The sequence below is a fragment of the Cupressus sempervirens genome, chromosome 7, assembly GCF_028749045.1.
Source record: "Cupressus sempervirens isolate cs-2001-9-10 chromosome 7, ASM2874904v1, whole genome shotgun sequence".
NCBI classification, from domain to species: Eukaryota; Viridiplantae; Streptophyta; class Pinopsida; order Cupressales; family Cupressaceae; genus Cupressus; species Cupressus sempervirens.
Genome location: NC_143124.1, coordinates 274,601,536 through 274,673,624, shown reverse-complemented (window position 1 = coordinate 274,673,624; position 72,089 = coordinate 274,601,536). Strand labels below are relative to the sequence as shown.

The 72,089-nt window shown below is 36.0% G+C and overlaps 1 protein-coding gene across 8 annotated transcripts; it reads right to left on the bottom strand.

The window, feature by feature from the left end:
• Positions 1-29,934: 29,934 nt before the first annotated feature.
• LOC149546477 (uncharacterized) lies at positions 29,935-67,931 on the bottom strand. 8 transcript variants are annotated; one of them, XR_016353732.1, is made up of 6 exons: positions 67,642-67,884; positions 65,502-65,936; positions 64,224-64,520; positions 54,765-54,870; positions 30,983-31,256; positions 29,935-30,536 (listed from the first exon to the last, which is right to left on the bottom strand). XR_016353732.1 is itself a non-coding variant. In XM_089791219.1 (5 exons), exons 2-4 carry the CDS (start codon positions 65,901-65,903, stop codon positions 54,799-54,801), a joined length of 771 nt encoding a protein of 256 aa, XP_089647345.1. In that variant the 5' UTR covers positions 65,904-65,936; positions 67,642-67,884; the 3' UTR covers positions 30,982-31,256; positions 54,765-54,798. The 8 variants fall into 8 exon arrangements, 3 of the variants coding, with proteins under 3 accessions (XP_089647345.1, XP_089647343.1, XP_089647344.1); XR_016353733.1 differs by having other exon boundaries at positions 30,999-31,256; XR_016353734.1 differs by lacking the exon at positions 54,765-54,870 and adding an exon at positions 61,254-61,595 and having other exon boundaries at positions 67,642-67,883.
• Between the last annotated feature and the right edge of the window lie 4,158 nt (positions 67,932-72,089).

The window sequence follows — 72,089 nt, the reverse complement described above, 5'->3', positions numbered from 1 at the left end:
TTTATTTCAATAATTCCATGCGAGCATGTTGGCCACTAGTTTTTAATCTGGCACCGGCCTTTTGTTCAGCTTTTATTTTCGGCGATTGAATTTTTTTGTTTTGACAGGGCTCATTTTATGGCATTTTTTTGCCTTGACGGCCATTTGACCGTCAACTTTGAGCTCATCACCTACTGACATCAGCACTGCATCACTACTCTTGTCACCTCCTCGAACTCTATTTGGACCTACTTTCACTTTTTTGCTCATATCTTGGGCAGGCAGACTCCATTTTTTGCAAACAAGAGATTGTCGGAAAGCTGGTTCCAAGCCCGTCATAGTGGTATAGTTAGTTTTCATTTTTGATGCTATTTTGATAGCTTTTTTTGCTGTCAAAGTTAGGGGTATAGTTTTGCACTCCGGGAGGCATTTTGTGAGCATCTGATCTCCGATTTGGGAATTCTTATATCGTTGGAAAGGTTTGATAACTTTCGTATTCTAATGGATAACTTGGTTGTTTCAAGTTTGAGGATAAATTTCTTTGCTTTAGATGATTCTTCATGACTTGTACTATCTACTGTATTAGTCTTATGTCTCTTTTGGTCTATTTAGCCATCATTTGTATGCATTATTGCAAACGCACTAAGATAAAGTGCCATACTGCATTTGTATTTTCATTTCAGTTGTTTGCCTTTGTTTGCTTTTTGATTCGAGTAGTGTCATTTGAGGACACTCATACAGATTACTGTATTCTTGGAATTCATTATATCTTTTCCTTATTATACATGCACTACTTTGATAAAGTTCCATGGGGGGTTGATGATTTTGCCTTTGTTTTCCATCTTCCTTTCTCTAATGAGTGTCCCTTTCGTGACATTAGCCTCATGATGTGTCTGAGATTGATCACCTCAGTATACACACATGTACTATTTTGTGCATCTTGATCGTGGTTCCTTGACATGCAGTTCTTTTGGCCCACTTTTTCAGGTGCCTGTCACCTCACCCTTGTCTACATTAGGGGGGGTTCTTCTGTTGTTTCTCATGCTTCCTTGGTTTGATTGATCAGCTCTTCAAGCTTTGGTGTTTCATGCCATCTGTATCTTTGAGTTCAGTTGTTTGCCTTTTGTGGCCTCCTGATTCGATGTAGATTATAGTCTTCTCTACCTGGTTAGGTTCTATTTTAGTGGAGGTCTTTCAGATTAGCAATTACTTTTGACAGAGCTTTGCAGCTTCTACATGCTTCAATGGTGTTCTACATGATCATCTTTGTTCCTATCTTCTAGGACATTCCCTAGTTTGGAGGCTTCTTCAGTCCTTCACTAGTTTCTTTCAGCATGTTTTCCATCTCTTTTTGGAGTAGAGTTTTTCCCATGTGGTTTTCTCTATTTCTCCTCTTTTCAAAGATTTGGTTGTGCTTGGGTACCTCATCAGGCTTTTTCTGCTGGGACCCATTTCTACTTTCAGCAGTAGTTTCTAGGTTTTTAGCTACTCCCTAAGTTTATCTTAAGGGGGGGTGTTAGAGTTATTAGATATTTCCTAAATTAACTCTAGTTGCTTAAGGTAAACTTTAGGCATCTAATAATTAATTTCTTTTATTAATTATTTTGATGCAACCTAGGTTAGACCTTTTTTTAGGGTTTTGATCTCCTTTATAAGGATGATCTCTCATTGTAAATATTAACTTGAGAATTCATTCACTATTGATTTTTGCAATCTTCCTTTTTGCTCATCAAGAATGTCTCATCTATGGATTTGGCAATTCCTGCCTCCATAGCTTTTTGCCTCTCTCTTCTGTAACAGGTGTTTGCATGCAAGTGATTCTTGGGAGTTGTGGGGTTGATCGTTCATCAACTTCAACATGTACTTCATAGACTTCTAACAAGGTCAATATCCTTAACAGGGTCCTATTGTTTAGTGAACCATCTAGTGGGGATCATCTCCATTAGGGTTTTCCCTTGACCAGGGTTTTCCTATTAACAAATAATGGTGTTATGAGTTCTCTTTATGCATGGTTATATTTACTATTTAGCATTTTTGGTTTAATTTCATAAGCAGGTTATAAAGTAATTAACAATATTCAGTTCTGGGAAAAAGTTTGTAATATACTAATTCACTCCTCCTCGCCCCCAACCCCCCCACAAATATTATCTATTTCTAACAGTTTCACCGCTATAACCATCACCTATATGGAATGAATGCTAAGTTTTCCATTCATTCTCATGAGAGATGGGTTCATGTGAGCCAATATTCATTTAAAATGTGGGTCAATGAGTTTGACTAAAAAACTACATTGAATCCTGATAGGAGGTTCACATTTAAGATAATTCCATAAATACCAAAATAGTCACATTTAGGATAATAGAACCTATTGGATTAGTGAAGTCAGTTGTTCCATTACCATAGTTGATGAGAACGATGCACTTTGAAAAATTGTTGATGTTTCCTAGATGTTGATGTTGTTGCATATCCATTCAAACCATGATTTGGATTTCCTCCTTGTGAAGTTATGAAAGTGGGTCGGTGATGCTCAAATGCTGATACTACTCCATATCCATTGACATTTCAAATCAGGATTTCCTCCTTGTGAATTTTGAAAAGAGGGTTGTTGTTGCTCAAATGATGATGTTGATGCATATCCATTCAGACCATGATTTGGATTTCCTCCATGTGAAGTCAAAATAATGGATTGATGTTGCCCAAATGTTGATGCTTCTACATATCCATTCAAACCATGATTTGGACTTCCTCCTTGTGAATTTGAAAAATTTAGTTGTCAATGCTCAAATGTTGATACTACTCCATATCCATTAACATGAAGATCAGGATTTCCTCCTTGTGATGTTTGGAAAGAGGGTTGTTGTTTCTCAAATGTTGATGTTGATGGATATCCATTTAGACCATGATACAGAATTCATGCTCGTACAGTTAGAAAAGTGGATTCATGTTGCCTAGATAATGATCCTTTTGCATATCCATTCACAATAAGATTAAGATTTCTTCCTTGTGGAGTTTGAAAAAAGGGCCTTCTCATTTTGTAAGTGCATCTACATGTCTAGAGGTTGTCCTCTCTATGTTGTCACTTGTACCTATAATAGTAATATGTTGCTTGTAATAGTTTTTACTATGACTTCTTCATGAAAGATTGTGAATCTTTGGTCAAGGTATAATGACGCAATGTGTGGGTTCTAAACAATATTTTCTATCAAGTTTTTTCATGACATTTGCATTGTTGGGTTTATCTTTTTTGGGAACAAAGTATGCAAGTTTGTCCACTTTGTTTCTGTTGAGCTCAAGGTGAAACAAAGTGTAGGTTTTCCTAGTTGGTGTATCATAGTTTTTAAGTTTAGTTGACTTTTATTCCAATAATCTTCTGAAGTTCTAAAGTGCATCAACTGACTAGCCAATTGATTGACTGGGATTTGTGTACGTTGTGGTGTACTATTTCAATTATTTTTGGCACTCTTTCTAGAATGTTTGATTTGAGGAAAATAGTTGATATTTGTTGGCTATGATGTATCATAATTAAATTGTAAATGAAATATCGAAGTCACACATGCTTCCAAACCTTTTGTTGCAGTACTTTACTAGGTGCAACACATATTCATGCATGTGAATTTTTTTGGTTCTTGGTTGAAGTGGGAGTGCACATCAAGTTGGAAATAGTGTGGGGAAATCCATGTTGAATAGGCCCTCAGTGTTGCATTCATTTATTGGTGAGACATATATTGTGGGCCATGGTACAATTTTTGGTACATTGGTGTTCAAACCTAGGAATTACTTAATGGTTTGTAGCTCACATTTTCCATTAGGTAATTGTAGAATGAATGATGATGAATGTTGCAATTCAATGTCAATGTTTAATGTTGTTTCAGTTCTATTGTTTGTTTCAGTGGCTTCAAGATCCATCTGATAGAACTTGTCGAATATATTAGTGGTTGTTTCAGGCAATAAGTTAAGTGCATCAATATCAATTTCTACGTCTTTTTAATATGGGTCATTTTTTATTTTGTAGTGTAATTCATTTAAAACATTGTTTTTATTGTCATGGAAATCATACTTGTTTCCCAATAGATTTGTTCAGTGTATTATTACTAGTTCAAGGTTATCTAACCTTCTTGGTAGAAAATGTGAAATGTTTGAAATATCTTGGGGGAAACTTATAGTATGTCCACCATATATATATTATCCTCCTCTTGCATGTGTGACTTGTAATATAGGGTTTACTCTAGAAATTAGCATTTCTTCTACTTGGGTAAGGTTTTTTAGGACATTTTGTTGCTTTCTAGGGTGCAAGTTATTTGCTAGAGAGGAACGATGTATATCTTTTTCTAAGAAGCATCTTGAGCATATGTTGTCTAAAATATTCCTTTTTGTTGTCATACTTGTGTACCTTTCATTACAATTGCTACATGTTTTAACTTTTGATAATCCATCAATGCATTCTCGAAATTGTCTCATTGATTTGTAAAATTCTCCTATGAATTTTTGATTTGGCATAACAATAGGTGTTGTTGATTGCTGTGGATTGATGAATTTTTCAGTGTTGTCTAAATGTGATGAGAATGGTAGTACTTCATTTTTTTTGTCTTTTGAGTTCATTTAATATGTGTTGGTTTATTGTAGAGGCACTATAATGTCCAAAGGTAGTGGTTTCACATTGTGTGAAGTCTATATCATTATTTTATGTTATTGTGGTTTGTGAAATGTGTGTAGGAGTTGATGAAATCCAACTCCATAGCTTTCCAAGATCACCTGCATACAAATAACATGTCGAAGGGAAACCAAAGAAGGAAGAGGTGGAGCTTGGAAAAACACTAAACAGACTTGAGAGAGAAGATATTGCAAACAAGAAAAATGTATTTATAGAATGAGTTCAGTTGTGAAAATACAATAAGAGACTCGAATATAAAGGTCTCAAGGAATCTTATAGAACAAGCTAGAAAGTGGTAGAAGATAAGGTTGACAACTAAGCATACATCCACAAAAAGGTGGAACATGCTAGAAGGGAACAAACTCTCGTGTTGTCAACAACTCATCACTACAACTATTAAATAAATGCATTAACTTAAGTAAGATTAAGTAATAGAATAAATAATTAATTATTAATTATTTACTCTAACATCCCCCCTTAAGTGCAACTTAGGGGAATGCCTTAAGCTCACAAAACTAAGAGAAAATGTAGAATGGGTCTCAGCAACAAGGCCATGTTAGGTACCCATGTACAATGCAAAAAAATGCAACCTCTAAAAATGGGGAAAGAGAGAAAACCACATGGTAAAAATCCTCCCCCAAAAAGTGGCAAGAAACCCTAGTGAAGGACTAAAGAAGCCTCCAACTAGTGGAACATCCCATAAAACAGGAACAAAGAGTGATCATGAAGAGCATCATTGAAGAATGAAGAAGCCGCAAATTTTTTCATCAAAAAGAAATGGTTGATCTAAAGAACCTCCATGGAAGAAGAAGGTACAAATAGAGCATGTATATATGGTAGATGATCCATCTCACCGAAATGAATAGATAGCCAGCCACTGCAATCACCTAGTATATAGGATTAGGTATTGAATACATTGTTCACACTATCGAACCTTCTAACCAAGGAAGCATTAGAACAACAAAATAACTCCCCCTTAATGTAGATGGGGTGAGATGATAGGCAACTAAGAAAGTGAGCCAATATCTTCTACAGAAAGAACCAAGAATGATGAGAGAGTTGAAGAGGTACAAACACCTATAAAGGCACAATCACACCGACACTACATGGGGCTAATGTCATGGAAGGGACACTCACTTGACAAAGGAAGAGGGCACAAAAATGGCAACAACTATCCCCCCATGGTGCTTTATAAAATAGTGCAAGTACAACTATCTCAAAACAACGTTCATGAACCCAAAATGTAAGAGTGGCACTTTATCTTAGTGCATATACATAAAGATGCTTACAAATGATAGCTACAATGATTAGAAAAGGAAAAAAGTTGATTCAAAAAATAGTACAGCCCAAAACAAAAGAACCCATGCCATGAAAACGATCCTAGGACCTGGAACACCCAAGATATCCACCATAGACCAAAAATGCCAGAAACATCATAGAAAGAGCATGGGGTAGAATCTGAAGGAAATGACAGTATTTTTGAAAAGATGACAAAACAATCTTTCTAAAAATATAACATTTTCAAAAAATTGATATGGGTAGCAAAAGATGAGCTTGTCGGAGTGAAAAATAAAACTTCTAACTTTGACTGCAAAATAGAGCAACAAAACTACATCAAAACCTAAAAATACCTACACCAATGTCTCCATCTTGGAACCAACTTTCCAATGCTTCCTTTGAATCAAAAAAATACCTCCATATCCTCAAGTTATTGCCAAAAATTCACAAGTAGGTCAAAAAGGACCCTAGAGAGCCTACAGGAGCGCTGATGCAAGATGACATCAGCAAACTACTACAAAAAAATGAAGGTTTATGGGTCATCGTAGCAAAAAAAAGATGCCACGTGGTGTACCATATGGCAGAGTGCTAACTAGGTAGTTGACATGGCAGGGGCCACCTAGAAAGTGCCAACATGGCACCCCTATCCACGTGGCAGCTATAAAAATAAACACATGTGCTAAAAACTGTCCAAGCAGAATGGAGCAAGCGGGGATGTAGACAGGTAGAGTGCGAGAGGTGGAAGTAGGCGGAGGCAAACAAAACAAGGAAGTTTCATCGAGGAGGGTGGCAGTCCGGTTGGGCAGTAGTGGCCACGAAGCAGCGGTCGCGTAGTGGTTTCCCCGTGGTTGTGCTACTGGAAGTGGTAGCACGCAGGCTACCCACTGGTGGCATAGCGGTGGCCCAATGGTGGTGCAGCGACAGCCCACCTATTTTAAATTTTTTTATTTTTTGCCAAAATTTGTTTGTATAGGTTCATATGGCTCTTGGATTAAAAAAAATTTCCTCCCATAGAGACTCTCCATAATCAAAAAAAATTATATGGATTTTGACTGTAACGGGCCTTCTAAATTCAATGGCAGCGTCTGTTTAGGCCCAAAGTGCTCTGAAAAAATGCTCTTCCCCTAGATTGAAGAAAAATGCACAAACAAACTAGGGTTTGTGTCTCTAAATCGCGGCTTCAAAAATGCTTTAGCCAAGAAGCAGTAGGGAGGCTTTGATACCATGTAGGAGTTGATGAAATCTAACTCCACAGCTCGCCAAGATCACCTATGTGCAAAGAACTTGTCAAAGGGAAACCAAAGAAGGAAGAGGTGGAGCTTGGAAAAACACTAAATGGACTTGAGAGAGAAGATATTGCAAACAAGAAAAATGTATTTACAAAATGAGTTGAGTTGTGAAAATATAATGAGAGACCCGAATATAAAGGCCTCAAGGAAGCTTGTAGAACAAGCTAGAAAGTGGTAGAAGATAAGGTTGACAACTAAACATATGTCCACAAAAAGGTGGAACATGCTAGAAGGGAACAAACTCTCGTGTTGTCAACAACTCATCACTACAACTATTAACTAAATGCATTAACCTAAGTAAGCTTAAGTAAAAGAATTAATAATTAATAATTAATTATTTACTCTAACAATGTGAAGTGTTGTTTCTTTGTCTGTAGTTGACTTTTGATGTATTCTTTTATGGATATATCTTGTAGAAATTTCTTTTTTTTTTAATAGTAATAATTATGATTATTCTCTATCCTCTTCTATTTGATAATTTTAGAATCTACAAGTTGTTACTGCATTGTTGAAAGTTTTGGAAAATAATAAAATATTAGTATTTCATCACAAGTATATAAAAATTGTAAAGCTTTCAATAATGAAAACCTTAATTTAATAAAGTATCTATGATAATGTTCAAGATTAAACACAATGGTTGTAAAAGATAGCAAAGTAGATTTTAAAATGTGGAACATTGTGAAGAATAAAATAATCAAACTATTTATTAAGATAATAAGTAACATGGGAGTACATAAGGGATTTTTGGTCATAGAAGCCATAATCATCGATTCTAGGATAGCCTACTTAACCTTCTCCGAACCTTTTGTTTATACTTCATGCCCTTCCTATCTTGATGGTTTTCAGAGAATCATATCTCTCTCACATATTTGTCATCATATGTAGAATAGACATTAGCATTAATTTTAATATATGACAATCAATGTATATGATATAGGCTATATGTTACTATATATTTAAGCAACATAAGATTATGTAATAATCACGATGGACAAACATGTTAAAATTATAGATATATTGGTGGAGTAAGAATTTGATGATAGGGTTTGAGATGTTTGTAGAATTTCCTCTTAGATTGATGCTCAGTACTATTGGAATAAATATATTTTTGCTATGCGGCCTAATTTTTTCTTTTGTGATATTCAATTCAATTTTTTCTTCTTCTTTTTTAAAGAGGGGTAAATGCTTTGACTTGGAGCTATGAACCAATGAGGTCACAAATAGGGGACCTCATCCCCATTAGATTTGAACCTTGATGGCAAGGATAACAACTCAACAACTTAACCATCACAACATGCCACTATTGGCAATGATATTCAATTCAATTATACCTTATAAAGTATTTTGATTGATACTTTATCATTCCTTTTTTGAGTGTACATATTTTTATTCTATTATTTAATTTGATATATTTCTCTTGAGTTGTTTGATTCTATGCTTTAGGTAATGGAGTTCTTATTTTTGTCTTCGTTCATGCCTATATATTATTAGTGTGTAGTAATCTGATTGTATATTTATATTGATGTTTATTATTTGTCGAAATCACTACTAGTTTTTCTCTGCTCACTCCTTCCTTTTTACATCTTATATATACACACCAAATCTAATAGAAAATGTATTCATGGATTGTGCTTGCAACGATTACAAAAAATCTCTTTGATAAGTACATTACCTTAATTGAGACTTAATGAGATTCCTTATTTGTTATATTTTCATTAGTTTACATGGAGTTTATTACATTGCTTGTATATTGATGTTCCCAAGAGGCCTAATCATGAACATTACAAGTAGGGAAGCAGTACATTCCATGATGTCATGAACATCCTTTGTTAGGATTTTCTCTAATATTTACAAGCTAGCCACCCTCTCGTTTTAACCTTAAATCCATTTCCTCATTTGGGTCTGTCTGTTGGATTGAGGCCCTTTTATACTTTTAGTGTCATATATTTTCATTATAAAGGGTTTTCATTTGCAGTTTTAGAAGTGTGAGAAAGGTGACATGGGTTTGAGAAAGGAAGGGTAGAAAGTTGGTTTGGTCTTTAGATGTATTATGTTGCATAAAAATATATCACTATTTATTTTTTAATTCTAGGTTTTAAAAAATTTAGATTGGTGTTTTCATAGTGATTTGTAATATGTTTTAACTTTCAAGCTTCCATGAATGAGCCATATTTTCACCATATTTTGGGACCGAATGTGAAAAATTGATATTGACTCATTGTCCTTCATTTGGAGAGTTAAAATCTCTTCTTCTTCTACATCATGTCCTCTACCAATTTGTTCATTTTTTTCATGAGACTAATACTATTTCTTGGGGTTTTCTCTTCGCCCTCAACATCTATAAAGCATGATCTGTGTCCAAAGGATATCCAATAGAAATTAGATTGTCAAGCTAGGTTATATTAAGTCTCTACTCACAAATCATCATTAGGTATTACCTGAGTTTATATTGTACCTTAAGTTATTTTGAGTGTACCTTGCATACTATACAAATGTATGGGAGGTGAAGTATAAGTTTTGACAGTTTTTGTAATGGTTGTTCCTATTTGGTTGGATTATATTTGATTATAATGGATAAATTATATTTAGAAGCAAATCCAAATGAAAGTAAAAGGTATTTAATTTGAGCTCCAATGATTATGGAGAGTACTTTTGCTAGTGTATTAATTACTTATCAGGGAAAATTTACCAAAAGGTTTGAAATAATAAATAAAACAAACATAAAGAGCAAGTATTTTAGATGAATAGATGTGACTCATTAAATTGAAGATACAAAATGGAAGGATAATTCATTTGTAGAGGGCATTAAGGAAGAAAGAGTAGATTGCCAATTAAGGAAGGATTCATGAAGGGATGAAATTGGAAGTAAATAATTATCTTCAAAATATAAATATTAAGCATGAATAGTTATGACTCTTACAAATGGTAGTAATCATAAAAGGTTGTGACGCTTCAAAGTTTAAGATATAAAAGGAATATCATCAAGCAAGGAATGCATGAGTAATTTTGGAAAGAAAATATTTTTCTCATAAGATAGTAATGAAGGGTGGTGGCTCAAATTTTGTGAAAAATGGTGACTCTTTCACCAATGAAAAAAAAAGGAGAGAGATCATTACAAGGTTTATGATTACTCTATCAATTTAGCATTCATTTGATCATCACCTATCCACTATTAAATCCACAATCATGTATCACCAATACATCAAATCATCAATCTGTAAACCATCACTCATGAAGCCATAAAAGGAAGGTATTCAATTATTAATCAATCTACAATTGAATAAAGAAAACAATCAAATAAACCAGTAATCAATTATTCAAATATTAATAATTCAGATAACAATCACTCGAACATCAACCCCTTGAAGCATAATGTATGTATATACCATCAATTCTCTAAGAAATGATAATAAAAATAGAACAAGTAATAAATTAAAATGTCAACTCATATGCTCTATGTATAGAATTATTAAAGAAATGATACCTTAAAAAATTTAAGTTCATAATATTAAATTTAGTTTAAGATAATAAAAAAATGGATTGCATTATTCTCGGAATATAGGTCATAAAAGCAATGAGTACCAGCTTTCTTAAGTAGTTATTTGTATGAATAGTTCTAGCCTAAGATCAAGGATAGTTCATAATATACTTTACTTCAAAGTAGCAATATTTGAGATTTTAGAAAGCAAACATTCAATTTCACTTTTGAAGTCCAATTTTGAAGCCTTTTTTATCATAGTTTTAAATCTTGATTAGAAAATTGTAAACTTCATTTATTATTGAAAGGGTGAATATGAACTTGTTAAAAAACAAAGGTTTGATGATGGCTTCAGCACTTCTGTCAACTTCGGTGTCATTCTGTAGCATACACAACTTCGTGGCAAGCATATGTAGTAAGGTTTCTGCTACTTCATCAAAAGAAATGACCCAAATATCAGTTGTGTGATCTTGTAGTTTTACCTACAAGAGGTGTATATTCTTGCAATCTAGAATTTTCTTCTCACATTTACAACAGAACCATGTCTTGTCTAGATTTTCAATGTTTTTCTTTCATTCTTTTCCATTCACAACTATTGCGAAAGATGGATGACAAAATGTATCTTACCTGATGAATTTGACAATTGCTTTTATCATACACTTGCAATTATGAGTGAACTTGTTATATAATTAGTTGTCAATAATATTGGCAATGATGGCATTGCAAATTCTACTCCTTCCATCTTGGACTGTAGGGCTTTAGCTTATGGTATGGATGGATCTATTGTTAATATGGTTGCTGCTATAGTATTGATGACCTTTCCCTTCAATTCAGAAATACACCCATTCCTTATAGAAAGGACAACAATCTTAACAAAAGTTTTCAAACTTCTTATCTATTCACCGTCATTTAGACAAATGGATCCCCATAAATTCACATTAATGCTAGTGACATGTCCTTAATGTGACACTTCTACATTGAACCTTACTTACATCCTTTTGTTGAATTGTTGAGATATCTCCAACACTGACTACAACCCCAATAATATCAACCACTATATTATTTTTATGTTTGGAATGTCATTAATTGCCCTAAAACTATATTCAATGGTCCCAAGAGCCAACTCATCATCACAGCATTTCAATATCGATGAATGGTCAAGAGTGATTTCCATGTGGCTATTTAGTTTGTTGTATTGCTTGTTTTCCTATTTAACTAGACCTTTTGAAACTATATAGTTGTCACCTATTTGCACTCTTTCATAGTGCAATTGTACAATGTCATTAAAGCAAACTAGTCTAGTTTTTGTGCCTTCGTTGTCCAATATGTCAAAGCTAAAAATCTGGCCACTGCCTCAGTTGTTACTAAATTATCTAAGTTTTTTTTTTGTTGTAACCCTCCCTTTGATTTTCCATTTGGTTTGATATGGATTTAAACCCTTTATAGGGATGATACACTCGTGAATTAGTAGTTCCCTACAAGGTGTATGGATGCCAAATTTTGTTCTTTTGTTGGGTGAGACAATTTTTTTCTCTTCCACCATTTTTTCCTCTTGAGAATTATATAGATACCTTAGTTTCTAATGATTTTATTGACTCGTTGAATGATTTTTAGGTTGAAGATGATTATATTCTTGTTTGAAGAGGTTGCAATAATATAGGATTAGTTATATATATTATATCTAAATAAATGAAAATGTGTATATTAGTGAAGTTTGAGAATTGGTATGTCTACCTATAATCTCTTCTTGCTCGACAAACATTATTTGTCAATGATACTATAGATTGTCTTTTCAGAATGTCTGAGAATAACAGGTCATTGGATTTCTATGGAAAAATTACAAATTACATGTGTTTGCTATCAGATAAGACAATCGTGTATCAATCACTTTGATCTTCAAGGATGGCAATCCTTTTGAATGATAATATTTGCAGGATTGGATTTGTAACAAGATCTCCTACATTGATCAAAAAAATCGCATCGGTAGTCAATAGTGATTCTAGTATAGGTTCCTAAAACTAAAATTTTGAGTTATATATTTTTTGTTAAGGTGAGAAATTGTTATAATATTACCGTTATAGATGTTTAAAAATAATCATTGCTACATATAGTTTCATATCATTATATTTTTTTATAGTTTCATGTTATTATATGCATGTACAAACATATGCATATAGTGAAGAATATTGATAACATAAAGTAATCGTGAAATACAGACTTATACATCATTTATTGCGATATACTAAAACTTTTGGGTGCACAAAGTATATTTGTTGAAGGCTTATAAATGAAATTTTGAAAATGTAACAAATGATAACTTACTCCATTAGTGCTCCCTCCAGGGTTCGAACATGTCAACCTCATTTCCTTTCTTATAGTATCCTACAAATTTTTGGAAACATAATTGGGTAGACTAAGTGTTAGTTACATAGGTAGTTTATGTTTCTCACATTAAAAAAATGTGTATGTGTCTGTATCTGTGTGTGTGTGTGTGTGCCATATAAAGACATTAAAGCCAACATTTAAATAGTAGTAAAATAATTTTTCAAGTAATTGGACGATAATTTGTAGGAAGAATGAGTGAAAACTCACAATAGTTTCGATCCCTTCATCATTGGAAATTGTGGTCTGTCCATGGTTGAAATTTTTGGATCTATTTTCTATCAACATAATATCATGTGTAAATGTATATTAGTAACAAACCAGTAGAAGTCAATGAATTGAAGTAATAATTTTTTGGGGAATTAACTTTTCTTGTAATTCAACAATTTTTAGATTCAATAAAAAATCAATCAATAAAAAAGAACATCTTTAAAATAATCATATCAATAGGGCATCTATCTAGAAAAAGTATCATATTTATTTTTTGCGTGCTAATGACCTCCAAGTAGAGATCTTTGATGTTGTTGCACTAAGATGCTTGAGATGTTTTAGATATTCCATGTGAAGATGATATGGGGTTAACTTCTAGGACCTTGAGCTCAAGGAAACCATGTTGAACTTGATATCATAATATCAAAGTATCAAGTGCTATTACCATCAATGGCTACCATTGTTGATGATGTCTTTGGTCAGTTCAACATTGCAAGGACAGTGGGGAACGTCATTGGAAGGGCATCAATATGAGTAGAAATTGAACATGTTGAACGTGCAGAATAATAATAAAAATACTAAATCTTATGAGAAGACAATGTGTCTTAATAAAACGTCAATCAAAAAGACAATGCTAGACTAAATTCAAGTAGGTACAGATCAACGAGTTTCCTAAAAACTACATCATTGTATATTTGTTCAATAGTATTCAACGTAATTTTGTATTGATGGTGTTATGAGGCCTTGTATGTATGTCTTATGTTGTTCTGATACTTGCAAACAACGCAGAGCCCATTATTGATCAACCAATACCTTTATTCATCAAGTGTAAGTCCAGTAGGTGTCCAAACTCCAAAAGTCATCTAACAAAAATATATCTTAAATGTGTAGTTCAAATTGCAATTTTTCTTTATTGCTTCAAGAAATATCCATACAGTAGGTTCTTGTTTGATATTTCTATTGGTCTTCCATTTCCTTGATGTGTAGAGAAATAATAAAATTATTGTGTTAACATTTATGTGGGGCTAAAATTGAATCTATTATCATAACCTTAGGCCATAGTTAATATCCATGTTAGTCATCTCATTAGGTCTGGTGCAATATAACTATAGTTTGTTAAATTAAAATATCTAAGCGTCTAAACCTGTAAACATTTTCAAATTATTTCCATCTATGATATTCACTATTTTTATATTATTGATATTATATTGTAGTCCAAAAATGGGTCTCAAAGGAGACATGAAACATCAACATCAAAAGCATTACTGTATACATCGAGAAGAAAGTTTTAAGAAGACAAAGATGTGCTACCCAAGAAGAAAAAATAGTTGACCTTTGAAGCTTGCATTGTTGAACCAAAATGGATAATCTTATGGGATTCTTCAAAATGGAGACTCTAAGGTGGGTGTGTATGCCAAACCCATTGGCTTGTCCAGCACAAATAGTTATAAGAGAATTTGAATCAGTAACATGCCCACAATAATGCAAATAAGGAGAGAAACACAAAAAGTGTCTGCTTGCAATGGTACCAACTTTTACCGTATGGGGTAAATAGTTTAATGCATACAGAAAATAGATAAGAACATGTAGCATAGCAGTACTCATTTTATTATTCACATATATGCCGAAGAGATTACATAGTGCTTTCAATGATGATTACAACTTTCATCCAAAGTCCATTTCAGATGGTGTACATATACCATTTGGAAGGGGTGACTCAACCATCACGCCCATTCGAAAATAATTAATTCTACTCATGGGCTACATAATAATTACCAATTGCATGCAAATCTACTTGTCGCCTATTTTATAACTTTACCGACAACATCATCCCCCCCCCCCCCCCCCCCACACAAAAAAAAAAAAAAGTTGTCTCCGGACGACAATTAAAAATATCCACCCGTGTCACTTTCTCTGCTTCCAACTCCTAGGTACATTGAGCCAAGTGTCATTGTATTGTCTTCAACTAGATGATCAGCTCCTCTTGAGCCCTCTATGCATCCACCAAGATAACCTCATGTCCAACGCCTACTCTGAGTGCCTCAAAGCATATCACCCCTCTCAAAAGGCTTGCTCTTTTGTTCTCTCCACCTCTGGTACATAGACACTCCATGTCTGCAGCAACTCCAAGTCTCATCAATTGGTCATACTTCCCATGACTGATATCTAAAGCAACTGGCGGTCTAGGGGGCAACGCCCGCAGCGGGGTTGAGGGGCAGCGCCTCCGCCGCCAAGACCAAATTAGAACTCTCAAACCCATACAAAACTCCATGGAACACACCTTTTTTGTCATTTTCTTCTGATCCTATACTCTTTCAGCCAATTGCTTATGTTTTACTATCTTTTATGTCTTTCCCTTCACTTCGGTATCGTACGTTACTCATTCTAAACTATTTCGATCTGTCATCATTATGTTTTTTTTTTTTTTTTCAGAACCTCTCTTATCACCCTTCTTCTGTGTCATATGGCAGTCCTTCTTATACTGCAATCCTTCAAACTAGTTTGTACGATATACTTATGATGCACAAATAATACTTGCACTACTTGGTCATAAGGTAGATATGTCCCTAGGTCGTATGGTCTTACTATTGCTAGTAGCCACCTACTTAGCCGTACAAGTTATGCTTGCAATGTCTGTTTGTACTTAGTATCTGCTTGACGGTACGGGTCTTCTGTTCTGGTCGTACATTGTCTTATGTTCTAGCCGTGGTAATAGCTCTATGTCTGTATGTTATTTGGTTGGTCATACGTTTACCTTAAGCCGTATGGTGACTTCCTGCATCCGTACGGTGTTCTCACTAGCTCCCCATGTCGTACTATGTCCTTATGTAGTCGTACGGTTATGGTGGGGGGCACTTAAAAGGTCGCATGGTGGTCATTGGCTTGATGTCGTATTGTGTCTAGCAACTGGCCAAAGTTTTCATACGGTGTCTAGTAGCTAGCCGAAGTTGTTGTACGATGATCGTATGGTGATCTTATAACCTTTTTTTAAATTTAAAAAAAAAATTGTCTTTGCTTCTTCTTCTTTTTTTGCTCTTTACTACTGCTCCTCATTATTCGTCGATGGGGGAATAGTTCTTGTATGATACATTTTTAACTTGGAACCATTCACCATGTCTAGAATTTCCTACCCGTCCAATGTCCATAGCTTTATTGTTATGTTATCACCTACTTCTTAGATTTGGTATGGCCCGACCCATTTGACTTTAAACTTCCTTAGTTTAATTTCATTATGTCTGCCATAATTCAACACCAGCTGGCCCAGTTGAAACTTATTTAATTTTAAGTGTTTATCATGCCATGCTTTATGCCTATTATGTATCACCTCTATGGCCCATTGTGCATGCAATTATTGCTCATCAAGTTTATTTGAATTACACAATCTCTCCCTCAATTTTTCCATATCACCCAGTTTGTTCTCAAAACTCAGTACCATGAATTATGTCGGTTGCCACTCCTTGCTGTTAATAATTGTATTCTTGATTTTAGAGCCTTCACTCCATACTGCTGAAGTTTCTATTAAGCCCTTCCTCTTTGTTTCATATTTGTTGCCAGCACCTTTCTACTAATTTCGTGGTGTGGTGTATCCTTTTTTTTTCTGTGTGGTCCATTCATCGTGTACTGTACGGTAGAATCTTCCCTTTTGTTGCCTTTAGATTCAGTCATAATTGTCTTTCCTTCTTCCCCTTCTTTGTATTCCTTTGGACATTCATTTTCCTCTTCCTTTTCGTCGACCCTTAACATATTACAGCTCAGAAAGAGCTCATAATCCTCCATCTGTCAGTGGAAAAGGTCATTCAATGAGTCTAGGTCATCCTAATTTGACCCTTCTTCCAGTCTCAATACTCCATCTTCACTAGGTTTCATTCTCTTCTTCCCCTCGTCATCCCCTTCACCTTCGCCTTAGGAATCCGACGACACTATCTCCTCACCTACCATTTGTGTGTGCAAGTCAATTATGAATCTTCTACCTTCATGCTCCATTGATAGGGTATTTCATTTCCAGTCATGTTTTATGTTTGATTGTACTGACCAACTCTATCCAAGAATAGAATCATATCCTCTTCTTTTTAAAAGAATGACCATGAAATCCAATAAAAATGGTTGTGTTCCAATAGTACCGGTTGTGCCATCAGGAGCCCAAGAGGTTTAATGTCATGTTGGTCTATTGTTAATAATTGGAACGTAGGTGGCCACAACATCGGTTGTCTCAACTTCTTCTAGGTATCTTCTGGTAGGACGTTTACCCTAAAACCTTCATCCACAATTCTATCTGAAAGGACCATTCCTAATATACCCATCTCTACAACCGTCAAATGTCATCCAGATGTGAGGGCTAGTAGCATTGGGTCTACTACACTTGCTTCGCTTTCCTTTTCCCTTCCATGTTCTCTTGGTAGTTTAGTAGTCGGGGCTATGTTCATGAGTGTTGTCCGTAGTTAAGGCATTCTGAGGATCAGATCATTTAACTTGACTAGTATTTCAGTTTGTAATATCTGCCTTATGATGTTTGTTCTGTGCAGTTCCTTGTTGAGGTACTAGTAGTGTCCTTCAATTGTGGTTTCTCTGCCTGTGTTGCTTTCTCAATTTTTGCCCTCACTTCTTCCAATCTCTTCCTTTCTTCCACTGGGTCAAGGTATAGTTTTTCTTGTTTATGGTTTATTGCCAAGACTTCTTCTTCGTCCGCGCTGATGCTGATCAAATTCACTCCTGATTTTGGGCACTTGGCATCTTCATGATCTCCAGGATCGCACCATCTGTACAACAACTTTGGTGCATTTGTTGATGTATAATTCCATGCAAAGTGGCCCCACAAATTGCATGCTCAACATTGAACCATTGGGTGCTCGTTCGCATTATACTGAATTTGACTATGGCCCCCATTATTATTGTTGGTATTGTTGTTGGTATTGTTGCTAGTATTGTTGTTTTGCCCTCTTCTATTATGTATGTACCCACCCGAAGTGGCACTATCATTGCCAGTGTTTCTACTCCCTGCTGATGTGGAAGCCTCCTATGTCAGGAGAACTTGTTGATGCCCTCTTGTTTTCATATTGAAGGGGCATTCTTTTATGGAATGTCCCATAATTTGACAGATATCATAGAATTGGTTTTTTGGGCAAGATTCCTTCGTGTGACCTTATGTCTTGCATTATGTGCACCATAGCTCATTTCCTTTCATCTATTTCTGCATATTCTTAAATTCTTTCATCATTCCAATCATATCCTTCTGGAGAGCTCAAAACTTCTTACTTTCATTTTCATCACCACTACTATCTCCTTCCGAAGATGAGTCATCTGAATCGGATGAGCTATTTTTCTTCTTCTTTTTCATTTTTTGTTCACTCTCTAAGTCCATCGCCTGATTGTACACTTCGGTGTATGATGATGACGGCACAATCTTCATTTTCTTCTTTAACTCTGGGCATAGTCCTTCAATGAACCATCACTTTTTCAACCCATCTGTTAGCTTACTTTCCATTTTATTTATTAATTCTTTTAATTTTTTGGCATAGACCTAGCCTGTTTCATTTTTCCCTTGCTTTGTGGTGTAGATTTCTGCTACAATCTCATTGTCGTCTTGCAGCAATTGAAATTTGGTGATAAACTCCTTTTCAACTATTGCCTAGGAAGTTAATTTTTTGGGAATCCACGTCGGAAAACCAATCAATTGCTACACCCCTTAGGATTGCTGGAAATTGTCAGACCCATTCATTTGTGTCGATTACGCCATTCACCATCCAAATTGTTTTGTATGTCTTATAGTGTCTAATTGGATCAGTTGTTCCATCACCATCAAACTTTGGCAATTTTTTCTTTGGTCCAGCCATTACTATTTGAGTTTTAGGTACTTGTGTACCTGCACTGTTCTGCACACCCACACTATTTTGCACACTCGCGTTGTTTCAGACAGGTGTTTTATTTCCCACATCTGTGTTATTTGGTGAAGAAGGGTCTTCATTAAGTGAAGTTTTTCATTCTGAAAGTGTATCACAGACGAAGAGTTCACTCCATGCTCATGCTCCCTCAGCACTCCAAGCCATGTGAGTTAATTCCCTTCCATCTGGATTCTCTTCCCTCAACATATACAGGTTAAGAAATTCCTCCCTTGCTTCTTCCACTAAATCCAACTATTATCGAGTCTCTTCCAACAATTCCTTGATGCTTCGGTGTCCATCGACAATTTGTTGAAACCTCTGTCTGCATTCAGCCTATTGTGCCAAAATTAAATCCCCTTACACGGTGTGTATTTCATCTTTTTCCTTTAGCTTATTCTTATTTTTGTTAAGCTGATTTGGAATTAGTCTTCATTTCTCTACCTTCGTTCCAGGTCCATGGGGCAACAACGCCAAATGTTTACTATATGAGGTAAATAGTTTAATGCATATAGACAATAGACAAGAACATGTAACATAGCAGTACTCATTTTATTATTCGCATATATGCTGAAGAGATTACATAGTGCTTCCAATGATGATTACAACCTTCATCCAAAGTCCATTTTGGATGGTGTACATATACCATTTCGAAGGGGTGACTCAACCATCATGCCCATTCAGAAATAATAATTCTACTCATCGGCTACATAATAATTACTGACTACATGCTAATCTACCCATCGGCTATTTTATAACTTTACTGACAACAAGTCTTTTTCGAAAACCCATCATACTTATTTTAAGGGCAAAGTGACAATCTTACAACAAGGAAGAATTCCCTATGCTTGGCTCTTTTACATGCTCTATAGGGAAAAAAAAATCATCAATGTCCAAAGGAAACCTTATCCTTGTGCCTATGCTACAAATGTCCAACTCTTTGGCCACCTTGGCTAGCTATGTTTTGGGCACCGAAAGACCCTTTTGGAGGGGAACTGTTGATACAAAGAGTTTTCTTTTTATCCTTTTTGTCTAGATCTTTGCCAGCTTGTACCCTCTTGCAGTATTGCCTTTGTGACTATCCCCAATACAAACTAAACCTACCCAAAAGATATGTGGAAATAATCAACCTAGATTTAACAATTCATAAAAAATTGCCATTAAAACTTAGTGACAACAAGTATTCAAGATAACTATAAGACACAAGAAAATAGGGAAAACTCAAATTCTATATTCATAAAGATCTCAATTGTTACAGTGTGTTACCCAATCTCACAAGTCAACTACACCAATAATGCTTGTGATCTTCATGATTACATTCAACCCAAACTAGACACAATGCCAAGATCCATAAATGAACCCTGCAAGTCACCTACCCAATTTTCCTTGCATAAACCCAAATTACATCAATGCAAAATAGACATTCTACAAGACAAGCTATCCTAGCAACAAGATCTATCTTCATTCCTTTGACTCTCTCTATTTGAATCACCAAACATCTGAGACTGAGTAGGTGAGCCGAGCTGCCATGGAAGATCTTCCCAAAGATCTGATACGTTGGTTGACAACTGTCAACAAGGCTTGGTGATCTGTGGTTACATGACTTCACCAATGATCACTTTGCTTGGTCATCAATCATGTTGCACATCTCTGGTTAACTGGTTGTGTTTCCTCCAAGAGAACTCACACCCTCTGATTTTAATTTGTGCCCATCGATCTGATTCGCAACCTCAGGATATCGTTTAATTAATTTGATTTGTGTGTGTTTTCTTATGGAGCATTACACCTCCAAAGAAACACACCTAGTCATCAAGCTCAATAGTATTAGAAGATGTAGTGTCATTTGCTTCCATATTCGCATTGCAAGATACCCGACTTCCAAATCATACCTCGACTCCAATTCAAGAACACTACACTCTCCCCCAACCAATCTAGGCAACGTCTCAATGTCGGTGCACCTTCGCTTTACAGACTACGTGGGAGACTTCTATGTCCTTATTATTGTTGAGCAAAGCTCCTCTCAGTGAGAAACTCCATGACTTTTTCCTTGTCACGCCACAAGACTTCTTATCTTTCCCATATTGGTTGTCCATGCTCCGCATCCTCCCAGATCACAAGAAATTCCCTTACTACCTTTTTGTCAACCCCTTGCACCCCTGTGCCAACAACTTCCTTGACTCGAGGAGTGGAGTTGTCTATTAAGCATGCAATTAGTATTTTCACATGCCTTTGATCTTCTAAAAACATGCAAGCATAATATTCTTCATTCTTTATCTTGAATGTATTTATTTTTCTCAAATTTCTATTGTTGAAATTCTTATATTAAAAAAAGTTTTGAGATGAATATAAAAATCATAGTTTTCCAATTTCTCTAAATTCCAATGTGAATTTCTTAATGGTTGCTCATATTTAGATTTTCTAATACAAATTTTAGCACCATGATTCTACTATTTAGTTCTCACATAGTTTCCCAAACAATACATGAACCAAATTATATTTTTAAATGCAAACCATAATTATTCCAGAGTTATCTTCTTATAAATTTTAACAAATAAATTCCACCAATGTAGCAAACACAATGCAAACAGATTTTTCAAAATAATTCTTATAGAGGGATTCTCAAAAGCTACCTTAATCTGACAGCTAACATTATGGACAATCTAGTGAACACATGCAATTCAAATATTCCTAATCCTTCAATAATTCCTTTATTTCAATTCCCAAATTGCTCTCCCAAAACATGTTTGTCAGAAAATGAACTACAAACCCTTTAAAGACTCATAACCCCACTTAGGGTTTCTAACATCAAATCTTAATAAAAGTCATTAACTTTATTAAATAATAAATACTTTAATTGTTTAATCTTCTCATGCACACTTAATGCATTTTTATTAAAATATTTTCTTTTCTTTTCTCCATTTAATTATTTGTCCAAAGCACTTCTAAAGTGTAATTTATTGTTTCAATCAATAATAATAATTGAAGTCCATCATTTAAATGCAACTCTAATTTATTCATTATCAATTAAATAATTACCATAAAATAATATTAATTCTTTAACCTTTTAATTATTTAAATTCTCTTTATCCAATTTTCCAAATTAAATCTTTAAAATTGAAACACATTTAATTAATTTTTAATATTTTTAGTTTTAATCACATAATATTTAATAATCTAATATCATAATATTAATCCAAAAGTCATTGTAAATTATTTATCAAGTAAATTAAATAGCCAAATTCACATAAAGGCAACATAAACCCCACCAACCAAAATTAAAATCAAATAACACATGCAAAGATAAACTCACAAATTTAAAAGGGTAAGTAGTCAAATACATTTCCTTCTCAAGACAAGTAATTAGGTTATGGTTGAGATTGGACTTGAACATTATTTCTTCATTCTTACCTTTGAGTTATTGTGGTAGGGCATGCTCATCTTGACAATTCAGGAAAGTCAATGTTTGGTACCTACAAACCTGTATAAAAGACGAACATGCACATGTACATATATATCTAATCTAAACAAGTAATGACGGGAAGTGATTCATCATGTAGATTCCAACTAACAGGTGACTACGACTCCCTCCCTCAACCATATCAAACACGTCAAATAGAAATGTAAAACAGACATGCACATCACATGCAAGTATGGGGTAAGCTTAATATTAAATCCAGGATATAAATACCATCATGTTCTAGCATGAACATCTTATCATCATGAGGACATAATAAAAATATTTTGAAACACATCATATGACATCATCATGAAAGTAATTTCATTAACTAAGAGCAATTAAAGCATCATTGCAAGTAGACAATCATTACAACCTAACATAATCAATTACTCAACATATTGAAGTATTGTATTTCAAATATCAATTCGGGGCTAACACATTTCACAAAAAAGTCATGTAGAACTTTAGCCATGAATTTAACAATGATAGAAAGTGATGGGTATTACACATTTTTCATCTATTTGAGATGTAAAATTTTCTAATTCTACACAATTTTGAAAACAATGAATTAAAAATCAATATGTAGAATTCTAAATTTGAATAATAAAATAATGCTTCTTCAAAATATCAAATGGAAACATCCCTCAACATAGATTTCATACTCAAGATATCGATAAATGTGTATGTTAAGTGTGCCTTTGAATACAATTGAAAGTCCATGAATTAGGACTTCTACAGACATTGTCAATGAGTTTTAAGGGCTTGTCCCACCATTGCGCCTTTTATTTTGACAAAAAACTAGCAAACTACTAATTCCTATTATTTGAATCCACTAGAGACAAATTAATAAAATCAAATGACACTATTATTTTAAAATACTTCTAAGATTTATTTATTTAATTGAATAAAGTCGAAACAAAGAAAGAAAAAAAAATAGTGCATTAAGGACAACTAATTTGTTGTCAATGAACCCATGATGGTTCAAAGGAGAAAAACATTACAAATACAGAATACATCATAAAACTAAATACAAAATAACTTTCTCATAGGAGAGAGACCATTACAATCTAAATTTTTGCATTCATTGCAGTTGCTTAAAACAAAAAGCATCATTTTGGTGAAGTTGAAATAACTATGTTATTTTTAATCCTATCAAACTGATTATTAATCTTCCAATGCACTTAGAAAACACTCTACAATTAAGAGCATAAAAGCAGTGTAAAATATGATCTAGAGTAAAAGCTTGTAAGATTAATTGAGGTATCACCTTAAGAAAGCTATTTCTTTCTTCAAATGCAACTCCTAGCTATCATAGACAAGCTACCAAAGATTCTAATATCATCTTTTTTTATTAGTCAATAAAGGTTTAACAACCCTTTAGTTGACAAAAGACAACTGCCAATTGGAGTAAAATGTGCTCTAATAGGGTTTGTACCGCTTTTTTCTAAGCCCTCATTGGTTTGCCTCCTGACATACCGCATTTACTGCACGAATAAATTTTCATTTATAATGACCTTGACCTTCTTTGGCTCACTAGTTGATGCTAGAGTTGGAGTTGCTATTGTGGGAGAGAATGGCATCATCGAACAAACGTCTATGCAAGTTCGTTCCCAAGGTGTTCCACCAGGTAATTCCTCTCTTGATATTATTTTGAATGTCAAGGATTTTGATAGTCCATGCAACTAGTTAGAGCAACAAACCCTTATTGGGTATTTTGTGTGTCTCACTCCTAAAAGCATGTTGCGAGATTGGGTTTCCAAGGTCTGGACACCTCAAGGTGTCTACCTTGAAGGCGTGCAAAGCTTTACCATAGGCTTTTTCGCTTTGGCAGTTCAGGCCAAGCTGAACATGTGTTTGTTCGAGGTCCCTAGACTGTTAGGCCCTCCCTCTTGGTTTTTCAACACTGGTCATGCGATTTTGTTGTTTCTAATGATAGCAAGCTTAAGGTGTCTGTTTGGGTCGAGTTCCCTAGCTTGCATATCTCATGCTGGTCCTTTTTGTCAGTCATTGCGCAAACCATCGACAAGGTTATATGCCTTGAACCTGACAATTTTTTCAATGCTCAGCCCCAGCGTAGGGTTTGTGTTGAGGTCAACCTCTCTTAGGACCTCAAGGATTCTGTGGATATTCAGATTGGTGGTACCGCCTTCACTCAGAAGGTGCTTTACCTTAACCTTCTGAATACTTGTTATCAGTGTCAGTTCGTTGAGCACAAGATTAGGGACTGCCCTTTGTTGGATTGCAATCGCTCACCCGTCTTGGAAGCCAAGACAGTTGTGGTTGCCAAAAAAGATGAATGGACGATGGTGGTGAAAAAAGGAAAGGTCTCAGCTGCAGCTAAGGCAAGCCCTTTCTCTATGGATAGGGGTAAACCTAGCTCAAGCCTAGTTCAACCAGAGCCTTTAGTTCCTCTGCCTCCTGTTTCAAACCCTAATGTACAGAGGATAGCGGAAGGTTGCACTCCTAAGCCTCAACCCTCATGGATTTGAGCGTCGCAAGTGGCATCAATGATCTCACAACAAACTCTTTGTAGGTCTTGCATCCTAGACGGTCGTGATGAGTATTTTGATAATGGGGAGAATATTCGAAGTCATTTCTATTGATGACTCTTAGTTCAATGCTCCAACATTTTTGCATAGCATTTTCTCCTCTCTTGGAGACGAGGATGACATGCAAGCTAGTTTACAATGAATTGTCTCTCATGGAATGTGCAGGGGCTGACAAACCTCCCTAGAAAATATTATATTTGTGACACCAAGCGTAAGCTTGGTAATATTGATGTTCTTTGTCTTCAAGAAGTTGAAGTTATTGGGTTTCTACTCACCTCAGCTTGTAATGTTATATGGTCGGATAGCGTTGTATTTGCTTCCTAGCATGAGGTTGGCCGAGGTGGAGTTGTTACTCTTCTCTCCTCGTTTACTTTCTTCTGTTATTTCGCATGGTTTTGACCCACTGCATAGGGTGGTTTGGATTTTTTTGTCTTTTCATAATCATTCTTTTGGTATTGTTAATGTTTATGCTCCTAATGATGCTATGGAGTGATCACACCTGTGGCACTGGTTGGCAGATAATTTTCCACCTGCGACTTGGGTTTTTTGTGGGGATTTCAACATGGTAGAGTTGGCCACTGACAAAGAGGGACTTTTGTCTTTTCGATGGGTAGCTGGCGAACATGAGGCCTAGTTTTACATACAGAACAAGCTAAGTCTTTTTTATCCCAATGCTAGCCACCGTTGCCAAGATGGGGTTTGGCATACATGGTCCAATTTTTGAGTTGGGTCCGACAAAGTTTTTGAGACTTTATAGGGCTATGATTTATGTGCAATCTTTTTTCTCTTTTTCCCACAAGTATGCCCTACCTGTCACCCCTTTGCCAGATGTGACACTGTCAGATCACTCCCCCATTATTTTTTCTATCACTTGGCAAACAGCTCAGCTTCATCCATGTAAAACCCAATTTTACCTTAACACCTCATTGTTGTCCCATCCTCCCACTATTGCCCACATTCTTCGATTATGGGATCTTGAGCCTCGACCCCACACCCATGTTGGGTGGATTCAATGGTGGAATGACACCATTCTCCATACTGTGTGGTTTCATCGCATTTATGGTAGACAGTCAGAAGTACCGCAAAAGATCTTAGGAAGCCACTACCAAAGATCTGTGTATAGCTTCAAAAGCTCTTGCCATGAATCCGTTTGATGTGGATCTCCAAATTAGGCTTGCCAATCTTCAGCACCAAAAGCAAGTTGTAGACAACTGTGTTGCTAAAGGAGCTCAGATCAAGGCCCGTCTCCATTAGTTGGAGGTTGGCAATCAGGCTTCCAAGGAATTTTTAAATATTTTGTGGCCTCGCCATTCTGCAATTGGCATCAAGTGCATCCATGAAGACCACCAAGTCTTTACTGATCTGTCAAATATTCTTCAGGCTTTTGTGCACCATTATGAGCAAGTTTTCATGGCTCAAGGGTCTTCTATTGCATGCCATCAAGCTCTTCAAGAATGCCTTGCAATTACTCCCAATCGGCTTGCTCCTAAGCAATATTCCTTTTCTGAGCAAAACTTAGTGCTTGTAAACTTGAAGGAAGCTGTCATTTCCATGGTTGCTGACAAGGCCCTTGGTTGTGATGGCTTTCCTTGTGAATGCGATAAAATCTTGTGGGATGATATTGGTCTTGATTTGCTTCAAGTTTATCGTGAAGCTTACAATTCTAATTCCCTAGGCAGCATTATCAATAAGGGCAATATTAAATTCATACCTAAAGCTGGTGATCTCGAGGAAATTTGCAATTAGAAACCCATCACCTTGTTGAATGTCTCCTACAAGATCATTGTCAAAGCCCTCTCTCAAAATTTGGCATTTTCTTCCTCAGATTGTTTAGCCTAAACAAACTGGTTTCATCAAATCCCACTATATTTTGGACATCATTGTTGTTTGGCAAGGCATGGAATGGGCTAGGCAATCTAAATAACATGCCTTATTTCTCAAAATTGACTTTGCCAAAGCCTATGACCAGATTGAGTGGCCCTTTATTCTAGCTATGTTGCAAGCTCTGGGGTTTGGGCCAGGTTTTCTACAGTCTGTGCAAATGCTTTTTGGGGATGCCTTTGCTTGCATCACCATTAATGGGAGGCAATCTGAAGCTTTTGGGTTTTACAGATCTATCCGTCAAAGTTGCCCTCTTGCACCTTCGTTCTATGTGTTGGCGGCTAAAGGCTTTGGCTATCTTCTTGCCAATGCCATTTCTCAAGGTATCATTCATGTTATTTCTCATCCAAAGTCCTCTACACAGCTTGTGAATGATCATTTTGTTGATGACTCATTCCTAACTTTGATTCAAGAGGAAGACAATATAGCTAACGCCTTGCAGTGCCTAGATATTTTTTGCCTTGCTTCTGGGTTTGCTATTCAATGGCACGAAACCCTTTGTAGTCCTTCTTGCCAAGCCCTCCGTGGCTTCAACAATATGGGTGGAAATGGGTCCAGCATGGAGAAATCTTAAAATTCTTGGGCATTCCTTTCACTTTTCAAGCCTGCCTTGTGGAGTTGTGGAATGTTGTTCTTGCTAAGATTGAGAAGAAGCTGGAATATCGGATCACTAAACCACATTAACTTGCAAGAAAGTTTCAAATTTGTTCTAAAGTGCTTGTTACCACTCGTGTACTATTCTTCCTGTTGGGCTCCTTCCAAAGCTTCTTATCTCAAGCTGGAGTGTCTCCTCCGGAACTTCCTTTGGGCCACTAATGCTATGCATCATGTCTTTTACAAAGTTGTCTGGGATTCTTGTTTTCCCAAAGCCTCAGGAGGGGCTTGGGTTGCTCTCCACTCGAAAATAGGGGATTGCCCTCTGTGCCAAGTGGGTCATTCATGCTCTCACTTCAAATGAGGCCTAGAATTTTTTATCAAGACATTGTATTTCTTCAAGCTAACCGGCCTGCTTCGAAGGGGATTGATTTTTAGACCCTTCTTGCGACTCTAAACCTATTTAGATTCAAGGTACTTTTGTTGCGAAGAGTATTTCGAAAGCCTGGGAAGCCCTCAAACCTTACCTTCATTGGGCTGGTAATGGGTTCAGAGATGGGCTCTCAATGAACCAGCAAAACCTTTGGTGGTCTACTTTGTTTGCCACTCAAAGGTGTTCCTTTAGCTAAGATTCAAAGAGCCAGCACTCTGCATTTATTCTGCAAGGGTATTAAAACTCCCAAGGACTTATTTTCTAGAGTTACTATGAGCCTTCGCTCTTGGGAGGATCTGCAGGTTTAGTTCAAGCTCATCCGTGCAGATCAACAGACAATTGATTTTCTAGTTTTTGTGGTGTCTCTCAATCTGTTACACAAACTTGGTATTTACTCATCTCACCCTTGGTGAAAGGATTGGAAGTGGTATCCTGCCACTCCTATGGCTAGCTACAAGCCCAAACTGGGGTATGAGTGGCTGGTCCCCCATCTTCTAATGGTTGATACCCTCAATCACCGTTGGCATTTGTGTTCTTCTCATAAGACTTGGAGTCTTAGATTTACTACTGTTTGGAATGTCATCACGAAGCCAAAGATTGCTCACTTTGCCTAGTGTCTCCTCTTACAGGGCTTGCCTTTGGGCCCTCGACTCCGTCATTTGGGAGTTCCGGATCCTAGATGCCCCTTTTGTGGTCAGCCCAAAAGCTTCTTGCACATTTTTTGGTTCTACAGGCAAGCCTTGAGATATTGGCTCTGGATTCATGACTTTTTCAAGTCTTTCCATCCAGAGGAGTTCACCTGGCATATGGTGGTGTTGGGATATCTACCCAGACTTCCTTTTAGATATGCCCAAATTTGGCATGCTTTCAAAATGGAAATTTTGTTTTCTATTTGGAGGGACCAAAATGCTATTTTATTCTCTCATAGCTTTCTTGATATTCATGTTTCTATAAACTCTAAAGCATGTATTTGTAATAATGTCATGATCCAGATTCAAGTACAGACTAACAAAGTCATGCTCGAGGTGGCTCACCTGTAGGAGATACTTGCTCATTGGGGAAATGCGCCATTTACGTTTGCCCGTGTGCCTTCGGATGTAATTTCTAGTGACCGCACTCCTCGTGGTCACCATCAAGGCTGGAGCAGATCTACACACCGCTCGCACACTCCCCGATCGCAGCCACATAGTCGCTCTCCCAATGGTCGTTTTGTTGGCCGTCGTCGCTCGGCCTCGCCTCCACGGAGGTTGGGCTCAAGCTGGTCCCCAGTGGCTCCCCCTGCTGCCCCTATTGCAGGTTGGTCGTCTATGTAACATGATCCCAAGTGGACATTTCCTCAGTTCGACTTAGCTATCTCCCCATCCATGCCTGAGGGGGATAAAGATGTTGATGCTGATGTTGTTGCTGCTAACGGTTGGACTCCCCTTGAGCCAAGCAGTAACCCCAAGGACTTCTAAAGTTCATAATGATAAAGACCCTCCTTCGGCTAGCACTGCTCTTGCCCCCTAAGGCTTTATGCTCTTATTTAAACAATTTTTTTGATGAATAGTTGTTAATCCGAGTTAGTGTCGTTTGAACTCGCAGGGTGATCTTGTATCCTCGGCCCCTTTTTTTGTGAATATGTATCTTTAAATTATAAATTAATGGAAAAGGTCTATTCATCAAAAAAAAAAGACAACCGTCAAATAAATGAACATTCATAGTTTGTTCTTTTACACCTGCAACATTAATCTTTTAGGAGCAAGCCCAGTAACTATTAAGAAAGTATATCTATGCTTTTATTGTGGATCATACATGTGGCAATCAATAACCACTTAAAAAGGATTTGACAATACAGAAGCTAAGCTTTTACTGTAGATCATACATGCAGTGAATAATTGCTCAGAAAGGATATGACAGTGTCTGCATATATAGTATTACACAAAATCAAATAGCATAGCGGCATACAAACAGATTCTAGTAACTCTTTTAACATCAGACTAAAAGGGTCATAACATCCACCAGATCAAAATTGTATATGGGACCCTGGAGTTTGAAGTCCCTTTAACATCAGACTAAAAGGGTCATAACATTCACCAGATCAAAATTGTATATGGGACCCTGGAGTTTGAAGTCCAGGGAAGTGAGACATTGATGAAAGATACCAATCCGCGGAATACCCAGAGCAAACTGAGGAGATACCCAACATTTATTTGTAAATACGTATTAATGTATGACATGATGGAGAACAATTATTTCTCAGTGCATCTTTTAGTTTGCTCGTTTTCTGAAGCTGCTTGCTCCCTTTGATTAACTTCTGGAACTTACAAAATCAAGGAAACATTCATATTAGAAATTAATGCAAAGGATGCTCTCTGTCAACTAGCAAAATGGTTCCTTGATAAGCTGAGAAGGGGGTTATGTACAGGTGGTCTTATCCCCAAAGCACTCCTGGCCACTTTTGTTGCAATGTGCTTGTTCCTATAGCCAGAATTCTTTCCTGAAAGTTTGAAACACACCAACATGGATATTAGAACTATAGATTACAAAATCATTGTCAATGAAAATTTGCTAACAACATTCAAAATGAGTAAATAACAAATGAAAGGAAAAACCCATAATTGGTTTCTTGAGCCATATACTGTAGAGAACTGCCCTTACTAAGGTAAAGTTCATTTGTTTACAGATCCGATTCCAAACTGTCCGGGGAACATACCAAATGTGTAATTTACATATAATTACAATGGTACCAAACAAATTTATTATTTCGATATAATCCTTCCAGGATGAAATATACAGATGAGATCATAAATAAAAGGCTCTTTCTAGGCATGCATGCATACAGAAAAAGAATCCCAAATTCTAAGTAATTTAAGGAAATAGCAGTTGCAATAGCATTGATGCTTATTGATAAGAATAATTTAATAAAGAATCAGAAGCACATACTGTGAAATTTCCCAACCTCAATGTATTACATGTACAGCTGCAACTTCTTTCTCCATCCAGCACTGTTTATAAATCCAGTTTTGTCCTCTTTCCAATAATACAACTCAAATTTGGATCCAATTTATGAAATAAAAGCTCTCCAGATGTATATGCGACCTCGTCATCCCGTGCATGTTTTCTATCTTTTGTGTGCAATAGTCACTGTGTTCAGAGTCTCAGATAAATGATTTTTCCAGGCGGGTTTATTTTGTTTGTCCTGCTTTCAAAAAGTTGCCTGCCATTTTCAATACAACATATTAAATATTATCAATTCCCTTCTCTAAATATATTCAGAACAGATAAGAAATATTTTCCAGATATCTTAATGGAGATGACACTACATCACAATTACTGAAATAGAAAATGATGAGTGACATAAAAGCAAGTACTCAGATTTTACAAGTGCTCCCTTTAATGAAAACAGTTAATAAGCCCACAAAGGCACAAAAGTGTAGTCAAATATGTCTAGTTAGCTATAGTTTCTACATTGAACCAACGCCTATTTTGAAAGATTATAAGTTGGTGCAGCTAATTTCAGGATAGAGCGGACAACCCTAAATTTTCTAAGTCATTCGGGGGATACTGACATTGTTGTTCCATTTCCTAATTTTTCCAAGGGGTGTCTCAAGGCATAAGTGTGATGTAAAATTTACTTGACATGATACTGAGGCTCTAAAATCTACTAGGATAAATTTCTATTGTTTTGACGATGTAAGCATTCCAAACTTATGCCCAGACTTGAGCTATTATTTCACATGCATGCATTCCGAACTGTTTCAGATATTTACAGCACCTTAATGATGTTTTGATTAATTTACAAATCCCATTTCATGCTGTGGCCTTTGTGTTCCAGAAACTTATGACCAGTATAGCCTGCTAGAAGTATGATATACATTTAAGGTGGGATTTCTGTTAATGCTCCACTTTGCCAGTTTGTTTAATTGCTCTCTGGGTCGTGATCTTTATTTTGACAAACTTACAAGGTTTGCAGGAATACATGAATAGTATCCCAAGTACTGTTCTTTATATGGGCTTGTACATTTGTGCCATTATATAAAATAACTATCTCACTAGTGTAGACTTTTGAATAACTCTCAGTTTTGCTTGCTACTTCTAGAGGTGTGTAAGGCACACAAGAAAAGACACTGCTTACCACGTGTAAAGCAGGTCCATGACACTCCTACTGTATCCTGAATTTGTAGTGGAATAAAATTAACTCAAGAATACAAATTAATAATTTCACAATATAAATAATAATCTCTGGCTCAATTCGTTTCTTCACAAATTGTGCTCACTCTGGACTTTTAAGCTAGACAGTTTACGGCACCTGTTGCTATAGTATGACTTTCTGTAGATGATGCAACCACCAAATACTTTGGCAAGTTCAAGTTATCTTACCTATTCATGGTGGAGTATTGTTAAGCAGGATTTACTTTTTATTTGTCTATTCATTTATATTTTGTAAAAGGGCTAAAATATTTTTGTGAAGAAATTAAGAAACACCAAATCAAAAATTCTTCTTAGGACTCATTTTGTGATATTTAAGCTTTCCTCTTTCAGGTTACCCACAAATCTCTTAAAATTATGGAAAAATAAGATCTGCTAACAATGAAGACAAGCCAAAGTACATATCCAATGTGGTCTCCAAGTAATTCCCACTTACTTGACTCTCCATATAGAATCAGCCACAAAAGTGGACAATTTATAAGAAAACTGCACAGGAGAGGATTTAATAAGCCTACTGCAGTAGAAGACCAGAAAAAGATTGGTTTGGAATGTTGGAAAACTTAAAGAGTTTAAACTAAAAGTTGCCAACCAAAAGCTCATATATTTAATAAAAAGTCAAAAGAAACTACTGTTATTATTAAGAGAACATGCATTAAAAGACAAAATTGAGCTAAATTGGGCTAAAAAATAACTGCAACTCCTTTGAGTCTATTGAAACTTTCAACATGATAATTGATATTACTGTTTCAAGTTCAACTGATCTACATGGACGAAACTCTGGTGGATATGAAATCTATCGGTTAAAATTTGCTGGCAGTCATTAAAAATTTGGATTTATGATCCCAAAAAATTGCAAAAAATAGATTATCAGAGACTAATATTCCAAATGAGAGAGGGATATCCATAAAATGGATGGGTAAAAGTAGAACAAAATAGGCAAAAGCATTGACATGATAAACATTTTAATGAAGTGAGCTTACAGGTTGGTACCACCAATTGTCCCTATTGTCTCATGGATCTGGATTTACAATTGCCATTCAATAATCATCACATATCTAATATATCTTCACTGCTTCGTGCAATGTCTGAAGAAGAATGGAAACAATCCGCCAATGTGAGTTTTGAATATTAAACAATAATAAATTAAGACAAAATATACATGACCTCAAATAAAACGATAATTCAAAGTATCAAAGGATTTGTCAGATATGATATATGACATAGGTTTATATTAACTATTGGAGAAAACCATCAGTGTCGCGGTTTAACTTAGGAAATGTGATATATTTTAATGTGTTTAGTTTTACCTTTTACATGACCGCATTAGGTTTGGAATGGGATTTGGGGAGGCAGAGGATGAATAGGTGGCAAGTTGGATATTATTTAGCTAGTAGTTCAGTTAGAATTAGTTAGGTGTTTCTTTTTTATTGTGTTTATTTAGTTTTTTTGTTATGACTACTTTTTGATGATCATTCACCTGGGACGTACAAGGGCAAGATCCAATACTTTAGGTGAACAGTGGATGATCCTAACCATTGAAGATTATGGCAGTGATAGAGATCTCTGTTCATGTGATGTTGTGCTGTACAATCTCATATCTGTTGTTCCTTCATATTCTGGTTATTGCATCATCGCATTCATTTCTGTGTGCTGCTGCTACTCTTCAACTGCCGATTGTGTAATACTCCTTTACTTGTATCTTGGCTTGTTAACATCTATTGAGATGCTCAACGTATTATGATTCATTTGCTGAGTCATCTTTGTCATCCTACATGTTGAGTGTTGGAGATATTATGATCTCCAGGGAAATTCAAGATCATGCATATAGTTCTTATATGCGGCAGTCACAATTATATCTTATTGCATCAACAGGATCTGTGTTAATGAAAGCAGTTATCAATTTGAAGGCTTCATACTCCTTCATGCTACTGTGTGTGCAATGCAATTGTCGTTTATTGTTATCCTTAATGGCAATCTCTTTGGCTTCGCCCTTCCAGCATAGGCGGTGGAGAGTATCATTCTTGGTTTTATTAATATATCATGTTCACGTTTTTGAAGGGTGGTCAGAAACATCTCATATTCTATATACGACGTGGTATCAATAGATTGATACCATCTGCATAAGAAAGGTCACAGAAGTTTCATCTGGGTCTCCTGCCAGCATCGGGTCAGTGTACCTCCTCTTTGGGATATTGAGCTGCCATATATTATTCTGCAGATGCTTCCATTACAAGTCTTATCAGAAATCTGGTTATTATTGCTTTGTGAGACTGTCATCTTCAAGTTGGCTCTTGCAATGGATGGTATCATTTTATATAGACATTTTGGGATTGTAATTATTGGATGATAAAAAAGGTGATCATAGTAATGGTGTTCAGGCATGATCATTAGACAGTGATAGTCTGATAATATTTTTGTCTGTGTATTTATTGCGTGATCAGTACGGTGCAATGATCAATGATTCAAAAAGAGATGTTTGTATTCTAGTTTATGTTGTGTGTAAGAGTCTTGAAGAAGTCTATCTGCAATCTAAGCTTGTGAAGCTTTGTATTAAAACTCTTGATTATCCATAAAGACAGTCTTTTCTGGGTGGGACTGGGTTTTTCCCTCGAGTAGGAGGGTTTTTCCCAGGGTAAATCTTTGTGTTTATTCGTTCTTGTATTGTGGTTAAGATATCCGCTCCCTGATTTGCTATTCTGGTTCTTGAAAATTTAACATGGTGTCAGAGAAGGTCATGGTAAAGATCCAGAACCAAGATAGGGTGGTTGGATTCTTTAAGTTTCGTGATGAATGTGTCTCATTATTGTTGGCATGTGTTGTCAGATCGTGTTGTTGCTGAGATTGAGGACATATGATTTGAGTCACAGAAATTTAATAGATTAAGATGGGAACATTGGAAGACATGAGAAATTCATATGAGTATATGTAGCAAAAGAGCCAAGAAGAGTAGAAACTTAGAAGAAACTTCTCACTTGGAAGGATATTTGTCTGTTAAATGATCTATAGTCAAGTGTTCTCCGAGGATTTTACAATCTCAGTTTTGTGGCTTCTCATGCAACCTTGTCCAAAGTTTTTCTTTTGACTTCAACATGATGTTTTCCTGTCATTCTCATCTATGCCTTCATTTTTGACATTCTAGTCTACCACAAGGCTGGCATTTGACGTTTTACAATCATTCCTTTGAAGCCTGAGTTTGTATTAGTTGGGTTTGAGGTTGTCCTTTGTAGTGAAGCAGAATTTAGTCGTCTTGACAAAGAATAAGATATATTTCCTTCAGTACAGTGTGATCAGGAGATGTAGCAGATGGGATACATGTTTGAAGATGAATGGTGTTAGTGTGCTCTGTTATTCTCTTATGGGGCAAGCTCAACTGACAAGTCACAAGAGTTTTCAGATAAAAGCTTGTCCGAAAAATTGCTGCTGGTTGTGTAACTGATAGAATGTAGAGGACTGTTCAAGGAGATTCTACGATAACAATATAGATTTCCCTGAGTGGGTGTTGATGTGGAATCAAGATGTTTGTTGTTTCTATTCTGAACATATGTGAAGACTGAAATCTGTAGTACTGCTAAACTAATCAATTAGCAAGAGATGAGTATTTTGTGATTGTACTTTTGATTATTCATTATTGATAATGAATCTTATGTAGTTAATAATTCATGTTATTACACTAGGAATAGTGAATCAGGTATTTGTTTAGCATTAGTCTGTATTTTTCTCTTCAGATCATAGGTTGAAATCTGTTACTTTTAAATGCTTTTAGAATGAATCAAGAAACGAATATGGGGATCCTACTTGCAGCCATGGGTCTGATATGTTGTCATAAAAGGCTGTTGATTTAAGTTGAGACTGTTTTGGTCAAGTATTGAAGATGTTGTTTAAAGCCTAGATATCTGGTTGCTCTGATTGGGTTACTCAGGATTGTTTCAGCAGACATATTTATAATGTTTCAGAATTTTTAGAAACTGATTTACCTGATCTGAGTAACTACGAAGGCCATTTCTGAGGTAGCGTCACTTTCATCATGGTTGGCAGGTTGCTTCCTAGATCATATGAAGACACGAAAATCGTTTCTAAGAAATATTTTTCATTATTGCAGCAAGGGTGCACTGAGCCTATTACTTACTGAGAGATTGCACAGAAGGAAGAACTTGACACAACCTGTGAGTAAGTTAAGTAGGATGGAAAATGAGGACTCAAAACTGTTTTTTATCAGTTTCTTTTAAGGGGGCGAGATGACTGTCAGAGGGAGTTAAATTCCAGAGAACTTCTGTGCAATCTTTGAGGCAACAGGGATCAAGAGAGAGGTCTGTGAAGAGCGTATATGTCAGTTAAGAGAGCTGCAATGTTACAAGGCCAAGTGCTATAATCCGTGGTAAAACTCTTTGATTGTAAAGAACATTCTTCCACAGTCAATTTGGATTTAACATTTGATAGCTTTGCAAAACTTCCAGTATAGTGTGATCTGGGATGTTGTCAAGGAGGACAATCCTGGACTTTAGCATATCTGAAGTTTCAAAGATGTGTGTAAGTTCTCTTCTAAGGCAAGCATTGCAGGCAACCTTGAAAAAGGAAGTCAGAAATTTGATGCAAGTGCTTAGAGATTCAGAGGGAGCTTGAACTGCAGAGGGAGAGTGCCAAATCCTTTGCAGAATATCAACAAGCTTGTGTAGCAGTGTGACTGATAAAGCTCTTTGTTTGGTCGTAATTGGAAACGGCTCTACTCTTATGCTAATCAAAGTTGCGAGTATGCTGTCCCTGTTGAGAGGGAGTCTCAACTTTTTGATGATCTTTGTGCTTTAATGAGTTCTTCACTGTGAGAGAAGTTCATGGTGAAATACTGGATCCACCCTCTGCAAGTAGGCATGGTGGATCCACCCTCTGTGAGTAGGCATGTTGGAAATGCATTCTTCTCTGGGATAAGACTGAGGTGAAAGCCCTCATTCCACCCTCCACGAGTAGGCATGGTGGAAGTCATGTGTGACTCGATGACTTTAATCTTATGCTTTTATGGTTCACCCTTTAAGAGTAGCAGTGGTGAATGTCATACTGAGAAGACAATTTTATATTAAGAAAATCTGTGATGAGATTTTATTTTTGACATTTTTTGTTGCAGCTAAATGTGTCTGTTATTCTGAAGATTTCTCTCTTGCTAAGAGGGACAGTTGAAGATTATAGCAGTGATAGAGATCTCTGTTCATGTGATGGTGTGCTAAACTATCTCATACCTGTTGTTCCTTCATATTCTGGTTATTGCATCAACTCTTTCATTTATGTGTGCTTCTGCTTCTGTTAATGTAATACTCATTTAATTGTATCTTGGCTCGTTAACATCTCTATTGAGATGCTCGACGTATTATGACTCATTACCGGAGTCATCCTAGTCACCTATGTATTTAGTGTTGGGGTTATTATGATAATTGGGGAAATTAAAGATCATGCATATGGTTCTTCCATGCAGCAGTTAACAATTATATGTTATGGCATCAACAGGTTCTGTACTAATGAAAGCAGTTATCAATTTGAAGACTTTGTACTCCTTCATGCTACGGTGTGTGCAATGTAACAGTCATCTATTGGTATCCTTAATGGCATTTGGCTTTGCCGCTCCAGCTTAGGCAGTGGAGAGAATCATTCTTGGTTTTATTAATATATCATGTTCATGTTTTTAAAGGGTGGTCAGCGACATCTCATGTTCTACATACAGCATGATAATCTATCTCTTAGAAAGGTCACAGAAGTTTCATCTGGGTCTCCTGCCAGCATCAGGTCGGTGTATCTCCTCTTTGGGATATTGAACTGCCATATATTATTCTGCAGATGCTTCCATTACAAGTCTTATCGGAAATCATCCAGCTATTATTGTTGTGAGACTGCCATCTTCAAGTTGGCTTTTGCAATGGATGGTATAATAGCATTTTATATAGACATTTTGGGATTGTAATTATTGGATGATAAAAGTATTAATTGTAGTAATGGTGTTCAGGCATGCTCATTGGACAGTGACAGTCTGAATAGCATTTTAGTGCTGAATCTTTCTGTGTATTTATTATGTGATCAGTTTGGTGCATGTGATCGTTGATTCCAAAAGAGATGTTTATATTCTAGTTTCTGTTATGTGATAACAGTCTTGATGAAGAAGTCACCTGCAATCTAAGCTTGTGAAGCTTTGTATTAAGACTCTTGATTATCAATAAAGAGAGTCTTTTCTAGGAGTGCCTGGGGTTTTCCCTCGAGTACCAGGGTTTTCCGAGGGTAAATCTCTGTACTTATTTGTTCTTGAATTATGGTTAAGATATTGGCTCTCTGATTTGCTATTCAGATTCTGGTTCTCAAAAATTTAACTCTAACAACTTTTTGTTGGCAGTATCGTAATCTCCAAGAAAGAACCCAGAAGTGTAATATTGTATGAAATTGGCATGTTAGTGCTTATCACAAAGCAAATCACCATTATCAAAATGATATCCTTCAAACAAATGATTGAGAATTGTGGCAGTTGTTTCATGTCAGACCACATTGAAGATTACTGACTAATTGCTAAGGTATTTGGCTCATCTAACAATCGCAACATTGTGAAATTTACTCCACCGCAAAAAGGTGAGCAACAAGAAATTTTTATAAAGTAATTGCATTGGGAAAGAGAGAAATTATGAATGGGTGTATACAGTACCCATTTGAAGAATGGATTCTTTCTGGCTACAGTGAACTTTTCCTGTAGAGACAGGTCGCTGAAGCACTTCTCATTTATTGTGATCTATGACAGCTAAAGGCTCCTCAGCACCCCAGCTCTCATTCAAATGTTGTGGCTCTATCTCTTCTCAGTGTTGGGGCCTTGTAAAAAACCCTCTCACATAGCACAGATATCTAAGGCAAGCTAGCAATACCAATTTCTACCCTAGCACCAGCAAATCTATGGCATTGAGCATTCGAAGAAACTCTCAGCAGAACCAGCTGCCTCCTTGGGCTGTATGTGCCCTGCTTTGCCTTGGAATTTCCACAATAAGCATTCTCAGACTATGCATATCTACTACTACAGAGATTGATAATAGTATCATTGGTTCACCCAATTCCTCCCAGAAAAGTAACACCTGATGATTTTGGTCTCTCACCGAGTTGGCCTTCATCTACTTCCGCTGCTTTCCGTGGTTTTCCCATTGCACTTCTATTTATGTCGGTACTAGTTTGAGGATTAATCTTTTCAGGTTATTCTTCTTGGTTCTATTTCTTTGGTTTCCCTCATTTTCTTACTGTATTGTAATTGCATTGAATCTACGGCTCCTCTCTGTCCTACCTTGCTACTTTACTCGAACGTATGTTATATTCCCTTTGACCTATTTTTGGTCATTCCTGGACATAATAAAAAAATTATTTTTCTTGTTCTACAGCTGATATGAATACTGAGATACCACTGTCATTTACTCAAAATATATTGCGAGGATATAAAATGGTGAAACATAGTATTGGGTCGATTTTTTATATCTGGAAAATGATGGCTCATGATATGAGCAATTCCAACAAAGATAGAGATGACGAAACCGCGTGTCCTGAAGACTCATATGCATCACACGGATATAAATTGCATGACATAATAAAGTTCACAAGGAAAAATCTTTCAAGAGGACATGAATCTACATAGGGACACATGCAACATCTAAGAAATAAGAATAAAAAATAGGCCTAAGTCCCATATGACTAAAATGCTTGTTAAAGTACATAGAATGGCCCAGGTGACTATGTGAAACATTTAATGAAGTGCACCAGCCAATATGTTTATGTAAAATGCATTGCCCCAGCTATACACGTAAGGCCTTGTCATCATTACTTCTCTTTATATACAAAAATTTTACTAACTACAGATTTTGACCTCAGAAGTATAGGAACGGGAAAAGCAGCAATATTTATATCTGCCCAGCTCACTTCAAACCTGAGGAGTTGACAATATTTATTATACAAGGAAGGATTCTTATTGAATTGTGTTCTACACTATCATCTTCACACTTACATTTAGAATATTAGTAGCAAAGGTGTTTGTAGTTCCAAAGGTTCCTGTTGTCACTGAAGTCTGCAACCTTGTCCAAAGTTGTTACCTAAGGACGACCTCGTGAAACATGGAAACAACCTCCAAGCTGTGGGACTTGAACTATGAGGTTGAGTCTCCGGAGAAGGCCGGCTTCCTCTTACTATTAGGATGCACCTAACTACTCTTGGAGAGGAAAAGGGAGAAGGAGAGCATGAAAGAAAATCTACCTAATCTAATCTAAAGAGGTGATGCACCAAAATAGAGTGTTCGGATCAAACTCTGCCTATAAATGCACTATTGAACCAAAATGAAACTAAGGATATACACATTCAGACTTGCTTTAATCTAATAATCACATGCAGATCAGAGGACCAAGATGAATGACACAAGGAAAGAGAGATTTACTTATATTATCATTCATAGGCCAAAGAGATACAGTCATGCAGATCATAGATCTCTACAAAACACCAGTAAGAGGCAAAGGGTTCTTGCACTTTCATACCAATGGCTGAAAGAGATAAGGCAGAAAATCATGTAGTTCAGAGGCACAGGGGAATTTACACTGAGAATTTGCAGAGCAATAACAGAGAAAACAGAGAAAGGTTGACCCCTACAAAATTCATAAAACTTTGCCTTTATAGTTCAGGCATAACTGAGATGTCTTCTCCCTGCAATTACTCCACAACTACTACATTAAGTCCTACAAAGAACAATCATGGAGAAAATCTGATCTGGATACGAATCCAGATGCAATGATATATGATCCTCTGTATCAAATAATGCCTTGAGAAGACAGAAACGGCGCCATTAAGCCACTCTGACCAGGTAGACAGATCAAAAAATAGGTAGTGGAGTGTCCCTCTCGTTCTGTACTCATTCGAAGGTGGTTGGGATCAATCATAAATATCAAATCGTGCGGGAGACCCGACCTCTTATCATTTTTGGTGCATGAATCAGCAGAGTCAGTGAGTCAGCCGAATCTCACAATGAAAATGCACCACGTGGACCAATAGTCTCATTTCCTTATGCCACCTTGCGAGTCTCCCCAAATTTGACTAGATATTCAAACTGACCGCGCCACCTTGCAAACGCTGACCACAACAATCACATTAACTGCCGACTGCTAACCGTCAATGACTTAACTGCTCATACCCTGGCCAGACCCCGTGATCCTAACTAGCACCAACCAACGGTCTCAAAATACTCAACCCCACCCTGCCACGTGTCGCCGAGGCGCTATGTCACTATGCGTATCCTCCGAGCAATTTTCCATAGCGAGATAGCGCCCACCGTGGATCCAGACTGATCTGACGATCGTGAAGACTCGCTGTATTACTGCGCTATCTCCTTAAAACTTTTGGGCCCACGAAACACTTGGCAACCACCAGGCACACCCTGGCATCCTCATCTTGGCGAGACCTGGCCCCACTGATCCACATGGCACAATGGCGCTATGTCGCTATGGGTAATATCCTCGCAGCTTTCCATAGCAAGATAGCGCCTACCGTCGATTTTCCTTAGATCTATGGTGATCAACAAAATTGTACAACTGCACACGGAGTTGGCTGAGTGGACCAATGAAATATCACCACTGTACTATGACCCACCTGACAACTGCCACCGAGGACGAGCCATAATATTACTTTGGAGAAGGGCAGGCCCATGATGTCATTTGTGCCACGCATCGCCAAGGCACTATGTCGCTATGGGTAATATCCTCGCAGCTTTCCATAGCGAGATAGCGCCCACCGTCAATCCAGACTGATACGAGGGTGAGGAAACCTTCATGCGTTCGAAAGGGGCGTGGGTCCAGGTAACTGCTGACATCAACGAACTGCCTAGCTGGCGACAAATCAAAGCCTCGTTTCAAGCACAGTCACCCTTCCACGTTGCCTAGGGTCCCACTGTGTTTTCCAAATTTCATCACCGATATCCAACGGGGCATACTTAGGACCCACCTTCCTTCTGATGTCGCCGCAGTAACACTTTCCGTCTGGGCGCTATGTCGCTAATGGCAAGGAACACAGATTTTCCAATAGCGCCATAGCGCCCTCCGGGGATCTATCAAAACTCGGCGCCAGAGAAACAAGGAAAGGGAGGACCCACCTGACACGCGGCCAAAAGGCGCTATGTCGCTATGGCAAAACAACATGCAACTTCCCATAGCAAGATAGCACCAACCATTGATCTTTCTCGATCTGACGATGGGAACTTGTGGGCCCGCAGAAACATTAAAATGCGCAAGGAAAGAAATATATGAGGTTAAGCGTAAAGTATTTGTGCCCTTTTGAACATTTGAATATTTAAAACTTGTGAACATTACTACGTTGAATTCAAATGTGGTGATTCTGGCGAGAAGGCAAAAATGACCAACAATTCCTACTCCTGAGATTCAGAGGGAGTACCCTGAAGAGACTTCAAATGAAACTGAGATCCCTCCTGAGACTGAAGAAGAGAGTTTTGATCATTCTAAAAGACCACTTTGGGCAAGGAAAATTATACAGGAAGGAGATGGATTTGCAGCACCTTCAGGGACTTTCTGTGAAAGCAAAAGACCTAGAAAATTGACATACAATGCATTCATGTGTGAGAGTCCAAACCCTGAACCTTCAAGTGTTTTAGAAGAACTTAAACATCAACCTTGGAAAGATGCAATGGTGGAAAAATATCAGTCAATACTAAAAAATGATGTTTGGGATATAGTTCCTATACCTAAAGGAAAATCTGTTGTTTTTTCAAAATGGCTCTTCAAAGTTAAGTATGTTGTAGATGGTAGCATTGAAAAACATAAAGCTCATTTTGTGGCTAGAGGGTTTTCTCAAAAAAAAAAGAATCGACTTTGAAGAAATTTTTGCACCAGTTGCCAAGTATACCTCAATTAGAGCTATAATAGCCATTGCAGCAGCCAAAGGTTGGAAAATCCATCAAATGGATGTAAAAACTGCTTTTCTAAATGGAACAATTGAGGAAGAAGTATACTTGGAACAACCAGAAGGATTTGTGACTCATGATGTTGCCTCTTATGTATGCAAATTGAAGAGGGCTCAATATGGACTCAAACAGGCTCCCTCAGCCTAGTATGAAAGGATTGATAAATACCTTCTAAGTCTTGGATTCACCAAGAATGTGGCTGATCTAAATCTTTACTTTAAGGTAACTAAAGGTGATATGCTAATTCTAATTCTTTATGTTGATGATCTTCTAATTACAAGGGATTAGTGTAAGAAAGATTTGGCTTCTGAATTTGAAATGGACTTAGGAATTCTTCATTAATTTCTTGGTTTGGAAGTGCATCAGAAGTCTGGGAATATCTTTCTACATCAAAAGAAGTGTGTTGTAGATATTTTGAAAAGATTTGGAATGTGGGACTGTCAAACTATGTCAACACCTATGGAAACCAACTTACACAAGCTAAAGGAAGCAAAAGCTAAATCCAAACTAGTTGATCCCACTTTATACAGAGAGATAATAGGGTCCCTGATGTATCTTGTAAATACTTGACTTTATATCTGCTATGTTGTGAATGCATTAAATCAATTCATGTGTGAAATTCATCTATCAACCTCGTGAGATTCATCTTGTTGCTTTGAAGCATATATTAAGTTATCTCCAAAGTACTATTGGGTATGAGCTTAAATATGAGAATACCAGCTTGGAGTTACATGGATATACTGATTCTGATTGGGCCAGAAGTGTAAAAGACCGAAAAAGCACATCAAGATGTTGTTTCGGCTTAGGATCAGTTATGATCTCTTGGATCTACAGAAAGCAAGCTTCAGTTGCTCTGAGTTCTACTAAGGCAGAGTATATTGCAGCAGCAATGGGAGCTAAAGAAGTAGTGTGGCTTCGGAGGTTGTTTTCTAAGTTGTTTTGTGAGCCTATGAAACCTACCACTATTCATTGTGATAACTAAAATTGTATCAAGTTATTTGTGAATCTAGAATTTCATGATAGATCCAAGCATATAGAAATTCCTAACCACTACGCGAGAGACGTGGTGGAAGGAAGAGCTATTCAGTTGGAATATATTAATACAGGTGATAAAATAGCTGACATTCTCACCAAGGCTCTTCCTAAAGTGAAGGTTGATCATTTCAGAAAGAAACTTGGTATGGCTGAAATGTAAGTTTATGAGATTGAGTCTCTACTTTGTAAATTTGTATTATTTTAATAAAGATGTTTAAAGTGTAAACTCTTTTGTCATATGTGTGACTCTATGACTTATGGGCCTACCCTATGTACATTATTAAAAGGTGACAATTTTTTATAATGAAATGTTGATTCTAATAATATAAGGTGACGACTTTATAATTATTAGATTACTATCATGATGAATATCATGTGACTTGATATTCATGGAAAAATCATGATGGTTAAAAGAGCATGTTGATAGATATCATGTGACTTGATATCTACTAAAGATCAATATGTTCAAATTCATGGTGGATATTATGTGACATAATATCTATGGATATACCATTAACTTCTATGGTGGATATCATGAAACTTGATATCTGTGTACATACCATAACTAGAAAGAATATCATGAGACTTGATTTTCTTAAATATATCTAGATGATATTACTTTTCAAATAAGGAGAACTCATATATATGCACTTTGTCTTCCCTAGCTAAGAGGGAGTGTTAATGCATGTAGCTTCGGTCTGACATTATTGTGATCAACATATATATATATATGTACAACAGTATGATGCACATATTGTTATACATATATGCATATGCATTTGTTTTGTGGGAACAATGCACAATTAAAACCGATGATATATATATTTTCTGAGATCATTTAAGGCATGATCAAGACTAATTCCAATTCCTTTGATATTTAGATCACTTTCGATCTATCCTTTATATCGGGCCGCAAATATTAATGTTTGGTAATACATTGTTATACTTTGGTTAAGTTCGTAACAAATCATGAATGATTAGTTACCTCGGAACAGATGTGAGGATGAATGTTCATGTCTCCATTCGGAGACATGACCATTCATCCCCACACCCTTCCACATGATATATATACCAATCTACCCGAGTAAACAAGGCATAGAAATCTATTAATGCATGCACATCAAAGGGTTGAAGAACATTCTAAGTTCAAGAATATTATATTATCTCGGCACTAACTTCTACAAATTTTGAAGCAAATCCATCCTTTGTCAACAGTGATTATACCTGCACTAAAATTGTGCATCAGTCTGCCATTGAATTGAAATCTGGTAAGAAACTTGTTAGTCTAAATAATTAATTATTATTACACTTTACTTAAGTTTACTTAGGAATATGCATAGTCATATGAGTTGTCTTGTTGACAACACAAGAGTTAGCAACTTATTTGAGCATCATTCGATCAGGATACTCTTCTCTAATCTTCGATATAATAAGCATCCCCATTCCAGATCCCCTGCCTCCTCCAAGCGAATGGTAATTTTTTTTTATAATCATATTTGCTTGATCCACATTTTTGGTGATTTAGTTTGACTCCCGTCTCACAATCAAAGGAGAGCTTTTTTATTTTGCCTTGACGGGACCCAAACCGTTAAATTTAGGCTCATCCATTTTCCTGATGTCAGAAAGCATTTGAAAATTGGACCCCTCAACATACTAATTTTCAGTTTGGTAGTCTGACTTCGCAGGACCATAAGTCACTCCTCCAGACTCCAAATTAGGAGCAATTTTTTTTGTTTTGGGGTAGAATTTCGTGATCTACACATTGGTGCAAGTGGTTTGTGATCTCTATTTCTGATTTTTTCTCAAAATCGCAAATTCCAATTTTTGCAACTTCAAAGGCTTAGTTCAGGCTCATTTGGACACATTCAGGTGCTATTTTTTTTGAGAGTGCATGATTTTTTGTCTACTTTCCAAATCCAAATCAGTTTGGAGTAATTTTGAGTAGACATAGTACTTTCAAATTTTGGTCTCATTTTGGCCTATTGGCACTTGTACTTAATTAGATCCTTGAGAGGTCTTGTGTCTTATCTTGTTGAGTCCGATATAGCTTCATATTTGTTGTTGTAACCATCAAAAATAGAAGTCCACTTACGCCCTAAATTGGCAAGTGGCCATTGTAATCGCACTAAATATAAAGTGTCAAATCATGCATTTGGGGGGGATTCATTGATTTTTTTTGCATTTTGGGGGTGCATACATTATTTGATCTCATGGAGTCATGTCAAAAGTTTCATTTTGGTGTAAGATTCAAATTGACAAAAAGAAACTATCAGAAATGGAGTGCTTTGATGATTGATCATCTAAGAGAACATAAGTGTGTGTTTCCTTATCTATATTCGAAAATATTTCCACTTAATGCTAATTGGGGACATCTTTCTCTTCTTCTTCACTTTATGTATAATAGTATGAGTAAGGAATCTTTTGCTCCTCTTAGTAAGGCAAGTAGTTCTCATGACGTTTGGATGTGTCTTTGGGAAGCATATGGAGATCCATGAGTCCCTCCATTACCAGAGGACATTCTACCTCCAGTCACTCCAGTTGAGATCATGCCTCCCGATGCTCTTGTTGCTTCTACTGATCTAGTTCTAGCCACAAATGCTCCTAATTCAGTGCAGTGGGAAACACCATGTCTTCCTATTTCAGCTTCATGGGATGACTTCCTTCTAGACATTGCAGTGTTGTTTGTGGAGTCTTACATTGAAGATGTGTGAGACATTATTGATGACATCCATCTTCTCTTTGTTGAGGAGAATTCTTCTTTACTTGTTGCGAGGGAACATTCTGACCCTCAACCACTTGATCTTTCTTTTGAGATTCAAGACTGACATAATTGTGGACACTTCTTTTCAGCAATTGGAGGAGGACTCTTTTACTTCAAAGGAGACATATCAGTCTTTGGAGATTGTAATCCAGTTTCCTCAGACATCATATCTTTTGAGGATTCTTCCTACTAATTGGGGAGCATTCTCTACTACACCTATGACACCACTTCTTCCTACAAGGAGGAACATCATTCAGTTTTCATGGTGCAACTTCTTCAGTCATCAAGGAGCTTCTTTCATGGTGTGCATTCATCATTGTGGGGAGGCTAAATTACTTCTCTTCTCATATCTTCCTATAAGGATGATTCCTTGTCTTTAGAGTTTGATTCACTTTCATACATGGACATGTTACCTTGTTTGCCACCTTCTTTTGGGCATCCATTAAACTGGCTTGTGGCATCTACATTCATCAAGGGCTTGTCAACATATGAGCAGACTTCAAAGGCAGCATCCATAGCATACTACATATGGATTCCTCATCCATCCTTCTATCCACAATGGGAAGTATACTTGCACCTATACTTGGTGTATCTTCTTCCTAAAGGGAGAAATGTCATTTGTAGGCATTGGATACTTTTTCGTCTTCATGACATCCTTGTAGGAGATTATTCAATATGAGGGGATACCATCATGTATTTTTTCTTATGGAGGATATATGCTTGTACATGCATGATGTATGTCATACTAGGGGGTCTTGACTACTTCATCCTTGCATGCATCTTGTATTTCTTTATCTCTCTTTTTGGAAGAGGTTTTTCACATGAGGGTTTCCCTCTTTCTCTGTTTTCAGAGAGATTGCATTGCATCACATTGCATTGTATGTATTTCATTGCATTTGTACATGGGTACCTAACATGGCCTAATAGTCGGGACCCACATTGCATCTTGCATTTAGCTTTGTGAGCTTAAGTGCATTCCCCTAAGTTGCACTTCTGGGGGGTTTGTTAGCGTAAATAATTAATTATTATTACACTTTACTTACACTTACTTAGGAATATGCATAGTCATATGAGTTGTCTTGTTGACAACACAGGAGTTAGCAACTTATTTGAGCACATGGTGTCCACAATATCTCTTTATGAGATACACCTATGAAAAATTATCCTCTCATCACACAAACTCCTATGCTCAATGGAGGATAATCCACCTTCGGTGGACATGCGCTGAGTTGTAATCCTTATCTCTTGTGTGACTTCTAGACATATTGGTTGCTTTTATGTACAGGCACCTTCTATGATGTACTCATCAAATTATCCAATCATCCGATATCCATTATTTTTTTGATCATTATTGAGATTCTCATTTGATCATCATTAGTCTCTCTTGTGCTATATATTGAGCTTCTTGCTCTTGGGGTTGAATTATTGCCTTAGGCAAATTCTTACAAAACTTTAAACTTGATTCCCTCTGTTGAAGCATCACATCCTACTATAAAAAGTTGTTAGAAATCTACAATAGAAAGCACAAGGAATGAATTCGTTATCTCCTTGAGCTTGTCAAAGGGCTCTTGGGTTGTGTCTCCCCACAAGAAAACTCCCTTTTAATCATATTAGTTAGGGGTTCTACCAGCAGCGAAATATCCCCTAACAAACCTCCTACAGTAATTGCAAAGACCGAGAAGTACTATTTAACTTCTATATATTTGAAAACTAATAAGATGTTGATGTTCTACAAAAGTTAGTGTATGAATATAAGAACATTTTTAAAAATTATATATTTTCAAATGTTCCACAGAAGTGTCGATTTATTGTCAATTTTTCGGCCACGTTTTTGGCAAGTCCAAGTTTTCCAAAAAAATTCAAGCGGTCAAGTTATTGTCGAGTTCAAGTTTTCAACTATGAATTTGACGATGAAGTACAAAGTGAAATGCTAAAAACGATATTTCTGATGTGCAACCTAGGGGGGTTGCTTACTAGCAAAACTATGATTACAAAATAGGGAGAATCTTGCACCTTTGGGACTACAATAGTGCGAAACTCCAACTGACCATGCCAAACACAACCTTCTAAAGGGCTCTAGGAAGTTACCGAAAGGGTTAATGCAGGTTGACATCATTTTAATTATTATTTTATTATTTGGCCTTTTTACTTAATAATTAGATTAATAAACTAAATAAGTCCTTATGAAATGATTCAATTTGTTTTTTGGACCACTTAATTAAGTTACTTTATTAAATAGGGGACATTATAGTCCTCTCGGCCCAATCTTGGAGTTTGCGGTTTGTCCTCAAGCAATTTGTAAACTCCAGGATCCCAAGGCATGCAAGGACATTAGTAGCCATATCCATTAAATCTCCATGTTGCATCATGATCATAAACACACACTTGGATCTAGGCAAGAAGAGTAAATATCATTCATACTTCCACTGCTCCACTCTGATATACACGTTGCCATGCCTACAATCATCAGGATCTCACTAAAGGCAATTTAAAACACGTCAATGCTCATATTCAAAGCCTCCATGCTATTATGCCCATCAATCTCTTCTGGAATCGCATAGCTTAGGTACAACTTGTTTCCATGAGGAATCCCCTCATATGGAGAGATGGCAATCATGTATGCTTCATGCCTAGCCAAAGGGTAAACTCCATATTTGACCAACTGTAGAGATTGCTCTTACAAGGGACCATTGGTAGAGTTTCCATCTCCATGAAGCTTGTCAACCACTAGCAGAGCCTATACATTCGAAGGATCAATAATAGAGCTCGCATTTCCATCAAGTTAATCGACAAGTGTTGGTTCAATAAAATTTGTGTAAGCATTTTGTTCACCTTTTTTGTTGCCTTAATATTTGGATGTTCTACATTTGAAGGGACAACTGTTTATTCTTGTTTGTCCATATCCTCCTGTGGCATGCAATGGAGTTTTAGGCATGACTTCATCCTTCGTAGGGCTCATGGTTTTAAGCATCTCATTGTTGATCTCTTGTCTGAGATTATTGTTGCAGGTTCTATTACCTTCAGAGGATGGATACGTCATCCTCTGATCTATGTGGTCCTTGAGAGAGATGGCCATTTGTCATCAACCTAATCATTATCAAATTTCTTCAGCAAATGAGGCAAAGTAGGTGTTTGCATTTCTTGTTAATCGATCTTGGGAAGGAAGGTTGGCATCATCGGTCATGTGTTGCAATGTTGTGAATCTCCCTTCATCCTTGCTTTTATCAAGTGATTGAGAGTATCCTCCATATGTTGGTACCTTCTTACAAAGATCTCACTAAGTTGTTGACCTTTTATTAACTCCCCCAACATGGCTAGCATATGGGCATTGTTCATCCTATCACTTGGTGCCATGATTCTCCCCATAGATTGGCAGGATCACCAACTCTAACACCATTGTAATGTACTCAATTGGTTAACTGTACCCAACTACAAATGATAATGAACCCGATGAAAAATCAATGTACCCAACGACAACCCAGTAACACAGGGGATGTGCACGAGGATAACACAAGTGATGTGTTGGATGGCAATGCGAGTGATGTGCTCAACAGCAACACAGTGAGGTGTCCAACGACAATGCATGTGAGGTGTTGAACAGTAACATGGGTGATGTTCAGATTATATATTCAAATTACATAGACTTGCCTTTGAGCGAAGACTTCACAAAGTTGAACAATATGCACCAATGAATATCTAAAACAACATCTCTGGTGGCAGACTAGAGTGGTTGCTAACCATTAAAACTGCAATTACAAGCCAAGGAGGGTCTTACACCTCTGTACACCTCTGAAACTACAATCGATTCGCAAATACACAAGTAAAGATAACTCCACAATGACTTCCTACAATGCCAACAATGACCTTATAAAGAGCTCCAGGAAGTTTCTCAAAGGGCTACAAATAGGCTGACATGCTTCATATATTATTTTATTACTTGGACCCCTTTTATTTATTAATTTATTAGATAGATCCTTATTATGTTATTTAAATTCTAGAACTACCTAATTAATTATTTCCCTTCATTAATTTAAGGTCATTGCAAAAATCTCACCACCTAGACATTGCTTGCTCTCAAGCAATCCTTCGTCAAACGGTTTTCCCAGTGCAAAGCTCCAAGATCCCAAACCAAATGCAAGTGTTGATGGTTGTATCCGCTAAAAGATTGATACCACGCCATGACTGTAAGCACCACCTACAAAACCCCAATAAAATTTTGCTTATCCACTCTAATATATACAATGCCTTGCACACAATTGCCAAGAAGGTTGACATGATCCCTTGAACTTTCCTTGTCAGCTTCAACAAGCATTGGTCCCTGATGCTAAGATTCATATACTACTACACTATTATTGATAATTGTAGATCTTGCTCATTCAGGTTGTTATTGGTAGAGTTTGTACCTTCATATAGTTGATCAACCACTATTGGCTTGACCAAATTTATGCAAACATTCGCTTCATCCTTGCGTCTCTTTGAAAGTTTAGGTGTTCTCCTTTTGAAGGGACAATTGTTGATTCTTGTTTATCAATATTCTTTTGTTGCTGAAGTGGGTCTATGAGCATGTCTTTATCCTCTTTAGAATTTAAGGTGTGGTGTAGCTTGTTGCCAATCTCCCACTTCAGATCATTATTGTAGACCATATTAGCCTCAACAGATGGATATTTCATTCGAAGGCATATGCAGTCCTTAAGAGATATATCCATCTATCATCCACCATCAACCCAATCTTGCTTAAGTTTTTTAGTGACTCAACCAAAGTGAACAAAAGCATTTCCAACCACTCGATCCTTGGAGGGAAAATTGACATCGTCGATCTTGTATTGGTCAATCCATTTGCCAAGCACTTGAGTGTCTCGCCAATCTAATTCAATCCTCTTGATAGGCTCTAGCAAAGTTGTTGTTGACCCCTTTTTAGCTCCCTCAACAATATTATCCACATGAATATTCCATTCCATCACTGGGTGCCATGATTCAATCTGAATTTCCCAAGAAACTAACAAGACCACCATCTTTGCTACCACTGTAATATATCGAATAATACACCTCAACAAATGGACACTTTTGTCGTACTCGACACACTTCCACCATATCAGTTAGCACTTCTACCGCACCATACACACTCGGATGTCACACACCGCACTCGACACATCGCCCACACGTACTCCACATGCCACCTATATGCACTCCACACACCACTTGCACATACACCTACCATTGTAATGTTTTGATTCAAATTTTTCACTTCACAAGTGCGACTTCCACTGTACGATACCTTCAACCCACAACACTTTGATCATGCATCCCTTCACTACCACTACATGATACTACACCGGCACGGTCAGTAGTACAACTCCACCCATACAAAACTACCACTACATAGTCAGCTTCTACCCATACGACTCCACTCCACACATACAGCTCACACCATACATCACTTAACACTCGGCGCTGGGTACTTGGCACTCGGCACTTGACACTATTTGGCATACTCAAATGTAACAGACTTCACAGTACAACAGTTTGATCTCTGACAAAGTAGTAGCAAAAAATAGTGTAGCCAATAATATTATATGGAGTAATGGATTAACACAAGAATAAATGAGTTGTCACCACTAGAATAATTATTTCAAATCATATGTTTGATTTCATTAATCAAATAATAAAGTACAAAGTCAAATATCAAAAATGATATCTCCAATGAAACTATAATTACAAAATAGGAAGGATCTTGCACCTCCAAAACTACAACAGTACAGAACTCCAATTGGAATTCACGAATTTTAAAAAAACATCAAATTCACCATGCCAAACACAGCCTCATAAAGGGCTCCTAGAAATTTCCCGAAGAGTTAAAGGAAGTCGACATTATTTATTTATTATTTTATTATTTGGCCCCTTTATTTAATAATTTAATTAATTTAATAAGTTCTCATGATATGATTTAAATTTTAAAACAACTTAATTAAGTTACTATATCAAAATTGGGGACATTGCAAAATTCCTCTCCACCCTCCTAGTTGCGAACATTTATGGTGATCCATCAAAAATGCCTCTAAGTGCCATGTTTTTTCCTTCTAATTTGAACAACTTTAATTCCGTGCTTTGGTATCTCTGAAAAATTCTCCAAAAGAATGCAACCATTGTACTCCTAAAAGTAAAACCATTATAGTCTCTCCTAATCCCGCAACATAAAAATCATCAAATACCTTGTGATTACCAAGGGATGCTTCGAGTTGTCAGTGTAATGACATTTAGTTATATAATTTAACAAAAAATTGCATAATCACTAAAAATATTTGTAAATAGGGGGGAACTTAATATCATTACTCACATATCCAAAATATTTCAAACAAACAACATACAATTGCTTGAATGAGTAACATAACCTTCAGTACCTATTGAATGACCTTTAGTAGCTATTGCAACCTTTAAATGAGACTGCCTTCAAAAATTCAGATTTCAATCCTCCAAACTGCCATACCGTAGGATTTTCATCCTTGGACTTATAGTTGGGTGCGTGGCTAAAGCTATAGCAGAAATTATAAAGAAATTGGCAGTGTCTTCAAAAGCAAACAAGCTCTTCACTGTATATCACAACTTGGGTGCCCAAAACTTAATGCCACATAACTCATAACATATTTTTTATTGGTTTTATCTCATCAAATAGCTCCAATGTTGTCTTCAGAATCAGCTTGTAACACCAAACAAATGATCATTCGTTTATGGAAACCCATGCTGCCCCCTTAAGCAGAGATCAAATATTGTTTTATTGTAGTTCTTATTAAATTTTGCACCTGACATCCCAACTCATGGCCCCAATTACTAAATTTATTTATTTGCTTCATATCCTTATTCAGGAAAATAAGTGTTGGCCCCACGCAAGGCTGATTTAACTAAAAAGGGACATTACATGCCTGTGGAGGATATAACGATGGTGTCACACCTAGAAAAGAGGTTTGGGAAGAGTCACCACCCCACCCCCTCCCAAGGAAAAAAAATTCTGAGACTTTAGAAGGCTTCAAGTTTAAAAACAGAATCCAGCAAAGGTCAGGTTGGTGCCGCCGAGTCTCTGCTAAGCATTCACAATGGACTCACAGAACAGTAGCCGCAAGAGCAGCACACTTTCCACAAGGTAAACAAGCTGCTTCCAATTAATGTTGGCCAAAGCTATCACTTCTTTCAGAACAAGGCTCAGTAAGATGCACCCCATCAATCCTGAAACCTTGGAAAACAACAAGCTTAAAACAGCATCTAGTAAAGAAAGGAAAGGCTAGGACTGCCAAATCTTTTACAGCATTCATTATTAACACAACAGTAGCAGCACAAGCTGCAAGCCACCCACATCTTTCATTCAACAGAAGAAGGGTTCAACTTTCCTAGCAGAAAATAAGTTACTCAATAGCCTGGTTATTGCTATTTAGATATTGTTGCACTTTGTATGCATGAGCACCAAACAATACAATATGTTTTGTATTTAAGTCAATTATATTTCGGTTATAGATTTAGTATGATGATAATTATCAAGTTCTGTAGTTTGAATAAACAAAAGAAACATAATAGAACTAGATACACTGCCAAAGTAATATCATAAAAATATGTATCTATATACTATTATAAAGATCTGAAAAATAAAAGATAAGATCGCGCTTCATTATTAAAATAGCTATTCTTTGACAGTTCACACATCTCTCTTACTAAAACACTTAGCTAAAATACAATGCCAAAATGAATTACATTACAAGACGTGAAGAGGACAAAACACTTACCTGCCAAAAAATGGTTTCACTTCAATTAATAACTTCAAAGGCTTTGGTTATTGCATCTCATGCTAGAAGAAACTATATCAACCATAGTTGGAAAACTTGCCAAGGCCTGGAAAATAAATTTGGGGAAAACTCGCCCAGTTTTCAGCAAAAACTCGGTAACTTAAAAAATTTGCTTAGCTTTAATTAGAAATGCATTTTTTAGCAAAATTCAACGAGAAGAAACATCCAATGAGTCAATAAATGAGAACACAAAGCAAGCAAGCTTAGTCAAGATATAATTAAACACAAAGTGGGTACAGAATTGCATTGCCCTGAAGAAGACTTATGGCTGGAAGCAAAATAGTAAATACTTTATGAAAAACTAAAAGTAAATACATCATTCCAATTACATCTTCCTCTTCTCAGTTCTAGTAAAAACTAAGGGAGAGTAGAACTAGAGTATCTAATCTTAGAAGTTTGCACTGGCCATGATTGCCTTCTTGCTCGGTATGTCTAACTCAGTTTGTGGCTTGTCCTCAATGCTAGATATAGCTCTGCCTCTAGCTTCTCCCGGCACTAGCAGTGGCTACTCATTCAACTCAATGTCATCCAACATAAAACCAAATCCCCCCTCCTTCATAACCTACCTCTTCAAAGCATTGATGTCATCCTCTGCAAAAACTCAGTTCCAAACCCACTGCAAACGTCCTAAAACCCCGCCTCAAGTCCGCTTCAAATCAATCCAAATCAGTTTGCAAGTTTTGGAAGACTTTCCCCTCTCAGCAAAATACAAGTGAAGAAATGAGAAATGAAACTGATATGGGCCATTTTTTGCCTTTAACTGCTGTTATAAAACTACAACCAAGTTTTTAACAAAAACTCAACAAGTTCTTGCCAAAAATTCTGCAAGTTTTTGGCGCCAGTAAAAGTCTGAATAACTCGCCAAGCCAGAAAACTTGGCCAATTTTTGCAACTCGGAGAGTACTCTGCCAATAGTCCATCTGTGGTATCAACTATACCAGGATGGCCACAATGAAAAGTCTAAATCTGTATGAAAGTGGAAATAAGTTACCAACAAAATATTAAAAAACACATTCATGAAATCTCATCTACCATGCAGTTGTCTAGAATCTAATCTGTGACAGAATAAAGGCATCTGATGTTATGATCAAATGCAGGGGTCCACACTTTCCAAGACATTGAACCAAGTGATATGCAGACACTAACGGAAGCATATTAGATCCTACATCATAAGCATGAAAAATCATCCGAAATGTAGATTTGTTGACAAGGCTTCTAGCTCCCAAGTTGAAAAACTTAATAGCATTAAAAGATCTCACTGTGGAATGCTCAGTGCAAAATTGAAGTTTGTGTTGTTGAGTTAAGATTTTTCAATGTAAACTTTATTGGTTCATTGGACATCCAATTTGTAGAGTCACAAAAAGTCTGAGCATAAACAAAGAAACAATTTATAAATTAACCATTTGGAATGCTTTTTATAAGATAATTATCTTACTGCTACAGAGGATCACATGATTTTAGCTTCCTGACCTGAACTAGTTTGTTCTATCTGAATATGAAGGCATGCATGCATAATACATATTTTGCTCACAAGTTTTATGGAAAAAGTAAGGTATCTAACTTGTCCAACATACAAAAGACAGCTCAGCCACTGCCCCTTGGTGCCTAAACATCTAAGCTGGAATTTACAGGAATGGATATAAAGACAGAAATTCTATCCCATAAAGAACAAGCATCTGCTTCAGATATTATGGCAGTCATTGCCTTTTGGAAGACTCGATAATCATCAATCATTTTCCAACATTTATATTGTTGCTCGTGTTGCCCTGACATAAATTGAAAATATTAGTCTCCAAGAGGCATTGAATTCATATGCATCACAACAAAAAGTTAAAAAGAAAAATACTTCAAATTTACCTCCAACTTACTGATCCTAGTACATGTGGATACAGGTACATGTATTGTGTACAGCAGTATGCCAATTTTTTCTGCCTTGGGCTCGGGTATGGATTCAAAGATATATATATATATATATATATATATATATATATATATATATATATAGTGTATGCATACACAATACGTATATATAGATGTCTATGTAAGTGTGCATATATATACATAAATAACTGTGTGTTAACAATTTAAATTATATAATAATAAATAGTAGGGTCTGGGAGAAGAGACCTTAATCGGGTTGAGGAGGAATTCCCTCCTACAGGATCAAGGGCCAATTCTCGTCATGGGAGTTTGGGGGCAATACCCTAAATGAGGTTGAGGGGCAGCACCCCTAGTACATTCCCTATCACAATATATGGCGGGGTTGATGGGCAAAGCCCCACCACCAAGCCTAAATTAAGGCCTTTGAAACCACACAAACCTTTGTGGCACATGATTTTCACAATTTTATGTGAAATTAGTCATGCAAGCACATTTTGTTTATAAAACTGTTTTAAAAATGTGTTTTTTCACTTTTTGCAACTTGATGACCATAGATCCCCTTGGGTTCACTTTGGTTCATTATGGGTTCACTCAAGGTGCCACCCAAGCACACTGTTGTGAGGTTTTCACACCATCGCCCCAAAATTTTGGGGACCCCCCTTTTTCTTTAATCGCCTTGGCAAATTTTGAGTTGTCCAAAAAAAATTGATTCTTTTGAAAATTTTGAGTCTTGGACACCTTCAGGCCAATGGGGAGAGGGTTAGATTTATTTTTCACCCAGTTTCAACTTGATTTTCTAGAACTACCAATTTCATCCTTGGGCCGAACAAATTTTAAAGAGCAACATTTGGCAGGATAAAATTGTAAATTTGTACTTAGATGTTTTCATTTGAAAATTTGGATATAACTGTGTAAATTTGGATAATTTTCAAAAGGGGTATTTTGTTAGATTTGAGTTTTAGAAAATCTTAAATTTTCTTTGGTAAAAAATTAATTTTGTGGAGAGGAAGTCAAATTGCGAAATTGATTTTAGGTTCTAGAAATGACTTTATTTTTGTCAAAAAAAATTAAAGGGCATAGCAAAATCGATTTGGATAAAAAACTGCAAAAATTGCCTCTAATGGATTAAAATTGCCTTAAAAACTTTTTAGCCTTTAATGAAATTGGTAATCTAATATTGAGAAATGGCTTTTGGCTAGCCAAAATCCGATTTTAATTATACATTAATTATTAAATCCTCATTAAATGGAAGTATTTAACATCTCTAAGACATTATTTAATTTCTTTTTGCAATTTGGATCTAATCGGCAAATTTAAAAGGCAATTTTCATTTTGGCAAAGTTAATATTTAGCTAAGCAATTAATTGGGGCCATAATTATGCATTAATTATTATTTTTCTTGCTCCTACGGTCCCAGTCGGCCAGCTTGGAGGAGTGGAGGGAAGATGGTATAAGAAGGCTCCTCCCTCTCCCGTTTTCTTCATTCCTCACAGCCTTCTCTTGCTTGGCGATTTTTTTTTTGGAGCATGCTTTCTTCTCTCGCTTGGCAAATTTTCTAAAGGAGCAAATTTTCAGACCTTGGGCAATTTTTTTCTTGCAAGGGCAGTTTTTCTTCCTCCTTGGGCGATTTTTGAGAAGGCAGATTGGCATTATTTTTGGCGATTTTTCCATGTTTGGCAAATTTTCTAAGGGGCAGATCTGATTCATATGCCCTAGGCAATTTATGATGGAGGTCTGATTTTCTCCATTTGGGGACTGTATTTTTCACATCAGACATGGGCGACTTTATTTGGGAGGAGATACATGAGGAAATTTTGATTTTTGTAGACAAATGGTGGACAGTTTCAAGTCTTTAAATTTCTGATTTGCAAGAAGATTTGAATTCTCAAGGTCTGATCCTAAATTCCAAAAGAGTCAAGATCCGGCTATTGGTAGAAGTGACTTTTAATTATTTAGAGTTGAAAGGGGTCCTTAAGCTGACTTCCTTCTTTTGTTCTAGTCTAAGGATTGCCTCCCTTGGTTTTGCTTGTCTAATTGTCCACCAATCTACCATCCTGTAATAGGGCGACAAGATGGAGGATGTTAGTACAAGGAAGAATCCTAAGGGGACAAACACTAAGAAAGACAAAGAGGATATGATGCCCAAAACAACTTTCTTCTCGAAAATGAGGTGAATAACCGATACCAATGTCAGTACAGTAGACATGATGCAGCTATAGGTAACTTCAAATCATTTAGAGTTGAAAGGAGTCCTTAAGTTGACTTCCTTCTTTCATTCTTGTTTAAAGATTGTCTCCCTTGGTTCTTCTTGCATTCATTGTCCACCACTTTACCATCCCGTAATAGGGCAACGAGTTGGTAGATGTTAGTGCAAGCAAGAACTCTAAGGGAACAAATACTAAAAAAGACAAAGAGGATATGATGCCCAAAACAACTTTCTTCTCGAAAATGAGGTGAATAACCGATACCAATGTCGATACAATAAATATGCTATAGATAAAGGACAAACTAAAGGAAGGACAATCCCCCTTGGCAAAGAAGATACAGAAGGCGGTTGCACATCACAGCCCAAGCATCAACACTTCCATTTCAACCATGATGAGCGACATCAGGATGGCACTTGATTTTGAAGACATTAAAAGAAGAGGATATCAATGAGACAGGACTTGGATCGAGAGTGGATGAGTTAAGAAAAGTTGCTTTCAAGGAAAAAAGAAACATTTGGGTACCCTTTCCTTTCTCAATGCCTTTATCGGATTTGCAAAAGGATATGAGAAGGATCATGAGAAGACACTACAAGCAGCAAGCAGCATGATGAAATCGGCTCAATGCAAGATAAAGCACACACTTTGTCCTCCTATAGAGGAAGTCAACGAAAGGCTAGCTAGGTTCATTGCCTTAGCTAAAAGAACGAAAGAAAAGGGAGACTCGTATTAGAAGATCATTTAATGTAAGCCCAAGTGGCAATTTCTCTTTCTTCTAGAATAGGACAAGTGTCTATTTCTGATTGGCCGTCATTTTGGTGCCTTCTCATTGGTTGCCACTTTTACACTTTTTTCATTGGTCGATGGGGTGGCAACCCTAATTAAGGTTTCTAGGATTCAATCTGGATTGTCAGTTTTGTCTTTGATCTCTACCGTTGGTTGTAATTTTGGCATCTATAAAAGGCCATTTGCTCTCATTTGTAATGGTCGGAGAAAATTGTTACATAAGATAATACCAAAATTCGCTATTTCTTTCTCATTGTTGTGACTTGCATGGTGATTAAGGGCCTTTGGTATTATTGCATGGTTTCTACTTCCAAAAAGTTAGAGTAGATTTATTTTCATGTTGTTGAAGCAAATTTCATTTCAAGTTGCTAAGTAAGAGTAAAGTAGATGGATAGTTGTATGGTAGCATATGTTTGATAGGGATCAATACTAGACCACTAGCATCCTAGCGGCTTGTTGGGAAGCCTTGTGTGGCAAACTAATTTACTTTTCCTTCGAATCATTGCACCTGTGGAAATGAGGCCGCTAGTTAACTTTCATTAGGTTCAATCCCAGTCCATTTGCTAGTCTTCCATCCATATGAGTAGGAGTAGGATAGCAAGTAATTTAAGACTTAGAACTTAGGAAGAGAGAGTTAGAAAACACCAATCATAAGAACCATTCACCCTCCTCCACCATCACTGTCACCATCAACAACATCTAGCATTCACACCGACCCACCATCTCCATCATCCCACCAAAACCCAAGTCATCCTTGAATGAATAGCGTAAGGCCCCCTACGTGATTACCAGCGAATCACATCGATAAAACTGAGTGAGTATCCACAAGAGTAAGGAACATTGGAGTTATTCTCATATCGCATGAGCAATAACTTTTCAAGAGAGGAATTGTTTGTTTGATACTCCGTATTAGATATTCAATTACTAATATGTTATGTAAGTGATACAAAACTCGCATCAACACACACAAGGTCCCCTGTAAGTTCCAAATCTATGAAGGACCCAAGATGAACCTAGGATGCCCATTTGCTTGGGCAGTACCTTTGACAAACCCAAACCCATACTGAGATCAGCCCCATATTAATATGTGCAAGGTTCCCAGCAGACCCAATAACATAGGTTTACTCTACAGAACCAAGTGTTAGATGTTTTGTACTCTCTAGTTGCAAGCAAATTTGGAATTTGTGATTACAGAGCAGTCTGAGAGAAAAAGGAGTCTGAACTTCTAATCATCTGTAGCACATAGATCGTTGATCCCTACTTCAAATCAGTAATTCAAAAATTGGCATTTTAAAAAAATTTAAGGAATGCTTCTCTCAATCCTTTAGAGACATTTGTTCACAATTAAGTTGATTAATTTTTCAAATTTTAGTCTTACATCAACATAAGGTTCTTATGATACATAAATGACATTTAGATAGCAAAAGATTGATTATATGCATGCCCTAAAAGATGACAGATGTGTACTTATTTGACCAGAACTTAAATTATTTGCGAAAAAACTTCCAAATACAACTGCATACCCCAGATCATGTAGTTCTAGACATAGAGCCCAAACCTGCAAAAGGGAAAGCACTCCATTGAATATCTACTATGAAAGTCATCTGTGAAATTCATACTCCACTTTGAACTAAGGTGATGCCCATGCTGACTCATTCCACTCTTGGAATCCACTTTGAACAATCCAATCCACAATGCCAGAAAAAGTAAAGGAGCATCCAAAGCTTCAATTAAGATTCTGCTTAGGACAGTTCCAAGCAAATTCCCGACCAATTCATCATCATCATCCAGCTACATTTCAGTCCCCATTGATCAATGAACTATATCTTTATACATTTGATAAAATGTTTGCTCTTGAACAATGTAGTCATTTCAGCTTGTCATCAAATTTATCAAACACCTGCTCAATATCAAAGATCATTGTCTACTCCTGAGGCATTTTGCATAAAGCACTACCACAGCAGATACAACTGAATGAATCAGCATTTTCAATTTTCACAAAAGGCACTTTATCGATATACTATAACACCAACACAACCACCCAATATGGCAATGAAGGAAAGAAAAAAATATTATATCAATGATGAATAACCCATTTGGACCAAGAGGGCTCAGGAAGGAGCAGCTCTCAAAAAAAATTCAACAAACAAAATCATTTATTTAAAATTAAAGCATTAATGCACTAAAATCAAACAAAAAGGAATATAAACCCAGATGCCACATTGTGTAGGTGCAATACAAGTCAATGGAAGTTGATTTTCTAATTGAAATCTACCAAAAATTTACAAACTTGCAGCTAAACAACAAGGTCCCCAGATTGACTGCCTTAAAAGAAGATTGGTGAAGAATTAATGCCATTCAATGGTCTAGCTAAGATGAAACACTGAAGCGCTGTTAGATATGCCAACCTAAACAATACCCTTTATCAAGTAAGTGTTCAATATTTTGCATTTGGCCAAGCATGTTCCATATTCTCGTTGAAGGTAGTATAAAAAAAAAAGAAAGAAAATCAAAAAATTAGTATAATATCCTCAATGTGCTAACCTGTTTCTTTATAAGTGACTGCTAATGATAACAGCCACCAGTATTTGCCAATGTTTCAGCACAAAAAAAATGAAAAACGTGTACACCATATAAGACAGTTTGCCCATCATATGAGAAACTGTGAAGTATCTATGTAACAAACATGCCAATATGATATTTGTTAATTTAATTGCATGAAATTATATTTTCTTTGCAATTGAATTGAAAAGGTGGCTGCTCTGCTCATCCTAAAATATTTGGAAGTGCCCATAATAACTGAATGTACACAAGAAATAGATTCGTCTGATTCAACAATTCATGGTTGTCATGCAGAACACAAAATCCCTATACAATTCCTCTTATAGGTAGTTCTCGTCAACATTATTTTTTAATTGGTTGAAACAAGTGGTGAACGTGTCACTTTTTTTCATTGTGAATGGGGAAATAATAAATATTACAAGATAAGAAGAAGGTAAATGATATCTCTCAAAAATTCAAGGATGAAGGAGTTTATGTGAGCGCCATATCTCCTTTTTGATCAATTTGTAAATTTGTAATGCTTCTATTCAGTTGGTGCTTTGTTTTCGTTACAGTAAATGCCGAATTTAATAAAGTAATAACTTGCACTTTCATTATCTCAGTATTTAGATTATATGCAAGAGATGATTAGTCGAAGTTTAAGTTTCCCATTACAATCCACCAAATAGGACATTTATTAATAAAGGAAACAAGTGCTATGATAAGATTCTTTAGAAAATGAATATATAATATGAAAAGAGAAACAAAATCAACAGTCAATGAGCATAATAATGTATAGAAACCAGCTGTATGCAATAACTAATACAGGAAAACAGGAACAGGCTAACATAAGCTAATATTTGCATAATACAAAAAAACATGAGCAGGCTAAAAAAAGAAAATCACATCCCATATTAAAAATATGGAACACCATACTTCACGATAGTAACATCTAAATATTTTCTCTATTCTTTACAACTGAGGAAGATTCAATAGACTAAATAGGTATAACAGTGCCTATCCAAGCCTCATTCTGTCAAGTGTGCAGAGATTTATAGAGAAGACACACATATTCATTGCCAATCACATTCCAAACACAGCTGAACATTATGTGAAGGGAACATTATCAATGGTTGATGTTTTCAAGGACAAATTATTGATTAAAAAATGGGAATCCGTGGTAAAAAAAAAATCATAGGTTCATTAATTAGCTGCTTATGGCAATTTGCAAAAAGCTGCATAATGCTTAGCTATAATTTTGACCTGGGATTTCATTCATAATTGAGAATATATGTTACAAACAGTTCATAAGCACATTGATTGACTGCATATACCTATCATTTTTCTCAAATATTCACAACAGGGAGCTTAAGACAACTTTTTTTCCTATTCAAAATTAGCCTTTTCTGCAAGCAGGGGCAATAAGAACATGGAAAATTGTAGTGATAGGAGGGAATCAACTATTCAGAGCATAAGGTGATCCCAGAACTTGAAGTACATACAACTGAATGAATCTTAATGAATAGTGAGTTTACAGAGCTTTTGTTGAGCACAAGCGTGTCAACTCAGAAAAATGTTCATCATCAGAAATGTGCAATTCAAATCGGAGATTTGACAATAAGGCTTCTCGCTCCCAAGTTAAACACCCTGAAGCATGAAAAGCTCTCATTGTGGAACAGTATGCACGAAGTTCTAATTTATGTAACTTAGTAGCTACTTCCTTCTCAGTCAGAGGTTCATTTGGTCTCCCATTTGGGCATTCACAGGAAGAGTGAGCATCATCAAAATGACTATTGATGGAAGGTCGTTTTGAAAGCTTTTTATCAGAACGTAACACATAATTTAACTCATTACTACTACTACTACTAGCTACAGAGCATTCAATGCTTGCAGCTTTCTCAACGGATAGATTTATTCTGTCTTCAAATGAAGACATGCGTACACATTCCTCACCCTCATGTATTCTGGGGAAAGGAAAGGTATCTACCTTCTCCAGCATAGGAAAGGAAGGTTGTTCTACTGCTCCTTGATGCCTAAACGTTTGAATTAATCTCCTTTTCTGAGGAGCAGCTTCAGTCTTCAAATCTCCTTCATATGCAGATTGCATGCAACTGCCTGATTTTCTCTTCACATTTTTGGATATAAGTTTGTGTGGATGGTATTCAGCCACAACTTGTCCATGTTCCTGGCATGCAATATTCCTCTTCACCTTTTGTTCTTGCAATTGGCATCCAATATGTAATCCCTCTTGGAATTTCATTCTTGCCAAATGGTCTCTACCAACCTGCATGATATATACAAAAGAAGACATCAGGCAACATCAAAACCATCAACTTAATTTATTTCTAAAGACCTTTAAACACATTAGCAAAATCAGTACATTATTATATGCTTATGATAAAACCATTGGTTTAGTCAAAGGAATTGGTGGTTAGACAATCTTCAAAATGAAAGATACCCTTTGTGACAAATGACAGAGTCTGGAGATTCTCCATCAATGATATGGGGCAAGGACGAGAGACATTCCACAAAGGAGATTCCACAGAATTAAAGATCAACAGGAGGAATAAAATATGCATAAAAAATTAGACAACCAATTTTGTTTTTTCTCAAATCCGCTGTCAATTTTTTATGTTATTGTAATCCTTTATAAAATATTTCATGTAGTGTTTTCTGTTAAAAGTTTAAAAATCACGACATATCTCAATAAATACAAGAATATGTTGTGTATGCATAAGTGAAAACCCCAAATCAAATATTGCAGAACAATTTAGACGCAAAGAAATATTGAGATAAATGAAACAAAGCAACAAATGAGACAAGGAGAAACACAAATTTACATGGTAAAACCTGGAAAAAATACGAAGGAAACATCTACAGGGCAAGGTACAGTATTCTTATAGCTCTGGAGAAAAATTTTCAAATTTCACAGCTTCAGCTCTCTTGCAGTCTACACTTAGAAAACACAACAACAATAACCTTTGTCTTTACAGGAAACAAAGACATACAGAAAACTTTTAATTTCAAATGAGACCAACATACAAAAAACCCACATTCAACCCGTTAAAAGAAAATAGAAACCCTCACAAAGAAGTATTGCTTTCTGAAGGTGAGAAGAATTAAATATTGCTGATTTCTATTATTACTTATTTCCATTTTCATATTGTTGTCATTATCCAACAAAACAAAGATACACTGTGCACTTGATATCGGAAGACAAATGCTTTAAATAAAAACCAACAATTAAAAGGTTATGATTTGCTACCTCAACATTATGAAGCCAATTGTCATTCTCCCAGAACAGCCGGGGTCGGATAACAGACTGATGAAAAGTTCTCTGTCGTAGTGGTTCCGTCAGTTTAACAACAAATAATCTGCTGGGTAAAGCTTTGATAACTCTACCCTCCCTCCATGAATGATTATCATAAACTTCTATCATATCCCCAGGTCCTAGTTTTCTCGATTCTGTCATAGTAGGAGGTTCTGGTCTAACTGTGTCAGCATACACGTCTTCCACAAGATGATTCCCATGCTCAGTTAAAAGGTTGTCATACTGAACTCTGTAGTAATCTCTATTGTGTGAAATGATCCTGGCTCTGTACCAGGATTGCAAAGTACCACCATCTGCGCGACAAATTTCAACCCTATTCCCGTCCTTGAATTTCATATTGCTTATATAATGCCTTTCAGGTTCTGTTTTCTAGAAGTTAAAAGACATAAAATCAGAACACTGTTAACATATAAAAATCATAACAAAATTAGCAAGAACCTAACAGATATTGACTGTTTCTTCCTTCAAAATTCCTATTGATATGCTTGTTGCACAGATTTCCAAATAAAAATTTGAAGAAGGAAAACACTCATATAGCATCTCCAATTACAGTTTCCAAACCAAGTAATCTGGATGCAATGAAGAGGTAGGGGAATTAACAAGGGACTTTCTTAAACCAGCCCTAAAAATCATACAACATTGTTCATTGCCTTACATTGTTAAGGTTAAATAACTAGTTAAGTTTATTATTACCACTGTAAGTAAAATGAAAATCAAAACACCTCTCGTTTTAGCATACAATTTCTAGATCAGATAACGAGTTCTTAAAAACTCATTGCAAACAAAACAGGAAAAATAGGTTCCTTACATTAGTATAAATTTCCAGATGAAATAATCAGTTATTTAAAAAATCATATCCCTAGGTAAGTTAAAAACGCTATTCCTGGCATTAGCATACTTTTACAGATCAGATAAACAGTTCCTTACAACCACTGTTTACTAAAATTTGAAATAAAAGTACTCACATTACGATGCCATTTCCAGATCAAATAACTAGCTGTTTAACTTTAAACAATTTAACCATGACAAGGAAAAAATAAATATACTGACAGCATTTTCTAGATCAAAAAGGTATCTCATTAAAAGCCATGGTGAGAAAAAAAAGTTATTTAGGTCTCAAAGCAAAACGAAGAAACATTTCCTTACATTACTATAAATTTCCAGATGAAATTATCAGTTATTTAAAAAAGTCTAGGTAAATTAGAAAACAATATTCCAGGCATTAACATACATCAGACATCCAGTTCCTGAAAACCACCGTTTACTAAAACTTGAAAGAAAATTCCTCACATTACGAAAAAATATCCACATCAAATAACTAGATATTTCAACTTTAAAGCCATGGCAAAGTTGAAAACAATTTTATTAGCGGGACATTTTCCAGATCAAATAGCCATCTCGTTAAAAGCCATTGTAAATGAAATAAAAAACCAACTTTTTCACATTACCATATATTTTCCCAAATCAAGTAACTAGTTCCTCAAACCGGTGTCGATAAAATTGATTACGAAATTTCTCCAAATAAATAGTAAATAAGTTGGTAAAAAATCGGCATAGAAAAGAATGCACAGATTTCGTTATTCTCCTTTGAGCTTCATAAAGGCTAGCCAGATTTCTGTTAAATAAGCGTTTACAATTTTGAAATCTAAGTGAACAAGCGAGAGCAAATTTAGGACTTTCCTTTCTTGAGCTTCATAAGCATCACCCAGATTCATTTCTAAATCATTTTTTGCAAATTTTAAAAATAAAACTTATTTTCAAAAACAAATAACAACTAGGCAACAAGTTATAATACCCAAAAAGAAACTACAGTCAAGAAAGGAAAAAACAACAAAGTCTCTGATAATTATAGAATTTTCCTTAAAAAACCAAAATATGCAATTGAATAATGGGTATTTTATTAGCATTCTGTACCCAAAAAAAAAGGCTTGAAATGAAAAGGAAAGAACGACCAGTATCTCCTACCCGGAAACGCAAATTAAATCGGAAACTGCAGATTACATAAAAACAACAAAAGAGGCAATCCAGATTGCAAACCGTCAAACTACTAAAAACAATTGTTGAAGAGGCTTACCAGACCAAATTGCCTGCAAGTCGAATGATTGAATTGGTAACTACCAATGTTCAAACCCTTACAAAACGTCTCTGCGAGATTCTTTTGATGAGCTGAAATGCACGGCAATTATCAGAAATTTTAGCATTATACAATAATTTCAAGAGATAAAAATTCACCCACTGGTGATTAATGTAGTCATTACTTCAATATCAGCATATCAGGAGGGGTTAATTTTTGTTACAATTGTTTGTTAGCTAAGATATTCGTAGATAAGATGCCATAAAACTACGTATTTGAAAGAAATACCTCTGTCCTTAAGGAGAGGGTCCCGTGTTTATTACCTGATTACAGTTGGCCGAAAAAAATATAAATAATTTCCGAACGGGTCCCTCCTTTTAGCTAAAAATTGATTAGACAGAAGAAATTATGATTGATCCTCCATGCTTGCATGTTTGAACTTTTCAATTCAATTTTTTGGGGGGCTGGTTTTGCTTTTCCCTTTCGGGTTGAGTGAATTCGACTGAGAAGTACGCCCTACGTTTCCTCTCTACACAAGTCTTTTGAACGCACACCAAATTGGGTACTCCATGAAAACTCTATAAACAATCCAGAAATTATAGGGCTAGGTGAGATAGATTATATATTTTGCATGAGATTATATAGATTATATATTTTGCATGAGATTATATATTTTATTATATATTTTTGCATGAACATAATCATGGATAGCTTCACATATAATGCTCTTGGCAAAGAAGCGGTTACTCAAAAAAAAAAAACAAAAAACTTTTTCTATTGTTATTAAGATTCATATTTTATATTGAAGTATATAATTTAAGAAAATGATAATCTTGCTTGAAGCAATGAGTCATCATTATGGACACCCTAGTTCAAATCTCAAGAGGGGCATCTTTGTGGAATTCTAAGTTGTGTCTCTTGCTCTTCTATTGGCTGAATAGTCTCATTTTAAAAAGTGGATTCTGAGTTGTGACTCTTGGCCTTCCAATTGTTGTTTCTAGTTTGATTGCTCGCAAGGAGCATGAATAAGTTGTAATTATTGCTCTTGATGAGCATCCATATGTAAACGATCTTAATATTAAAAAATGATAAAATAAAACTTTTATTTAAGCTTTTAAAATATTTTTATTTATTGATGTAGATTATAAAAATTAATGTTTTTTATACATAAATGCATATTATGTTGATGAAGTATATAAATTATGTATATTATTTTCTTTGTATTTTTTTTATAGTATATGAAAAAAAAAATCCAAGGGGTTTAGCTTAGTTGGTTGAGGCAATGAGTTCTCATTGTGGACACCCTAGTTCGTGACTCTTGGTCTTCTAGTAGTTGTATTTGTCTCATTTGTAAAAAGTGGATTCTAAGTTGTGACTCTTGGTCTTCCAACTGTTGTTTCTAGTGTGATTGCTTGAAAGGAGTTTGAATAAGTTGTAATTGTTGCTCTTAAGGAGCACCCGATATGTAAATGATCTTAATATAATAGTATATGAAAAAAAATGTACATTTTTTCTAAAAAATATATATACATATTATAGATTTTTAAAATTAATTCTAATATTAAATATGTAACTATTGATGCTTGAGCTTTTGCCAACAAAAATTAGATTTGACCCTTATGCACATTATGCCATGCATAATTTATCTATCAATTCAAATTTTATTCCCTTTGAAGATAACTAGTGCTGGTGTTTTTACTCTTGGTTATAGATTGGGAGAATTTTGCATGTCCACAAATATATATATATATATATATATATATATATATATATATTCATTTGTTTAGACTAGTATTCTTATTTGCCAGATTTCAATGGGCTAGAGTACATCACTAGTATGTTTTAGATGCAACAATATGCCATGAGGTTGCACCTCTATAAATTGTCGTAAAATTGTAATGTTCAAGCATGGTCTATAATGCCCTCAATTGAAGAGTGATGTTATCGATGTGAAAGATTAAATGAATAAAGGGTTTTTTTTTGTATTAATCAATGCTCTATTTTTTCGTATGTTTTTCCCTTGTTTCAAAATTTACAGTTATCAATGTAGAAGATTATGGACAAGAATGTGGGCATGAATGATGAGATTATCAAGACAAAGTTTATGAAAGAAAGACACTTGCAAATACTTTTAAAAGTTGAAAACCAAGGAAGAGCTCAAGTTATTGAAAAATATCCAAAAGAGATTAGATGGTTGCAAGCATAAAGGAAGGTTATTATTATTTGAAGAGAAGATTGAACAATTGGAAGAAGTTTTAAAAGATTTATGTGTTAGAGGTCAAGAATGATAATTATTGTTTGAAGAGCTCACTTCATTAGAAGAAGAACAAAGGTTTGCAAAGTTGCAACACTTTTTAAATTGCTAAAAATTAGAGAATAGAATAAAAGTTCTCTTATGCGATCAAGAGATTGGAGGAATTGTATTTTTCTCAAGAGGTATTAAAAAAAAAATCAATGAAAAATATTGGCAAAAAGCTAAAGAAAGAGAGTTGAATTATGTTATGTGAGAATAATTGTTTGAAAGATGAATTGGTAAAATTGAAAGAGTCAAAGTCGAAATTGATATAAATTATTAAGGAGTTGAGAAAGGATGTTTATGAGAGACTTTGTGAAAATGATAACCTTGAGAAGGAATTGGAGAATTTTTTTTTAAATGGAGGTTTAGAAGAGAAGGTAATAATGTTGGAAAAGGGGTGTTTTAAAAAAATGGCTCTACCACAAAATTTGAGTGTAGTAGCGAATTCTAAGGAATCTTACTTTTCTCAAACAAAATATACTTTCCCAACTGCAAATGGGTTTGAAATCCTTCAAAATATCTCATCTATTAAGCCTTCATTGCAAAGAAACGATGGACAGAAATTCCCTAAGAAAAATGACATTAGAAATTGGGATGTTAAGCTTCAGAGACCCGAGGTGAAAAATCAGACATCTCAATTAGGGCAATCGCTAGGAAGGAAAAATGGTGAAATTGCAGTAGTAAAAAAAACATCGGAAGAAAGCATAGGAAAGGGTCTCAAGAAACATTGTCTTCCAGGAAGAAGGAATTTAGTAGTGTAGGAAAGGGTCTCAAGCAACATTGTCTTCCAGGAAGAAGGAATTTAGCAGTGAAACACCACAATGACATTTTTTTAGCCTTTGTTAATCTCCATAAAATCAGAAACATATAAACCATAAGGGAAAGGGAAACATTGGTCTAGAAAACCCTAGTGGCCACAGTGGAAGAATTAGGAAATGGTTGGCAATTGGTAAGTATCTACAAGAATAGGCCTAGATCTACATTAGAATCAGGATTAAATCAAATTTAAAGGGAGAACGAGATTGGAATGAGTGATGAAATTTGAGTTAAATAGCAAAAAATGCATTTTTCTCCACTAAGTATGCTAAAAACCCTAGCCCTTTCCATAGCCCAAGTACATCTAAAATTAGATCAAAGGATTGTAATATAAACCCTAGGTTAAACAAGCCTTCAAAAATCTCTACAGCCAATAGTATACCCATTAGCTCAAAACAACTTGTGACGCTCTTGAACCTTACGAAGAAATGCACTAACTTCAATCACCTACCTAAGAACCCATAGACCTATATTCCTCCCCATAGGAAGCTAGATAGTAAAAGCCCCATCCTTAACACTTTAGGTCTTAACCATTTGGCACCTAGAAACAAGCCCAGTATAGGAGCCTTGAATCCGATTCAAAACACTCTCAAAGACATCCAAATTATCAATGACGAAGATGGTGAGAATAAATGGAAGGAATGTCAAGAGTTAAGTGTATTTACATACTAGAATGGGCCCAAGACAAAATTCAAAAACTAGTAAAATGGTTAAAAGAGTTATGCAAAGAGGAGGTAATTATATCTACATATTATAAATGTTTGTTATATCTACATTGTCAAAATAGAGAAAATAGGAATGAATTTAGTTCAATATCATATTTTCTTTATAAAGGACATTCATTAAAATGTGTAGCTTGGGAACCAAATTGTAGTGAGCAAAGTTTAGGAAAACATGAAGCTCCATCATGGTATGAATGTAAAAGCCTTTCACCAGAACTAAACCACATGTAAATTTTAAACAAAATAGGTCAAGGTTTAGGTAATCTATTAGGAATTGAAACTAACTACAATAAGACTAATAACATTAGTTTTCTCTTAAATACAAAGCTAGGACATAGAGAAATCAAATCTAAAAAGACTATCACAAATAGATCTATTTATAATTTAACTTTAAGTAGATATGAAGGGGAAATTAAAAGCATCATAAGAATTCTCCCAAATAAAATTGTCCAATGGATTAATAGAACCTCTATCCTCAAAAAGATCCACAACATAATGTGTATACTTAAGAAGGAATTGGATAAAATAGGAAAGGAAACAAAGAGAAGAGGGAGTGACAAAAAGATAAATAACTAGAATCAAGATAGTAGTGAAGCAGAGCTAGAAGAAGGATT

Bases quoted from the DNA above. Each gene is read 5' to 3' on its own strand.
- LOC149546477 (XM_089791217.1), bottom strand. From the start codon at position 65,903: ATGAAATTCAAGGACGGGAATAGGGTTGAAATTTGTCGCGCAGATGGT. The intron at 64,521-65,501 runs GTAGCAAATCAT...TATATCATGCAG, and splicing joins ATTGGCTTCATAATGTTGAG to GTTGGTAGAGACCATTTGGC.